Source organism: Hippopotamus amphibius, unplaced genomic scaffold (assembly GCF_030028045.1).
Source record: "Hippopotamus amphibius kiboko isolate mHipAmp2 unplaced genomic scaffold, mHipAmp2.hap2 H_1, whole genome shotgun sequence".
Classification (NCBI taxonomy): domain Eukaryota; kingdom Metazoa; phylum Chordata; class Mammalia; order Artiodactyla; family Hippopotamidae; genus Hippopotamus; species Hippopotamus amphibius.
Genome location: NW_026648280.1, coordinates 1801230 through 1873318, shown reverse-complemented (window position 1 = coordinate 1873318; position 72089 = coordinate 1801230). Strand labels below are relative to the sequence as shown.

Below are 72089 nucleotides of genomic sequence, written 5' to 3'. Positions count from 1 at the left end.
CAGTACACAAACCATTAAAATAATTTTGCCACCATGGAATTTTTATCCTGGTTGAGGGAAACAGACAATAAGGGGTGTAGTAAAACATGAGAGTAGGCATGGGTCATAAAATTAAAGAGGATGTTCATAGTAGGACTGAAACTGATGATGCTATTTTATTCTTTTTTTCTTTTCTGTTTTTTTTTTTTTTACTCATTTTTATTTTTGATGATGCTATTTTAGAAAATGCTTTAATGAGATGAGAAGAGGTTTATTTCTTCCTTTGCAGTTTTATATGTGAGGGTGAGTCAAAAATCAGCCACACCCTGGCTATAGAATTTATTTTAATTAACCTTTAGAAAAGACAAATACATCATTTTTCGACATAATCTCCTTGCTTTTCAATACACTTTGTCCATCTGTCAACAAGCTTTTGTATTCCCTCCCTAAAAAATGTTTTAGGCTGAGCTGTGAGCCACGAATGCACCACTGTCTTCACTTCATCTGAAGTGAACCTTTGTCCTCATAGGGGTGCTTTCAGGGGACCAAACAGGTGAAAGTCCAGTGGAGCAAGATCAGTACTCTAGGGAGGATGCTTTAACACCTCAAAATGAAGTAATTCACGACAGACTTAGGTTTCAAAAATTTGTGCGAGATGGGTACTGAAACAACTCACAGAAGAGCATAAACAGAAGCATTTAGATATCTGCAAACAAAATTTGGACCAATACACTAAGGAAGGTGAAAGTTTCTTAAAGAGAATCACTGGTGACAAGACATGGATTCATCACTACGAGCCTAAGAGTAAACAGCAGAGTATGGAATGGAAACATCCTCAATTGCCAACCAAGAAAAAGTTCAAAAGTCAACCATCAACTCCAACAAAGAGCTTTGAAAAACGTCAACCATCAGCTGGAAAATTGATGCTTACAGTTTTGAGGGATTCTCAAGGGCCAGTATTGGAACATTATCAGGTCCAACAATCAATAGTGCTCATTACAGTGAGATGCTTATTGAAGAGCTGAAGCCTACATTTTGGATTAATGCAGAAAACTGCTATCCAAGTGTGTTGTGATCTTGAATGACAATGCACGTCTGCACACTTCAGCCCACCCTGTTGACACTCTGCAACAACTCCGTTTTGAGGTGTTAAAGCATCCTCCCTAGGGTCCTGGCCTTTCTCCACTGGACTTTCACCTGTTTGGTCCCCTGAAAGCACCCCATGAGGACAAAGATTCACTTCTGATGAATAAGTGAAGACAGCAGTGCACTTGTGGCTCGCAGCTCAGCCTAAAATGGTTTTTAATGAGGAAATACAAAAGCTTGTTGACAGATGGATAAAGTGTATTGAAAAGCAAGGAGATTATGTCAAAAACTGATGTATTTGTCTTTTCTAAAGGTTAATTAAAATAAATTCTATAGCCAGAGTGCGGATGATTTTTGACTCACCCTCATATATGTATATTTTTTCTTATTTTTTTGTGTTATGTAAAAATAGTCCTTATGGCCTAATGTTAAACGACAAGAGATACAGTGATAGTTCTTTCATCCGTCAATTCAGGTGAAATGTGTTAATAATAGATCTTATTTTTGATGTTTTTGGTAGGGTTTTGTTGCCAATACTTAGAAGTTTAAGGAATATCCCATCTATTTCTAGTTTGTTTTAAAAATGTCAAGAAAGGGTGAGATTGCATCAAATTATTTGAGTCATTTAGGTTGATTATATAATATCTCATTTCCTACTAAGCAGTGAAACACATGAAATAATTTTTGCATTTTAAAAATTTTGATATAATTTCCAACTTACAGAAAAGCCCCAAGAATTTCAAAAAGATATGCTTATAAACAATTTTTCCAAATTTAATAACTGTTTCCAAATATATTTTGCTCCTTTTACTTTCTTCTTTTTTTTCCTCCTTTCTTTCACCACACAAACACATTACATGCATGTACATGTATATTTATACATGCACACACACTCACAGGTAATATCTTTCTGAAAAATTGGTGTATAATTTGGAAACTTTCCTATCTACCAGTGAATACTTCCATGCATAATTCCTGAAAGCATAGAAATTTTCTTATATACAATCAGAGTACTATAGGACTTCCCTGGTGGTGCAGTGGTTAAGAATTGACCTGTCAATGCAGGGGACACGGGTTTGAGCCCTGGCCCAGGAAGATCCCACATGCCACAGAGCAACTAAGCCTGTGCACCACAGCTACTAAACCTGTGCTCTAGCGCCCACAAGCCACAACTACTGAGCCTGTGTGCTGCAACTACTGAAGCCCCATGCCTATAGCTGGTGCTCCACAACAAGAGAATCCACTGCATTAAGAAGCCTGCACACCGCAAGGAAGAGCAGCCCCCACTCACCACAACTAGAGAAAAATGCACATGCAGCAATGAAGACCCAATGTAGCCTAAATAAATAAATAAACAAATAAAATAAAAGAGTCACAAATAAGGATAGTGATTGTTTTTTCTTTTTTTTAAAGAATCAGAGTACCATAATAAAATCAGGAATTTCAATATTGGCACAATACTATTATTTAAACAACAACACATATTACATTACTATCATTTGTTCTAATATGGCCCTTCTTAAGTATTTTTCCTTGTCCAGGACTAAATCCAAATTCATGGGTTGCATTTAGTTTTCATGTCTCTTTATTGTCCTTTGACAAAACGGTTCCATAGTCTTCAATTGAGTTCTTTGGACTTGTCATTTTTTTAGGATGACAAACCCACTAGTTTGAAATTTTCCCCTCTATTTCTCTGTTTTCAAATTATTTGAATAAATTTTTAGATATTTTACAGGAAAAATGTCTTTCTCACAGTATTGTATAGGAGACATGATGTTCATGTTTTTCAGTACTAATTATGTCATTTTTTTGTCACTTAAATTTTGTCAGGCTTCTAGACTTTAAACATACTACTTTTCCCAATATATTTAGCAAATAATTAATAGAAGATATTTTGAAACTGTATAAATATCTTGGTTCATAACAATCTTTGACTGCTAGTTTTCAAAACCACTGATGATTTTCTAATTCTCTCAGTCTATACATATTAGTTGGTAATCTACTGTGGGGTGGACCTTCCATTTCCTCTATTATTCATTCATTCATTCATTCATTCTTTCACTCATTTATTCATATCCACATGGATTTGTGTATTCTTAACTATTTCATCTTTTTCTCATTGCTCCATTAGGACAATTTCTTATTGTCCTTTATTTTCAGTGACAATATTTTCCCAAAGTGTCTTTTGGCCATTTCACATTCCCACAATCAATGTCTCTAAGATGTAGTTATATTCTTGCCAATGTTTGTTATAAAAAACAATGTTTTTCACAAAAAATCGATGTTTATTATTTTATGCTTTCTACTACATTTGTAATGGTCTGTCATTGAGGTTTTAATTTGCATTTCCCATATGACTGATAAAGTGAAAACACCTGAATATATCAATAGTTTGTGAATTATGTAATATTTTTGCTTCAACATTAAATTTCATAATTTTCTTCATTGTACTCAGCATATGTGAGATAATGTTCATTTGTTTAGGAACTGTAACCAAAGTATTCATTGGTCAAAGGGTTTAATGTTCCCAACTTACTCTCAAAATGTTAAAAAGAAAATGTTTACACATGGAGAGAGAAAACACTTATAAAACCAAGACAGAGGAACCTTCATTAATCTTACAAAGAATATGAAGTAATTCTGTAGCAAATACTATATCTCACAGTTGATTGTTAAAATATTCCTTTGAGATCAGGAATCAAAAGAAGATGGCCCCTCTCTGCACTGATACCATATGGTACTGGAGGTCTTGCAATAAGGCAAGACAATGAATATGTAACAATTGGAAAGAAAGAGAGATTGTTGTTCCTCAAAACTTCAATTATTTCCTCAAATGTCATCTTCACTATAAGTCATACCAGGGATACCCTATTTACTGTTTCAATCCATCATAATCCCCCATGCCCTGCTCCTGTTTTGTTTTCTATGGGTTCCACTGCCTTCTGAAATACTGTGTAACCTAGTAACTGAAGTGCTTTGTTTATTGTGTGTTTCCAGCAACTATAGTTTAAGTTCCACGAGGGAAATTTTCTTTTAAGTTTTGGGCACTGATATATCTCATATACCAAATAAATAAATAAATAAATAAATAAATAAATAAATAAATATTAAACTCCTTAATCCACAGAAAGTTTACAATAAATATTTGTTGAAACACAGAATTTTCATTCACTTGTATCATTCTGGAAACCCTCTTTGATCTACTAATTCACTGTCTCTACTTTCAACTTCAGAAACCTTACTGCACTCTTGAATGGAAAAAAACAAACGATATTTTTATGTCAAAACCTGCAAGATGGTTCAGCATCCATTGGAGACATGTGTTTACCTCCATTCTCTTACTTGTTAAATCTCAATGTCTTCTGCTTACCTGCCCTTGAGATTGATTTTTATGTTTTCATATCTCCTAGGTAAGGTGTTCCCCAGGTACTTCTGTAACCCCTGTTGGAAATTTTTAGTTGGAAATTAATAGTTTCCAGTAATACAAGTCAAAAATGTTTTTCACAAACAATCTTCACTCCCCTTGCACATACTGTCATTGAAATTACAGAGGAAATGACAATCACTCCCCAGCAGAGGGATGAGATCATAAAATCAAAATCCTTTATCTCAGGTTCAGATGTCCACCTCCCACTTCTGCACAGAGGCCACCCCTGCAACTCAGAGACCTGACAGCAAATACCAGTTGAGTGTTGAGTAAGTGAAGTGTTGAGTAAGTAACTCTTTGGATAACTTTCACATTCTTAGAAGGGAAATATCTCAGGAAATCTAGTAATGCCTGTTCTTGCTAAAATAGGCATGTTTTCCAAGTTTGAAACACAAAAGTATTTCTATATTTGTGTATGTAGGAAATTTGTTTGCTGAGGAAACAATTACCTATTACCTCCCTTATGCACTTACACAAGGATTCCCTCTCCCCTCCCAGTTACAGCCCTCTCTGAAGCCATCTCTCCCTCAGCCCTCAGTGAACACACTGAACCTCGTGAGCACTCACTCTAAAGGCTTCACATCACAGGCATGTGACAAACAGTCAGATGAAGACGGTGAGGTCTTAGCTGCTGAGAATATTCCTGATACCAACGTGACAGGTGCTGTTTTATGCTCTCCTTCTCTGGAGGAACAGTGTGGGCCAAATGGGGTCTATATTAATATGTCTCTACATTTTTAATTAGTAGAAGGTTTGTAGCATTTTTCTGCCATTTAGATAAATAAAAGTCTCATTTTCTCTCCCTTTTTTTGAAATGCCAACCATACATACAGATAAATATGGAGGGAAAAAGATTGTCCATTATTAGACATAAGACTAATAATGAAGTTACTGGACTTTAAAAATCTTGAGATATAAGTATCACTTTGCCAGCAGGTAATCAAAAACTGCCTTGATGTCATTCTTGTGCAATCATGATACTCTATCCACAAGTTCATGGTTGCTCTTCTAGTCTCCTCTCTACTCTCCTCCAACTTTCTCCCCTTCCCTTGCCTTCTTTCCACCTCTATTTTAATGAGATTATTTTTGTTGTTGGTTGTGTTGGGTTTTCATTGCTGCATTTGAACTTTCTCTAGTTGTGGTGCATGGGGGCTACTCTTCAGTTACAGTGTGTGGGCTTCTCAGTGTGGTGGCTTCTTTTGTTGCCAAGCACAGGCTCTAAGTGTGTGGGCATCAGTAGTTGTACTACATGGGCTCAGTAGTTGTGCCTTGCAGGCTCTAGAGCACAGTCTTGGTAATTGTGGTGCACAGGCTTAGTTGCTCTGAGGCATGTGGGATCTTCTTGAACTAGGGATTGAACCGGTGTCCCCTGCATTGGCAGGCAGATTCTTAACCACTGCACCACCAGGGAAGTCCCTGAATAAGAGATTTTTTTATTCCAAAAAGAAAAAACTCTCATGGACTTCCCTGGTGGTCCAGTGGTTGTGACTCCAGGCTCCCACTCCGTGGGGCACAGGTTCAACCCCTGGTCAGGGAACTAGGATTCTGTATGCCGTGCAGCATGGCCATAAAAACAAATAAAAAGAAAAAAGAAGAAAGAAAAAAAAATCACCAGAGACCCTGAATGAAGGATATTTTCCACTCCCTCTTCTGAAGAAAAGGCACTTAATTCCAGCCCTCCCTGTGGCCCCACAGTATTACTACGATCAATATGAAAGAACAAGCTTTATATCCTGTGAGTTACTGCAATTCAAGTGCTGCAGTGACCAATAATCACAGCCGTGTTGTCTTTATTTTAAAGAAACTTTATTAATTCCCACAGTCTACCCATTGACCCACTTTTTACTAAATTCAATTATGATTTATCTTCCAAAAAATTCCCAGTTATTCTTATTTGCTTCATTCTTTTAGTTCTATGATATATTTTTACTATACTACTCATTTTATTAATTTTTTAAATCTGATGTAGCATTATTACAATTACATTCCTATGAGTATTTTGAATGAATTCCTGCATGTATGAAGTTAAAGTGAATATTCACTCTAACACACTACCTGCCTCCTCCCTACACAAGCTCCCAGGGAAGGAACACTATATATAATTGGTGAGGATCCTTCCAGACATATTTTCATTCATTTACAAATATTCTGCAAGATCTCTCATAACTCACTTCTGCTTGACTTACCACTGAGTGAATTCTTCCTCCATAGTCCCTTCAGGGAACATGCAAATCAGTATCCATGGATCAACCATGATCTCTGCCAGTGGGACCAGCATGTTTGTCTCCACAGCTTGAAAGGTATACTTACCATGAGCCAATTTTCTTCTCCCAAATGTTACTTCTAGCTGCCCTCTTTACTTCAATTATGTAATTGAGTTACTGTATTGATAACTGAAATATAAGTGCAGAAAAAGTATACTGTAAAGTCTTATTTCTATAGATCTTATGTGAAATACCCACCATGTTGGAGGGTTTTTCTAAATGCTTTTGATGTAAAAGTGGGTGATGAGACCATACATATATAAATATTTAAATCTCTGTGTATTCAGGTCTTCAACATCTTTCAATGTTCAGGCCAGTTTAAAGAATTGCCAGTTGTAAAGTTAATAAATCTTGGGGAGATAATATACAGCATAGTGACTACAGTTAATAATGTTATATTTGAAAGTTGCTAAGGGAGTAGGTCTTAACAGTTCTTATCACAAGAAAATTATGATTATGTGTGGTGATGGATGTTCACTAGACTTATTGTGGTGATCATTTCACAATATACACACATATTGAATCATGTTGTACACCTGAAACTAATATATGTCAATTATATCTCAATAAAAAAAGAATTACTAGCTGTAAATCATGCTTGATTAATTATGGTTTGTGATAGCAAATAAAAGAGGTAAAACTTTTCAGAGGAATCTCACCCAAAATAAAATTTGGGGAAATCAATGTATGTTAGTGTTAAAAATAATAGAATGTTGGCCTTCCCTGGTGGCTCAGTGGTTAAGAATCCACCTGCCAGTGCAGAGGACACGGGTTCGATCCCTGCTCCAGGAAGATCCCACATGCCATGGAGCAACTAAGCCGTGGGCCACAATTATTGAGCCTGTGCTTTAGAGCCTGTGAGCCACAACTGTTGAGCCTGTGTGCTGCAACTACTGAAGCCTGAGCACCTAGAGCCCGTGCTCCGCAAAAAGAGAAGCCACAGCAATGAGCCCACACACCACAACGAAGAGTAGCCCCTACTCGCCACAACTAGAGAAAGACCCTGTGCAGCAACGAAGACCCAACACAGCCAATAAATAAACAAATAAATAAATAAATAAATTTTAAAATAAAATAAATCTTTAAAAAATAATAGAATGTCATCTCAAATTCATTAGTATTTTTCTGGTGATTTGTGAGACCTATGTTGCAAGTTTTTGTTTTTTCTAAGAACTGCCTCTTCATGCATATTAGCATTTTTTTGGTCTTTTGTTTAACTGTATAGTATCAATACTGAGGCGATTATTGATACTTTTGTATATCCTACTATATTTTATTCCATATTAAATATTTTAATAGTTAAATATTTTAGTTAATTTTAATGTGTGATCTATTATTTATGCCTTCATTATTTCACTTTTATGAAATAATTTTTTTGTCTGTAGCATACACAGTATTGATGTACTCTACCAAAAATTATAAAAATACAAGTAGGGCTTCCCTAGTGGCGCAATGGTTAAGAATCCTCCTGTCAATGCAGGGGACATGGGTTTGATCCTTGGTCCACGAAGATCCCACATATCATGGAGCAACTAAGCCCATGAGCCACAACTATTGAGCCTGCATGCCACAACTACTGAAGCCTGAGTGCCTAGAGCCTGTGCTTCGCAATAAGAGAAGCCACAGCAATGAGAAGTCCATGTACCACAATGAAGAGTAGGCCCCACTCGCCACAGCTAGAGAAAACCCGAGCACAGCAATGAAGACCCAACATGGCCAATAAATAAATAATTAAATACAAAATACAGCCAATATTTTATCTATGAGATTTGTTATTCATCATGTTAGGTCTTGTACATTATTTAAGGCTAAGATATGAGGTAAAAATTTACCTCTTTTTCAACCACTGTTCCTGTAATACTGTGTAAAAAAGTGAAATAATTATTTCCCCAACTAATTTTAACTTTTATTGAAGGATAATGTGTGTGTGTGTGTGTGTGTGTATTAATTACAGACTTCCTGTTTTATGCCCTACCTAATTCTAAATGTATATGTGTATCAAGAAAAGGTAGTTGCTAGTAGACTTTGCCTTTGTTAGGGAAAAATTCTTTTCATTACAAGTTTCAAATCATTAATTTTAAGAGATTTTTAAATTGTAGAGAAAATTTAGAAAGATTTCCACTTGAATGAATTAAATCAATATACTTATGTAAATTGATTTGCGATGTTGGAATTCCTCTTTTAGTCTACAATATACACTCTACTGATATGCATTTTGTCCTGAAGTTAATATTATAAAACTAGGTTTTACTCTTGTTTCCATATCCCTTTATCAGTTTCTAGAATACATACTCTATTCCTTAACTTCCTGAAAACTTAAGCACCATGAGATCCTAAAGTAATCCCAGATGCCTGGAAAATTTCATTGCTTGATGGTCTGAGAAAACGTTCCAGAGTCATCTTTTACTTTTTTTAAAAGATACACATTTTCTTCTAGTGAGAAACTGTATTGTGTGAACACAGAGTAATGGGAGTGGGAGTTGGTCAAAGTATATAGATCTGTTCAATGGAAAGGTATACAATATATATTTATGCTTCAGATAAAATACAGTTCAAGTTAACGATAGTTCTTTCAAACAAATGTAAAAGTATAGAATTTTCCCTTAAACTCTTTACATTTTTAGTTCTATTTTTTCTTATTTTAGTGAAAGCCCCATTTCCCAAATACATTAAAATACTCACTAATTTTAAAATATTTACATCACTGTTTTTATCAACAATGTGGTCATAGGAAATTTTAACATCTTTGTAGGTATTTTGCTTTGATATAGTTCAGTTGAAATACACAGTCCAAACTTTTTTTTTTTTTTTTTTTTGGCCTCACAGAGCAGCATGTGGGACCTTAGGTCCTCAACCAGGGATGGAACCCAGGCCGGGCAGTGAAAGTGCTGAGTTCTGACCACTGGACTATCAAGGAATTCCCCAAACATTTTTTAAAGTGACTTAAAGTCTTATTACCCTGTGTGGTTAGGCCACATACCTACTACACAGTGAGCCTTATATGTTTTATCATAAATTTGCCTTTGAATTTTATGGATTGTTTTAATCACATTTTAAGTGAATGTTGTTAATTATGTAAAATTATATTTGTCTAAAAGTAAAAAGTATAATACAAGATCAACTCTTATACATCGAGTTTTCATTTCTGCCCCTCCAGCTTGTATTGTCTATGCATCTCTATGTCATACATCTTATGGGTCTGGGGTTCATTCTTATATAGATTTTTAAAGTAATTTAATATATATGCATGTGTGTATTCGTATTCATTCAGAATCCTAAGAAAACTATCATACTATGCATTCCCTTCCCCATCTCCTCTTCTCTTTTACTTAAAAATACATTCTGGAAATAATTTCATACACATGTATAGAGAAGTTCTTCATTCAGTTTTACAGATGTTGATATTCTATTGTGTGAATGGTGCATTATTTATTTAAACATTCTCTTTTAGATGGATATTTGTTTCCAACAGGGGACTCTAATTACTAGGCTTTGAATCCATAAATACATATTAATGCCCATTTAAAATGACAAAATGTATTGCTTAAAGAAGAGAAGAATGTGTTAGACTTAACATTACGAACTGCTGGGCAGATGAAGGTAACACCTTTTTGTTTATGTTTCTACCATGTTTGGACTCAAACTCAGTATTTCCTAGATACTGATGTGATGGGTTATGCCAACTTGAAAATGGGGATGATCTTCCTCACTCAGACTGGAGCTGGGATCCTAGGAAACTCCTCCCTCTTTTGTCTTTATAGTTTCACTTTACTCTGTGGAAACAAGTTGACACCCACAGACCTGATTCTCCACCAGCTGGTCACAGCCAACACCATTGTCCTTTTCTCCCATGGGACCCCAAAGACCATGGCAGATTTTGGTTAAAATATTTCTTGGATGAGGATGTATGTAACTTGTCATCTATTTACAGAGTGGCCAGAGGGATGTCACTTAGCACTACCTGCCTCCTCAGTGGTTTCCAGGCCATTAAGCTTTGTTCCAGGACCTCTAGGTGGATGGTGCATAAAATGAGATCCTTAAAGTGCACAGGCTTCCGCTGTGCCCTCTGGACACACGCTGGATCCTGCATCTCTTGGTATATTCCGATGAGAGTCACTGGACAAAGAAATAGCAAAAACATAAGTCTAAAAACAAAGCTATGGATATTGTTTTTCATTCAGATCAGACAGATTTATAGTCACACTGCATGCTGTCCTATTCTTTTCCTTTGATGTTATATGTTTGGGCCTCATTATATGGACTACTGTCTCCCTGGTCATTTTCCTGATCAGGCACAAGCAATGAGTTCCACACGTTCACAGCAGCAGACTTTCCCCCAGACCTTCCCACAAGGCCAGAGCCATGCACGCCATCCTGGTCCTGGTGAGCCTCTTTGTCTTCTTTTATTCTCTCTCTTGCATTTCAGCTCTTTATATTACTCTTACTGTGTCACCAAGCCAGTGGCTGCTGGACATTTCTGTGTTCCTGGCTTCATGCTTTCCAACATTCAGCCCCTTTTTCCTTATGACCAGTGACATCCATATCTCTCAACTCTTTGATTTCCAGGCCAAAATTTCAGTTATTGCCAACCTGGTTAAACAGTTATAACTCTTATTTTTATAGTTGGATAAATAATAAATTTAGTTTTAAAAAAATTAATGAGAACTTCCCTGGTGGTGCAGTGTTTAAGTATCACCTGTCAATGCAGGGAACTCGGGTTCCATCCCTGGTCCGGGAAGATCCCACGTGCCGCAGAGCAACTAAGCCCGTGTGCCACAACTACTGAGACTGTGCTCTAGAGCCTGCAAGCCACAACTACTGAGCCACATGCCACAACTACCAAAGCCCGCTCACCTAGAGCCAGTGCTCCACAACAAGAGAAGCCACCACAATGAGAAGCCTGTGCACTGCAACGAAGAGTAGTCTCCGCTCACCACAGCTAGAGAAAGCCAGAGCCCAGCAACAAAGACCCAACACAGCCAAAAAATAAAAGAAATTAATTAAATTTTAAAACTCTCATATTCCTATAGATCCCAAATAGCTGTTTTAACTGACAAAGTTAATGGTTTCCTCAAGCAACACCTTTGAAAATTCTGTTCTGGTGAACAAACCTCTGTGAGTCTCACCTTGCTCCAGGCCCTTTGTCTGGCTCACACCAACTTTCACAATTTTCCCATTGTCTTTTCATATATTTAAAGGGAAATGTGTCTCACCTCCATGTTCATGAGGCCTTTTAATTATGTCTCTTCCTATCTTCATAAATTTTTGATCTTACCCCCATCCCACAAGGGCTGGGGGCAAGATGGAGGGCACATACTCTCCTGAGACTCTTTATCCATAGATTATCACGTGGACTCATCAGCTACTCAATTGACGTGGGACCTATTTCAGTCTAAACATCCACCACAAAAACAAAATCCTGATCCATGAATTCCACTTCTGGGTATTTATATGAAGGAAACAAAAACATTAACTCAAAAAGCTATGCACCTCCTTGTTCACTGCAGCATTATTTACAAGAGCCAAGACATGGCAGGAAGCTAGGGATCCTTCTAGATGAATAGATGAAGAAAATGTGGTGAATACATACACATACAATGGAGTATTCTTCAGCTGTAAGAAGATGGAAATATTGCCATTTTCAACAACGTGGATGGACCTTGAGGGCATTATGCTAAGTGAAATAAGTCAGAAAGAGAGATACTAGATGATCTCACTTATATATGGAATCTAACCCCCCCCCAAAAAAAAAAACAAACTTGTAGATAAAGAAAAGAGACTTGTGGTTGCCTGAGTTGAGGGCTAAAGAATGAGTGAAATGGATGAAGGTGGTCAAAAGGTACAAACTTCCAGTTATTAAAAAAGTCAATAATGGTGATGTAATCTGCAGCATGGTGAACATAATTAATAATACTGTATTGTATATATGAAAGTTGCTAAAAGAGTAAATCAAAATTTTCATCACAAGAAAAAAATTGTAACTATGTACAGTGATGGATGTTAACTAGACATACTGTGATCATTGTGCATTATATACAGATATAGAATCATTATATTGTACATCTGAAATGAATATAATATTATATACTAATATCTCAATTTAAAAAACTCACAGACTTCCCTGGTGGTGCAGTGGTTAAGAATCCACCCATCAATGCAGGGGACACTGGTTCGGTCCTTGGGCCAGGAAGATCCCACATGCCACAGAGTAAATAAGCCCGTGCACCACAACTACTGAGCCTGCACTCTACAGCCCAAGAGACACAACTGTTGAGCCCATGCTCCACAATTATTGAAGCCCACGCACCTAGAGCCCATACTCTGCACAGAGAGAAGCCACTGCAATGAGAAGCCCACGCACCACAACAAAGAGTATCCCCCGCTCCCCACAACTAGAGAAAGCCCACACACAGCAACAGAAATCCAACACAGCCAGTAAATAAATAAATAAATAAATAAATAAATAAATAAAAATAAATAAATACATATCTTTAAACTTTTATATGTTGAATAGGATTGGTGACTGAAATCCACAAAATGAAATTTTTGGGGGACTTCCCTGGTGGCCCAGTGGTTAAGAGTCTGCTTGCCAATGCAGGGGACACTGGTTTGAGCCAGGAAGATCCCAGATGCCACAGAGCAACTAAACCCATGTGCCACAACTACTGAGCCTGTGTGCTGCAACTACTGAAGCCTGTGTGTCTAGAGCCCATGCTTCACAACAAGAGAAGCCACCACAGTGAGAAATCTGTGCACCACAACAAACAGTAGCCCCCGCTCACCACAACTACAGAAAGCCCACACATAGCAATGAAGACCCAACATAGCCAAAAAGAAAAGAAAAAAGAAAAAAATTTTGTTGGCAAATAGATAACAGAAAAGCCAATTGCATTTCATTAATTTTATCCAAAGAAGGTTGGGGGTGAGGTGATTACCTCCAGAACTGGTTTGAAAGGGCAGTGTGGGGAAAAAGAAGTGCTGTGCAGAGCTGAGGCAAAAGCCAGCATGTTGGTAAATTACCTGGGATGCATTAGTGAGCTGATTTCCACCTGGAAAATTGGTGCTCAATCACACTGATAACATACAGCTTGCTGTGTAGACTATGCCCAAATCTTGGAAAGGGGGAATTCTGCAGCATAAATTGTGATGCTTCTCTGTTTCCCTCACTGAATCCATAGAAGGGAGAACTATTGGGCTGAGGATAATGTCCGGTGTGTGGAGAAGCCCAATTATCTATCCTCTTTCCTGGACTGTGTAGAACCAAAACTACAACGGAGTCACTTATGTCAGGAATAAAGTGCAATTGGCCAGCACAGGTGCATTAAAGAAGATGAAAGCTAACCTTACCTGACACAAGTTGAAGAAATTTACAGTTCTCAGAAATCAGCAGAGGATGCCAGCCAATCCTCAAACTCCAAGACTTTTCATCCCATCTCCGGATTTCCTGCTGTCCTCACTCAACTACTGTGGTCCAAATATGGAAGAAGATGACTAAGCAACCAATCAGCTGAAAAAATCAAATAACTCCTGCATTTATCCCATAAGAATCCCTTAGTCTACAAGCAACTCAGAACTCATTACTCCAATATCCGTGAGTTTCCTGGCTTGCAGGCTGAAACTTTGAAATAGACTTATCTTTCTGCTTTGTTTTACTTACTGTGCAGTCTGGATTTTCCACAACTGTATCCATTGTTGTACATGTCACGTGTACACGAGGCAGAGCTTCTCTTTAGAAAAATCTCTCTGAGGTGGAACAAATGTTTTCAAAGTGGTTTTACTAATTATTACACCATCAGTCAGGAAGACCCCAAATATCCACGTCTTCTGCAACACTTGGCATGGCAACCGGTTGGACTTTAATACCCAATACTTGACACGGTTCGTTGGAGTCAGCAAATAAGACAGTGTTTAATAAAACTCCTTCCCTTCCAACCTTTGCATTACCAATGTGCTCGGAGTTTGCAGGTGAAATAGATGCTTGACAGTTTTCCCAGACACATCAAATACCTGTCAGATCCTACTGGCCATCATACACTATAAAAATCCTAAATGTGCCAAAGGAGAGTCTAGCCTATACCCACCTCCAGATATCAGTGATTACATCCAGAGTTCACGGATACAAAGGCTTTCTGGTGAACTTTCTTGTGCAAAAGTCCTTACACACGTGCTTACAACGCACTTAGCGTTAAAATCCCAGGAGTGTGAGAAAGTTAAAGATAAGAATTCCTGTGAGGACCGCCAGCAACTGCACAGTGCTCTCTGGGAGTTGTAGGTGAAGGCATGCTCTGAGCAGGCGCAGTGTGACAGCTGGTCTCGCGAGATGAGAAGGTAACCGGGGAAGAAGTGAGCACACCTACCCTGGAAGGTAGAGAATCCCGGCTTGAGAGGGTGGAAGCTGTGGGTCTCAGAAACCTGGCTGTGTGGTTGCCTGGAAACTACAAATTTTCCACCTGAGTGGATTCTCCTGCGTTTCGTGGACCTGTAACAGGGAAGAGCTAAATTGGACTTCCTGTTAGATCAGTTTCTTTGAATGTAACCTCTGCTTTTCACTGCTTTTGTTATTATAATCATACATGATGGCCTGTCTCAGGGAACCCTCCCCCTCTGCCTGAATGTTAAACTGAAGTGCCTCTGTTCAGCTCACAGGCAGACAATCTGCTCTGCTCACCTGTGTGAATGGCTGCAGAAAAGAAGAAATGAACATATCTCTTCACTGAGGCTGGTCCTTCTCAGAGATGTTTTGCAAGACTGATGACCCTTTCCCTTTACTTCCTCACAGCCTCTTCCTCTCTGATTCTGTAAAACAAACTGGCATCAGATAAGATGGTTTTTCAGAGACATTAGTCTACCATCTTCTCCATCTGCCAGCTTTCCAACTAAAATCATATTGCTTGCCTCAACACCTTGTCTCCAACTCATTTGCCTGTCATGCGGTCAGCAGAGCAAGCTTGGACTCAGTAACAGACGCATGTCTGCCTTACATGAACTACATTCCCATATGCCCTTGTAAGATTATATTATGTACAGAATGAAATCACACGTGACATCTATCAATGCCTGTCCTTGAGTCTTAAGGCTTAGACTTGCCTCCTTGGAATGCTCAGTGGGAGAACGGAGACAATATGAAGATTTGAAACCTGCTGCTGAACATACATAAACCTTTTTATGGAGGTGCTCCCACAATTTGCTAATTTACCAGAGTAAACGGCATCATGCAAAAGACAGGATGTAAACATGAACATTTCAACAGGGGTCAGTTGTGTTTGGTGGGGAAAGGAGAGCTCCAGTTACACTATTCACTTGTATTTAAGTTTCTTCATGCGGTAGTACTGGTCTATGTTTGAAATGAAATTAACTATGATCACCTCTGAGTGGACAGAGCAGAGGAATGTCTCACATTATTCACTGGATGTGAGCGTTGGAAGACAAGGATCTCACCTCGGTCACTCCGTGCTCTTTCCTCTGCAGGGCTGATAAGTGTAGAGACCTCAGGAATGGGAGATATCTCTTCAGTCTCATGCAGTTCAGACTCCAGTTTCAAATTGCACACACTTTCCCAATTTTGTCAAAAGAAATTTTTTTTAAAGGTTTAGATCTAAAGGTTAGATCATTTGAATTAGAATCTCAGCATTGTACCTACATGGATGGCATTTACCTGGTTTGTCTTTTAGGCCTCTTTGAATTCCTCTTTCTTACCTTGTTCTTTTTTTTTTTAATTTTTTTAAGAGAATGAGTCATTTGTTTAGGATCATTTCTGTCATGGTCCAAACGCAGGTTGGAAAAGAATTTCCAGACACAAAGTATTTCAGAACAGTGTGAGTTTATTGAGAACAAAGAGCAGAGTTTAGTGAGGGGCCCTGTAAAGACAGCAGGCCGACTTCCTGGCAGCCAGAGAGAGGTGACCCCTTTTGTGGGCTTGCAGCCAATCCCCCAAAACAATGACATTTCCTGCTGGAAGGGTGGCATTACACGATTGATCAGGTTGCTGTATAGTGAATATGTTACCTAATATGGAGCTGGGGGCTATCTGGGCTAAGTCAGGAGAGCCCATAACAACAATCGCTATTGGACTCAGTCCAGGGATTTCTTTTGTTCTATGTCCTTGATATAGGGCTCCACAATTTCCACCTTTATACTAGCTAACTGCAACTTTTTCTTTTTTGGCTGCACAGCCCATCTTGTAGATATTAAGTTTCCCAGCTAGGGATCAACCTGGGCCCATGGCAGTGAAACCCCAAGTCTTAACCACTGGATCATCAGAGAATTCCCCAACTGTGCCCTTTTGTTTGCCTAACACATTCTCTCAAATTGCCAATAAATGCATAACTAGCTGTAGGGGATAATCTAAATCAGGTTCAGCTTTTTCAATGATACTTCAGAGGTGGTTCGGTCTTTCTCATTGCCTACAGCTGGGTGCCATTATGACATGTTGAATATGCAGCTCTCTCTGTGAAGACTGATCAGTCCATGTGTTGGCAGTGCCTCCCAATACCAATTTCCCACCAGCCTGTCACTGCTAGTTTCAGCTGTTAGTGCTGATCATTCTTTAGATCTATTATTGTATTAGAGGAAGCAAAATATTGATATCCTATTACTATTTCTGAATTTTCACTCAGAATTCTATAAAGAAGAACTTTTCCCCATTCTCTATTTGGTTACCCTGAAGTAGTCTGTACTGGAAAAGGAGAAATGATTCATATTTTCCCTTTATTTTTCAGATTCCAGAATAACTAGTGAGTTCCTTAACTTTCTAAAAACTTAACTACTGTGGCTTTCTATCATTAGGAGAATGTGCCTATTAAAATACTTGCTGTGTTTAAATCTTTTTCAGGTGTTTTTCTTTGGGGCTTATTGTGGAGTGGAATTCTTTTCAAGTTGAATCCTGTGGCATCCTCATCCTAAAGGGACCCCAGTCCTCTGATAGTTTCCTTCTGTCCTGGTTTGAATAGATTTTCCATCTTGAACATTTCCTGCTTGAGATCTGGAATTGGCAATTTTTTCAAAGACACTATATTCTTTTAGTGAGAAATTGCATTTGAATAACACAATCTGAGTAATTGAGATAGTAATTACTCCAGAGGGCCATCATATGAAGATGTGTTTAATGAAAAGAGATAAAATAAATATGTGTGGCTTAAGTCAAATACAGATCAACTTAATATTTATTCTTCCAAGCAAATTTAAAGTTATACAGTGTTTACTTAAATTCTTTTCGATTTCTTTTTTCCCTTTTGATCAAAACCTCAGTTTCCACTATGTAATGTATTTACTTATTAATACCAAATGCTAATATCAACATTTTATGAAAAATAAGATTACACATAAAATGTTAAGATCCTTGTAGGCATTTGCAATACATATATTTCTAGTAGAGCTATACAATCAAAATTTATTTTTTTAAATGTACTTGAAGAATCAGAATTTTGTATGGATATATTACAGATTTATTACATGTTCAGTTTTATATGTTTTGCTATAGTTACATCATTGAACTTTATTGTCTTAATTTCATTTTGATAAAATATTGTTTGATAATTATATATAAAATATGTATTTTTGTCCAAAATTCAAAACTATAACTCAGGTAAATTTGTGTATGTCTAACTTCTACTCCTGTTCTTCCATACTGTTTTGTCTCTGCCCTATTATATCATCCTTCTTTTGAGATTCTAGTTAAGGGACTTTATAGGTGGTGAGTGGTTAAGAGTCTGCCTGCCAATGCAAGGGATGCAAGTTTGAGCCCTGGGTTGAGAAGATCCCACATGCCGTGGAGCGGCTAGGCCCTTGGGCCACAACTGTTGAGCCTGTGCTCTGGAGCTCGTGAGCCACAAATATTGGGCCCATGTGCTGCAACTACTGAAGCCCACCCACCTGGAACCCATGCTCCACAACAGGAGAGGCCACCACAATGAGGAGCCCAAGCACTGCAATGAAGAGTGCTCCCCCGCTTGCCGCAGCTAGACAAAGCCTGTGTGCAGCAACAAAGACCCAGTGCAGCCAATAAATAAATAAATAAATAAATTTCTTTTAAAAAAGATTCTAGTTAATTCTTAAGTATTTTAAAATATTAAAATAAAATATGTAAGTAAAAAATGCAGTCGCATATATATGTGTATGTGTTTTTATTTACATTTATTTATATTCTTATTCCTTCACAATCATAAGAATAATTGTACAAGGGTGAGTCAAAAATTTTCTGCACTCTTGCTGTAGAAATTATTTTAATTAACTTTTAGAAAATACAAATATATCATTTTTAGACATAATCTCCTTGCTTTTCTTTTTTTATAAATTTATTTATTTATTTATTTATTTATTGGATTTATTTTTTTATTGGCTGTGTTGGGTCTTCATTGCTGCACATAGGCTTTCTCCAGTTGCTGAGAGCAGGGACTACTCTTCATTGTGGTGTGTGGGCTCCTCATTGTGGTGGCCTCTCTTGTTGTGGAGCATGGGCTCTAGGTGTGTGGGCTTCAGTAGTTGCAACACATGGGCTCAATAGTTGTGGCACATGGGCTTAGTTGCTCCATGGCATGTGGTATCTTCCTGGGGCAGGGCTTGAACCCATGTCCCCTGCATCGGCAGGCAGATTCTTAACCACTGCACCACCTAGAAAGTCCCTCTTCTTGTTTTTCAATACACTTTGTCCATTTGTCAACAAGCTTTCATATTCCCTCATTAAAAAATCTTTAGGCTGAACTGTGAGCCACAAATGCACCACTGTCTTCACCTCTAGAAGTGAATATCAGAATGGCTAAAATAAGAAAAAATAGTGATGACACCAAATGCTGGGGAAGATGAGGAAAACCTGAAAGATTTACACATTTCTGGTGAGAATATAAAATAGTACAGCCACTTTGGAAATAGTTTGGATAACTATTTATACAAAACTAAAAGTGCATGACTCAGCAATTGCACTCCTGAGTATTTATCCCAGGGAAGTGAAAATATATGATTCTGCACACTGTACAAATGGCAGCTTTATTTGTGATAGTCCCAAACTGGAAATAACTCAGCTGCCCTTCAACAGGAGAATAATTAAATGAATAATCATATATCCATAGCATGGAATACTACACAGCAATAATATGGTATGACTATTGATACATGCAATGACTGGGCAAGGATCTTAAGACCATTACACTGAATCTAAAAAGCCAATCTTGAAAGGTTACATACTATAAAATTCCATTTATATAACATGTATAACATAAAATTCTAGAGGTGGAAAATGGGTTAATGATGGCCAGGGACAGGAGACCTGTTGGGGGAAATAGGTAAGGTGAGGCTTTAAGGGTAGCACAAGGGAGCCTTGTGGTGACAGAAAAGTTGAATTTGATGGTACTGCATAGAACTATACACACATACCCACATATACACACAAGTACATATAAAACTGGTGTGATCTGAAAAAACCCTGTGGATGGTTGCAACGTCTATTTCCTTGTCTTGATATTGTATTACTTTTTTACAAACTGTTTCCATTGCAGAAAACTGGGCAAATGTACATGGGATGTCCCTGTACTTTTTTTTTTGCAATTTCATATGAATCTATAATTATTTTATAATTTAAAAATAATCACATACATGTATGTATGTGTGTGTATATATACATATATGTGGGTACACACACACACACAGGATACTGGAGAAGCAAAGGTGATGTATCCTAACAATATATTGTTACTTGGCACTAAAAAGAGTTGGACCCATGATCTGCATCGCTATGGATGGATTTCAAAACTGTGCTGAGAGAAAGAAGCCTTACCTACAACAGTACATACCACATGATTCCATTTATATAGAGTTCTCTAATAAGTAACCTAATCTATGGTGGGGAAAAAAAATTCAAACTGTGGTTTTCTTTAGGACTGGGGATTGGGTACTGACTGGAAAGGAGCATGAGAGGACTCCCTGGGTGGTGGTAATGTTCTGTGTAACTCGGCAAATATCCACTTACAATTTGTGCATTTCACTGTACCTAAATTTTACATCAAAAGGGTAAACTCTTGGGAATTCTGTGGCAGCCCAGTGGTTAAGACTCTGGGCTTCTGCTGCTGGGGGCCTAGGTTCAATCGCTGGTTGGGGAACTAAGATCCTACAAGCTGGACTTCCTAGGTGGTGCAGTGGTAAAGAATCTGCCTGCCAATGCAGGGGACACGGGTTCGAGCCCTGCCCTGGCAAGATTCCACATGCCATTTAGCAACTAAGCCCGTGCGCCACAACTATTGAGCCTGTGCTCAAGAACTCGTGAGCCACAACTACTGAGCCCATGTGGTGCAACTATTGAAGACCATGTACTTAGGGCCCATGCTCCACAACAAGAGAAGCCACTACAATGAGGAGCCTGCACACCACAATGAAGAGTAGCCCCTACTCAAAGCAACTAAAGAAAGCCTGTGTGCAGCAACAAAGACCCAACACAGCCAAAAAATAAATTAAAAAAAAAAAAAATCCTACAAGCTGTGTGTCAAGGCCAAAATAAAGACAGAAACTGTTAAACAAATATTGAACTCTATGATTAGCATGCTGGATTAGTTAGGGGAAGTGTACAGATGTGTGTAATTTATTTTGAATGTATAAAAAATAAGATGGATTTATGGGTGGATAGAGGATCATATCCACGTGGTAAGTTTACAGCTTGTCCCTTGTGCAATTTATTCTATTTTGCTCTTTATTTGAAAACCTTCACAATAAAATAGGAAAAGAAAATCAATTGCAGATGGATTGCATATAGGTTACAGAGGGATTTATCTTTAAATGGAAAAGATTGTCGATGGATATAATTCATATAAACAAAAGCTCTTTGAATTTCTCAATTGCATGTAAGGGTGTAAAACGTCTTCTGAGGGGCTTTCTATATGGCACAGTGGTTAAGAATCCTTCTGCCAGTGCAGGGGACACGGGTTCAATCCCTGCTCTAGGAAGATCCCACCTGCCGTGGAGCAACTAAGCCCGTTTGCCACAACTATTTAGCCTGCTCTTTAGAGCCCATGAGCCACAAGTATTGAGCCCATGTGCCACAACTACTGAAGCCCACGCACCTAGAGCCCATGCTCTACAACAAAAGAAGCCACAGCAACAAGCATTCCTCACACCACAACAAAGAGTAGCCCCCGCTCACCTCAACTAGAGAAAGCCTGTGTGCAGCAACAAAGACCCAACACAGCCAATAAATAAATAAATTTATTTTCAAAAAAGTCTTCTGATGGACTTCCCTGGTGGTTCAGTGGTTAAGACTCCACGCTTCCACTGCAGGGGGTGCAGGTTCGGTCCCTGTTCGGGGAACTAAGATCGCATATGCTATGTGGTGTGGCAAAAAATAAATAAATAAATAAATAAATAAATAAATAAATAAATAAATAAATAAAAGGGTTCTGAGACCAAAAGTTTTGAGAACTTCTCGCCTAGAAAAATATTTGCTTATATGCATTAGAATACATTGACAAAAACTTGTGTAGTATCACTGTTGTACCTGCCCCAAAGAACATGCAAAAACGTGGATGAATCTTACAAAGATTTACTGTGCAAAAGAAGTTAGACCAGATTCCATAAGATATGATTGCATTTATAGAAAGATATAAAACAGGAAATTTTCAGCTAGATGTTGGAGAATTATTCACTACAGGGAACACTATCAGAAAAAGCCAGTAAATGATGTCCTAAAAAATAGAGAATTGGGGCCTCTGGAAGCCGCTAAAGAGGCAGATAGTGCTGAGGGACATCCCCTCCAGCCACTCTGATGAAATAGAAGAGTTTATGGGAAGTATTTCAATCCAAAAGCTGCCATTGTGTGAACGGTCCTTTTTGAGAAAATAACTAAAGAGCTGGCTGAAGCAACTTGATGAAGAATGAAGTTTGTTGGTCTCCCTTTGTGTCCCATGAAAAGCGTGATGTATGTCATGGACAAATGTGCAAAATCTGAATCTTTCTTTAATGCAGGGGAGAAAGAGAGTTCACGCATTTTACTTTGTCCATTCCGTAGGTAACTAAACTTAAATTTAAGGTAATTCATTTTAAATATTATTTTCCAGGCTTCATCAAATGTCCACTTTTCTTCATAGTTTATGAACTCCCAGGGTCATTGTAGTGTGTGTAATAACAGTGTCTCCTGCAGGGTCTTAGCTTACTGAGGGTTCTCAAAAAAGTGATTCTGAGAGTTGTGACCTCTATACCATGAGGAAGAGCTTTGATTACACCCTGAAAACCTGGTACTGTGTCTTGGACTTCAACAGGAAGAAAAAGAGCAAACTATAGGGCAGCTCACTAATCTCCAAATATCAGGTAAGTTTTGTGTGATTTTCCAGAGTGACACACACTACATCTGAGAGTTGTTTGTTTTTGTTTTATTTGTGTGTGTGTGTGTGTGTGTGTTTAATATTTTTTGATGTGGACCATTTTTAAAGTCTCTATTGAATTTGTTACAATATTGCTTCTGTTTTGGGTTTTTGGCCCCAAGGCATGTGGGATCCTAGCTCCCTGACCAGGGATCGAACCCACACCCCCTGCATTGGAAGGCAAAGTCTCAACCATTGGACCACCAAGGAAGTCCCCATCTGAGAGTGTTTTAGATCTCTTCTGAGCAGATCTTGTTGCAGCTGGTTAATCTAAAATGAACACAGAAAGGATACACAGAAGCAAGGATTAGCAAGGATTGAGTAAGAAGAGGTCTGAGCAAATTCAACATTTACTGTTATTTCGAGGTGATTCTGCCCGGGAGGGGCTCCCATCAAGGTAGGGTAGGAAGTGTTTCCTCTATGGTTGCATCATGTTCACATGTAAACTGAGATTAATCAGATCAGGATCAAGTCCTAGATCACAATTTTCATTTTACAGTTATGAATTGGAATAGAGAGTGACTCAGTGTTTGCAGTCTGAAAATGTCAGCTGGTGACATTGCTATACTAATTGGAAAGTAGTTGGATTGGTTTGACATGAAAAGTACTCTCACCCCTTTCCCAAACGTAAGTTGTGTGAGAATTGAAGTAATGGGAGAAATAAGGATTCTTCTTTGTGTACTGTGTATTCAAAGGCAAAAAGAATATTAGGCATAAACAGCTAGGACCTACTGTATAGCACAGGAAACTATACTCAATATTTTGTTATAACCTATAAGGGAAAAGAATCTGAAAAAAATATATATATGTATGTATAACAGAACCACTTTGCTGTACTCCTGAAACTAACACAACACTACTATAAATCAACTATACTTCAATTGAAAAAAAAAAAGATTAGGGAATCTGTGAATTTCTATTTTAAAAAATGGAAAAGGTAAACCCAGAATAGTGTGAGAAGCTTTAAGAGAATAAATATGAGTAAAGAAAAGTAAAAAAGAAGAGGAAGAAGAAAGAAGGAGGAGGAGGAGGAGGAGGAGGAGAAGGAGAGGAAGAGGAAGAGGAAGAAGAAGAAGAAATGAAATATTACTCCAGTGATAATATAGACAAGCCAAGAAACAAAAAATAGTGCCATAAAATCTCTGAGCCTCTTAGGTAAAATAAAAGCTTAAATTGAAATTCTTTTCCTTTCTTGTTTGGGGGTGGAGGTGGGGTGAGGAGCACACTGCAGGGGCATGCAGGATCTTAATTCCCTGACCAGGGATCAGACCCGTGCCGCCTGCAGTGGAAGCACAGGGTCTTAACCCCTGGATTGCCAGGGAAATCCCAAAATTGAAATTTTTTAAAATTAATTAATTAATTTATCAGCTGCATTGGGTCTTCGTTGCTGCACATGGGCTTTCCCTAGTTGTGGTGAGTGGGGGCTACTCTTCATTGTGGTACGGTGGTTTCTCTTGTGGAGCATAGGCTCTAGGCACATGGGTTTCAGTAGTTGTGGCACATGGGCTTAGTTGCTCTGTGGCATGTGGGATCTTCCGGGACAAGGGATTGAACCTGTGTCCCCTGCATTGGCAGGTGGATTCTTAACCACTGCGCCACCAGGGAAGTCCCTGACATTTTTAATGAAAGCATAAATAGCTGGGTATATTGGTGGGTTATAATTAGATTTTTGGCATGAAAATTCAGAAAGTAGAATTTTAATAATTGAATTTAAGCTCTTCTTGTTACTGCTTTGATGTGACATCTGAAAAAAATTAAGAAAATTATTTTTTACAAAAAGCTAGTTAATAAATTGTCTTTTTATAAAAGACTACTTAATCCTGGCTATTAAAAATTGGAAATGAATTTTCTTTCAGGACCATGTAATGTTCTGCTCTTTTAAGGTAAATAAATTAAAAAGTGATAAAAATATAACTTTTAATACAAGTAACTGTGTTTATTTTTATTAAGTATTTACTAAGTAATTTACAGTAGACAGAGATGCTTCCACCGACCACAGTGAACCCTTTGTTTCTTTGTTTTTGGCCACCTCACTCAGCTTGCAGGATCTTAGTTCCCCCACCAGGGATTGAACCCCAGCCACAGGGTCAAAGCGCTGAGTCCTAATCACTGGACATCCAGGGAATTCCCAGAGTGAATGCTTCTTTGCCTGGTATGCCAAGCAGGGCAGTTCAGAACACCTACTTCATTCCAGACTTCCCACCCACCACTCTCAGCCCCCAAACACTGGGATTCTTCAGGTCCTGGGAGCCTACCTGAACATGTACATTTATTGGTAATTTTCTCTTTGTCAGAAGCACCTTTACACAGATACATTTAGAAAAATACAAATATATATGTGCATGTGTGTGTAGAAATATGTTAAATATATGTGTAGGAAAAAAAAGCTGAACACATTGATATTTTACCCATATTTTAAAATATAGGTATTACCAACATTACACTATTTTTTTCTTTTATTATTATTTTTAAATTAAGAAAACATTTTACACTACAATATTTCTAAATATCCTCAGTCATTCTGAAGGACATGGTAAAACTAGTTTCATGGTCTTTGTATAACTATTTACATACAGGTCCCATATTGGCTAAATTTTAAAGTCTACAAGGGCAGGTTCTGGTTTTGCTGTTGTTGTTGTTCATTTTTTTTATACATCACCTTAATCAAAAAGCCTCAGAGATAGGACTTACTTGGCGGTCCAGCGGTTAGGACTCCGAGCCTCCACTCCTGGGGAGATGGGTTCCATGTCTGGTCGGGGAATTAAGATTCCCACAAGCTGCACAGTGCTAGAGAGCTGGCACTTGGTAGACATTTGCATGTGAATAAAGAAGGAAATGGATAATTTAGTGCCCTGTAGAGGACAGGAGATTTATTACACCCCAAGAAGAAAAAAGCAGTCTTTCCCTGCAGGCAAAGTGTAACTTAGAGACACGCGTGTCATGAGTGATAAGCACGAAGGGGCTGAGAGTCAGGAAACACAAAGCCACAAACACAGATGTGTTCACCAGCCACTGGGCTGGATTCACACTTAGGGCTACACAGAAAGTCAAAATGGAGGAAAGAGAATAAAATAAAACAAAGGAGCTCACCAAGATCAGGATGATGTGTGTGGCTCTGGCCCAGTGGGAAGGTCTTGGGGAGAGGCTGTTGCTGTGAATGTGTTGGACTCGCTGCTTGTGTCTGTGTAGGACAACGACAATGGAGCCACTAGCCCAGACCATGAGACAAAAAAATACACAGTCAATGAAAAATATTACGCTTGCCAGCAGTGAGCATGTGAGTCTCTCTGGGATAGACTCCGAACAGTATTTATGTACTTTTTCTAAACTTATAATTTTGGCATTGCTTGGGCCGTGCACTTTCATGGCAACATGTATATTTACAATGAGATTCAGGATCCAGCAGGAGGAACAGCAGACACCAATGTACTTCTGGATTCTCATTTCGAGCTCCATCCACGTAGAGCCACTGGGACAGAGCTTTAAGGCTTGGAAGACACCAAGGAGGCAGGTAATGCTGAGGGAAACCCCCCTGGCTACTCTGTGAAAATAGAAGACAAGTTTACAGCCAGCAACATCCAGGAAATACTTCAGTCCAAACGCTGCCACTTCCTGAGGGATCCCTTTGGAGAAAAGAACTAAGCAGTTGGTGAGGACAAGTTGGTTGAGGATTTGGTCTGTGGGTCTGAGAATTTGTCCCGTGATCAAAGTGAAAGTATAAAAACAAAGAAGTGAGCAATTTCCCAGAATCCCAACTTTCATCTGAGTAAGGAAGATAATCACCCAGTCCAGATTAGTAGAAACCATCACATCAATACCTGAGGGATAATGTTTAATTGTAGCCAGAAGAATCTGAAGAAGAAAAGAAAGACTGTATTAAATTTTATTCCCAGAAGTGCCCAATGCTTAACCTGACATTAAAAACAAACTGAGATTGGGAATTCCCTGGTGGTCCAGTGGTTAAGACTCTGCGCTTCCAACGCAGGGGGCAGTGGTTCAGTTTGTGGTTGGGGAACTAAGATCCTAGAGGCTGTGTGGTAAGGCCAAAAAGAAAAAAGCAAAGATAGAGAAAAACAAACTGAGACCATGAGATCACCTCACCCTCATTAAGATGGCTAATATAGTGTGATATAGCAAGAGTTGGTGAGGATGTGGAGAAAATGGAATATTTGTGCACTGTGGTGGGAATGTAAAATGGTGCCACTTCTGTGGAATATAGTTTGGTGGTTCCTCCAAAAACTAAAAATAGAATTACCATATAATCTAGCAATTCCACTTTTTAGCATACCCCAAAGAATGGAAAGCAGGATCTTGAAGAGATATGTGTACAGCCATGTTCATAGCAGCATTATTCACAATGGCCAAAGGTGAAGGCAACCCAAGTGTATATTGACAGATGAATGGATAAACAAAGCATGGTATATACACAGAATGGAATATTGTCTTAGAAATGAAGGAAATTCTGACACATGCTACAGATGGATGAGCCTTGAGGATATATATTTTTTAATATTTATTTATTTGTTTATTTGTTTATTTATTTATTTATTTACTTTTAGCTGTGTTGGGTCTTTGTTGCTGCATGCGGGCTTTCTCTAGTTGTGGCAAGTAGGGGCTACTCTTCATTGTGATGTGTGGGCTTCTCTTTGCAGTGGCTTCTCTTGTGGAGCATGGGTCCTAGAGCACACTGGCTTCAGTAGTTGTGGCACGTAGGCTCAGTAGTTGTGGCTCACAGGCTCTACAGCACAGGCTCAGTAGTTGTGGTGCATGGGCTTAGTTGCTCCGTGACAGGTGGGATCTTCCTGGCCCAGGGATCAAAGCTGTGTCCCCTGCATTGGCAGGCAGATTCTTAACCACCGTGCCACTAGGGAAGTCCCCCTTGAGGATATTATGTTAAGTAAAATAAGCCAGTCACAAGAAGACAAATACTGTAGGACCCCATTTGTATGAAGTACTCAGAGTTGTCAGATTCTTAGAGACAGAAAGCAGAATGCTGGTTGGTGGGAGAAGAGGAAATGGGAGTTGTTTTATGGATACAGTTTCAGTTTTGCAAGATGAAAAGAGCTCTGTGGATGGATGCTGGCAATGGTTGCACAACAATATAAATATATTTAATACCACCAAACTGTACATTTAAAATGGTTAAAATCTACAGTCAATTAACCTATGACAAAGGATGTAAGAATATATTATACAATGGAGAAAAGACAGTCTCTTCAACAAGAGGTGCCGGGAAAGCTGCACAGCTACATGTAAAACAATGAAATTAGAACACACCTTCACACCATATACTGTACAAAAATAAACTCAAAATTGTTTAAAGACCTAAATATAAGACAAGGCACCATAAGACTCCTAGAAAAGAACATAGGTGAAACATTCTTTGACATAAATCATAGCAATATTTTCTTGCATTAGTCTCCCAAGGCAAAAGAAATAAAAACAAAAATAAACAAATTGTTTATTTGACTTAAGCAAACTTGAAACTTTTTGCACAGCAAAGGAAACCATAAACAAAAAAAAAGAAAACCTACAGAATGGGAAAAAATATTTGCAAATGTAGTGACTAACAAGGGGTGAATATCCAAAATATACAAATAGTTCATACAACTCAATACCAAAAAACAAACAACCCAATCAAAAAATGTACAAAAGACCTAAATAGATATTTTCCCAAAGAAGATGTACACATGGCTAACAAGCACATGAAAAAACACTCAAATTGCTAATTATTAGAGAAATGCAAATCAAAATCACAATGAGGTATCACCTCACATCAGTCAGAATGATCATCACCAAAACATCTACAAATAATAAATTCTGGAGAGGATATAGAGAAAAAGGAACCTTCATATGCTGTTGGTGGGAACGTAAATTGGTGCAGCCACTATGAAAAACAGTATGGTGATTCCTTAAAAAACTAAAAATAGAGTTACCATATGATCCAGCAATTCCACTCCTGGTATATACCCAGAAAACAGAAAAACTCTAATTCTAAAAGATACATGCATCCTAACATTCATAGCAGCACTATTTACAATAGTGAAGATGTGGAAGCCCAGGTGCCCATCAACAGACAATTGGCTTTAAAAGATGTGCCATATATGTGTACACACACACACACACACACACACATATACATACAATGGAATATTACTCAGCCACAAAAAAGAATGAAACATTGCCGTTAGCAGCAATGTGGATGGACCTAGAAAATATTATGCTTACTTAAATAAGTCAGACAGATAAAAACAAATACTGTATTATATCACTTATATCTGGAATCTAAAAAATAGTACAAAACAGAAAACAAATTGTGGTTACCAAAGGGGAAAGGGGGATGGGGAGAGGGATAAATTAGGAGGTTAGGATAAATATATATACACTAATGTATAAAATAGATAACCAACAAGGATCTACTATAGAGCACAAGGAATTATACTCAATATTATGTAATAACCTATGAGGGAAAAAGGAACCTAAAAGGAAAGTAAACTACTTGAAAAAGAATATATACATATATCGATATCTATCTATCTATCTATCTATCTATCTATCTATCTATCTATCTGAATCACTGTGCTGTACACCTGAAACTTACATAATATTGTAAATCAACAATTTCAATAAAATAATTTTAAATAAACATAAAAAATAATACAAATTAATCTAGATACAAAACAGAAACAGACTCATAGACATAGAAAACAAACTTATGGTTATAAAAGGGGAGAGGGAGGGAGGGAAAAATGAGGAGTATAGGATTAACAGATACAAACTACTATACGTAAAATAGATAAGCAACCAGGATTTAATGTATAACACAGGTAACAATACATAATATCCTATAATAACTTATAATGGAATATAATCTGTAAAAAAACCTGAATTACTATGCTGTACACATGAAATGAACAAATATTGTAAATTAACTTTACTCCAATAAGAAATAAATAAATAAAATGTTTGAAATCATAAATTTTATGTTATATGTGTTTTACCATGATTGGAAAAAAAACAAAAAACAAAAACCTCTGAGAATATGTCTTTATGAAAGCAAAGGCTGTTTCATTGAAGTGCTTTATGTAAAAGCACAGTTCTGAAAACAATGTAATAACAGCGTACCAGCAGACATACTCTGTTGTATACACAGACTGCAAAACTTCACAGCTGTAACAAAAGAGTGTGGAAATTATCTGTACACTTGTATGGAGTTATCATCAAAATGTATTTTAATTGCAATAAAAACCAGGGTGCATACTCACATGTAGAATATACTATATTTTCTAAAAAAGAGGAAGGGTATATTTTAAAAACAATTGAAGAGCCAAAACCATCTAACAGTTATCATTGGAGGATGAAATTGAACAGAGTGAAGGGAAAGTACATTAAAGGCTTTTTCTGTATCATCTCACATTAAAGTCTTCACTGACTCTGGAACAACTACAACACTATATTAAATAATAATTTAAAGAATCTATAGAACTAAAAAGGAAATGAAACTAACATGAGGTTGATTGTGTAGACAGTTGTTGGTGTAACCATACAGAGAGAAATTGTTTCTAAGTTACTTTAAAACACAAGTTTTAACCAAATCCTGAAAGTGGGATATAGATTAAAGACAACACCTGACCAAAAAAATGCTTAAACTGTTGTCTTTAATCATGTAGTTAGTAAAAATATTGCTATTTTAAACAGATAAAATTAAATCATAATAATAGCATCATTGGGAAATAAAGTTTTCAGCATAAAGAAATAAAATACAAATGTAACACCATAAACTAATGTAAAACCTCAATATCAGTAGATTCGTTTTGAAGAATCAGTATATAGTCAAAATACCATGACTATCTCCCAGATTGTCAACTTGAAATACAATTTCCTCATAAAAGAAACTAGAGATTTTTGAAAAAGAAGTGTGATCACAAATCTGGGACAGAAAATTTACAAGATGAGACTGCAACACTATTTCAAAGAGAACAGCAGGAAAGATAACAAAGATAATGAAATATATGGTTGACCCACGTGCCACAACTAAGACCCAACACAGCCAAATAAATAAATAAATAAATAAATATTTTAAAAATTAAAATAAAAAAATAAAAAGGGTCTGACTGACAAAGATGAGACAAGTATCTTATGAAGACTTCCCTGGTGGCACAGTGGTTAAGAACCCGCCTGCCAATGCAGCAGACACAGGTTCGATCCCTGGTCCAGGAAGATCCTACATGCCAAGGAGCAACTAATCCCCTGTGCCACAACTAGCCTGCACTCTAGAGCCTGTGAGCTACAACAATTGAGCCCTCAAGCTACAACTACTGAAGCCCGAGTACCTAGAGCCAGTGCTCTGCAACAAGAGAAGCCACCACAATGAGAAACCTGCACACCACAACGAAGAGTAGCCCCGGCTCGATGCAACTAGAGAAAAGCCTGTGTGCAGCAACAAAGACCCAATGCAGCCAAAAATAATATATATCTATGTAAATAAAATAAAATAATAAAAAAAGTATCATGAATGAAATGAAACTCAGCAAGATAAAAATCTATATGTCCCTAATGATATGATAAAAAGAATAATCCAATATTGGATAATCTTGGAGTATTTCAAGGAAAAAATTTCCAAAGACTCATAAATAAGGGGAATGGTTTCAGGCATTTAATTTGCCTTTTCTGCACAGATGCGTTTCTGGGCTACTAATGAGTAGATGAGAGAATGTCTTTCTTCCTAGAATTCTATCTGATGGCTTCCAGAGCACAGTTTTCCTGGAAAATTATTTTGACAGATCTGAGCTCATTATACATACATTAAAAAGAAGCATGCCAAAAGAAATATTTTGATGCAACCTAATTAAAATATCTAAATCATATTAACCCAAAAGGCTGTCCTATTTTCAGTACCCATATTAGTTTGATAAAAGACAAAAATTCTAGCAAATCTTATAAGTAAATATTCTATGAAGAAAGAAATCATTAACACATATTAAATGCTCATCTCACATGTGACATGACTGTGAAAATACAAACAATATTAATGAGATATGATTTTTCACCATTAAGGTACATAATTTCTTATATTTTAGAATTTTTATTATGGACTCTGATAAATACTTGTATCATCCTTTTTGTCTATAAAAGATAATAATGAATAAAATACAATTAATATTTTAGAGGGTTTTTTTTTCTTTTGCAACACTCGGCTTGCAGGATCTTAGTTTCCCGATCAGGGATCGTTGAACCTGGCCTTTTGGCAGTGAGAGCACGGAGTCTTAACCACTGGACAGCCAGGGAATTCCCTTTAGAGTTCTTTAAGCAACTTAAGACTTCAACATGTTTCAGAATCTTCTGAGTACAGAGTGTTAGAGATACATCTTATATCCTAATCATTACAGTTTTAAGACCCACTTTTAACTCATTGTGTTGGAAGGATCTAAAGTTTTGGTGTTTTCCAGAGCTTTGAATGTGGAATCTTTTTTTTTTAATTATAATGATTTTTTTGTACATTTTTACATTCTTTTTTTAAAATATGATTTTACATTATGGTGTATCATAAGATACTAAATATAATCCCCTGTGCTATACTGTAGCCCCTTGTTGTTTGGAATCTTTTAAGTGATAACTTTTATTTGCAATCATATTTTAGTGGTATGCATTGCATTGAATAAATGATGTGATTTTTTTTTTAAGTGAAACTAGAATTAAGAATTTGGGAAGGAAATCAACTGACTATTGATAAACATATGATTTTCTAGGTGGGATAAGAATGAATGAGAGAACACATCCTCCAAGCAATAATGACTTACACTCTGAGGACTACAGTGAGTGTATTTTACAGAGGAATTGAACAGAATGACTCACTAAGCCAGAAGGACAGGTAAGAGAGAAGGTACTGTGTATTTCTAAATAAATCAGTGTTTCTGAAAGAATCCACACTGACAATGAGACTGTGCACCCTCTGGATATAGAGGACACCACGGAGGAGCCACAAGCGTTTCAGAGAGGAACTTTGCCTCCCATGTTACCCACACATGGCTTGTTCAGAACACTCATGGCAAGTACTCTAACTTATGTAGCAGCACTTCAAGTGAAAAGAGAAAAATAGGAAATCACATTCAGGATTTTAGAAAAAGAAATAGAATTAGATCAAAGGAGCAAAGTAAGTGAAGGGAGAAGAGCTAGAGTCAACTATACTAAAGATAAGTTGTGAAATAAAAGTAGACATAAATAGGTAGCTGAACCAACTTGGTGTGAAAAATGAACAAAATCTGTATCACCCAGAGTGCAACTGAGCCTGAGAATCCCAAAGTCACTGTGGTTGCTGATCCCATCCGTCCATCAAGGACTGCAGTTATTCACAGAGAATAAAGTCTCAGCTCTTCCCCATGCACAGTTATTCGACGGATAACTTCATTCAGAGCATCCTGCTCTCAGAAAAGGGGAAAGCATACAGCCATTTGGAATTCTGAATGTCAGAATAACAAGCCAATCTTGCTAATAGTGAATGCTCAGGTCGGGGGGACTCGCAGAGTCCCCTTTGATCTGGAGGGGGGGCCAAGGCCCTCTGCACAGATACATCAAAATATTACTTTTTAAATGAATGGGAATATGAAAGCACATTTTAAAACCTCATTTTTAAAGTTGCTTATACTTTAGTAAGAATTATTTCTATATAGGGGAGATGGAAGTATACTATTGTCCATCGAGGGCAGAAATTTTTTTTTATTGGGTTATAGTTGTTTTACAATGTTGTGTTAGTTTCTACTGTACAGCAAAGTGGATTTCCCTGTGCTATAAAGCAGGTTCTTATTAGTTATCTATTTCATATATATTAGTGTATATATGTCAATCTCAATCTCCCAACTCATCCCACCACCACCACCACCACCCCCCCACACACACACACTTTCACCTGTTGGTGTCCATATGTTTGTTCTCTACACCTGTGTCTCTAGAAGGCAGAAATTTTAGACTCTCTATTATGACCAATTAAGCACAACTGGGTCCCGGAGATGAAGAAACCAAATGCCAGCACGGTGAGCTGCTGGTGGACATCAGGTGTCCACTTATGAGTGAGAGCTGACAAATATCTCTCATTGTCCCCTTCATGAGTCTATAGAGAAGAGCTTCAGAGGAAATGTTTTTAGGGTCAGTGGGTTTGTCAGCGACAAGGTGGAGGAGACTTCAGACCACAGAGAAGAGGGATGGGTGATGCCAGGCTGCCCAGAGATGCTGGAACAGGGTAATAGTGTTTCCCTAAATCCCTCAGAACACCTCCCTCCTGCCTCTGTTTGTTTCCATGTTCCAACCTCAGCAGGCAGAACTGCTTCATCCACTCACTGTTCCCTGCTGGAAATACAAGATAGATTCTATTCCTTGTAACAGTTATTTGAAAAGAAGAGCTATTTACCAAATTGATGTTTGATGCCAGGACAGTGATGCAGGGGCAGCATACACCCAGGTGTGGAAAGGGGTCACCTGGACACCAAGATAAAGGTTTGAGACTCGGTGAGATCATCTCCTTGCTGGGGAGTGATTATCTTTTCACCTGTAATTGCACTGACAGCACCTGCCCAGGGATGTCAAATTAGCTCTGAAAAACATTTGTGATTTGTGCATAAAGCTGTAATGTTTATTAGTAAAGTTATTCAAGAGGGAGAGGTGAACAGAAATAACTGGAGGACAGTTTACTCTGAATGTCTAAGTGATGAAAAGTGTAATGGGAACGTCAGCAGAAGACACGGAGATCTACAAAACAAGAGAATGAAGCAGAGTACACTCTATGCTTGATTCCTGCCCATACTGAGTGTCTTTATTCCATTCCCCCAAATTATTCTTTTTTTAAATATATTTATTTATTAATTTATTTATTTATTGGCTGCATTGGGTCTTCGTTGCTGTGGGTGGGCTTTTCTCTAGTTAAAACAAGTGGGGGCTACTCTTCATTGTGGTGCACAGGTTTCTCATTGCGGTGGCTTCTCTTGTTGCAGAGCACAGGCTCTAGGCATTTTGACTTCAGTAGCCGCAGCACATGGGCTCAGTAGTTGTGGCGCACAGGCTTAGTTGCTCTGTGGCATGTGGGATCTTCCCAGGCCAGGGATCAAACTTGTGTCCCCTGCATTAGCAGGTGGATTCTTAACCACTGCACCACCAGGGAATTCCCCCCAAATTATTCTTTTTCACTCCCAAGAAACCTACACAGCAGCAGCCTTGCAGTGAGCAAGAGAGATAAATCAGCAGGACAGGTCCCAGAGGGTAAACCCCTCTCATGTTTTGCTTTAACACACCATGGCAACTGCTCTGAGTCAGGAACTTTTCTAAGTGATAGAGATATATGAGGAAACCGATTAGGCAAAGAATCTTGCCCTCATAGAGCTTATGTTCCAGTTGACGGTGACAAACAGAAACACAGATAATTTTATTTCTGTGCTAAAAGGTGATGGTACTCTGGACATGGGTATAGAGTGTGAGTGGTGTGTGCTGTAGGTGGTGGGGATGTGTGACAGTGGTAACTAGAATAGTAAGGGGGAGGGTCTCACAAATTAGAGGATATGTGAGTAAAGACCTGAAGACAGTGAGGGACTGAGCCACTTGTATATCTTGTTTTCAGGCAGAAGAAACAGCTGGTACAAAGCCTTAGAGGCCAAGAGCCTGCCTGGTGTGTCCAGGGAAGAACAAGCAGGGTGATGCTTCCAAAACCATGCCACTTAGAAGGAGAGGAGTGAGGGACAACATTAGAGGGGCAGCAACTGCTAAACTGTACAGGCACCATGGGCCCCTCTCAGGGTTAGGGCTTAACTCTATGGGAAAACAGAGCCTAGCTACCAGAAGTGGTACACAGCTGCTCAGTCAAGAATATACTGTGGGGACTTCCCTGGTGGTGCAGCGCAGTGGTTAAGAATCTGCCTGCCAATGGAGGGGACACGGGTTCGATCCCTTGTCCAGGAAGATCCCACAAACTGCAGAACAACTACTGAGTGTGTGCTCTAGAGCTTGCAAGACACAAGTACTGAGCCCCTGTGCCACAACTATTGAGCCTGTGGTCTAGAGCCCATGTGCCACAACTACTGAAGCCTGTGCACCTAGAGTCCATGCTCCACAACAAGAGAAGTCACTGAGATGAGAAGCCAGCGCACCACAACAAAGAGTAGCCCCCACTCTCCACAACTAGAGAAAGCCCGAGAGCAGCAATGAAGACCCAATGCAGCCAATAAAAAAATAAATAAAATTAAAAAAAATAGTATATTGTGGAAGGGTCTAGGTAGAAGCACAGAAACCATGTAGAAGATTCTGAGTGTGATATGACGCTGATTCTGACATGGAGAGAACAGGGTGGATAACGAAAGTGGTGAAACCCCAGTAAATTTTGAAGGTGAAGCCAAGAGGACTCCTATGTGACAGATGTGAGGAGAGAAACAGAGGCTTCAAGGAGAAATCTGAGAATTTTTGCCTGGGCAACTGGTATATGAGTTGCTCTCAAAAGAAATAGGGGGGAAAAAAAAGAAATAGGGGAGGTTGAAGTTGGAGTAGGTTTTTATTTTTTTAAATTATTATTATTATTTCTTTTTGGCCACAACATGCAGTTTGCAGGGACAGGGATAGAACCCGTGAGCTCAGCAGTAAAATTGCAGAGTCTTAACCACTGGACCACCAGGGAATTCCCAGTACTTTATATATTTTTAAGAGATAAAACATTATGTTAGGGGGAAAGGTAGGGTTGTCTTCCAAAAATGCGTATTTTGCATTAAAAAACAAAGTCAGGATTTGGAAACATTAAAAAATGGATTTTGATTATGAACTTATTCAGTCTCAGGTACCTACTAGACATTTAAGGATAATGTCCAGTAGGGAATTAGGTACAAGTCTAAAATTTGGGAGAAGAAACTTGGCTGAATCCATCCATTTGAGAACTGTTAGCTCATAGATGGTATATCAGTCATAAGACAGGGTGAGAGCCCACAGAAACAAATAAGAGTTCAGGATAGGAAAATAGGGAGTACAGAAAAGTCTTTTGAGAAACTGTCATGCAAAATTAAGAGACATGAGAGGACCAAGGAGTATATTTGGCCAAGGAATGAGTGGGCAAGCTATTGTTTTACGGATAAGACAGTATTTACAATCAGTTTGTAAGAGAAAAAAATAGAGCATCAGTGGTTCAAATCAAATGAGATCTGATAAACCACAGGGTCAGATCCAGATAGGTCATTTTATCCAAGAAGTTTTATCCCTTGTGCTTTTTCCTATGTGAAGCTGTTTTGGTACATGCAGGTATTGTGGTACCATGTTTTTACAGCAAATTGAATCTTTAGTCACTTGAAAGTGATCATCCCTATCCCAAATTATGACAGGGTTTTGAATTTCCTAAAATTTTTTAAAGGATGTTTTGCATCTGTATTCATGTAGGTGTTGGTCTGCAGTTTTTTCCAGATGATGTTCTTCCATGTATTCTAGTTTAATTCCCCTGTGCTCAGAGTATATACTTTCAGGATTTTAATTATCCTATATTTAGCGACATTTATTTTATGGACTAGAATATTGTCCATTTTCGTTAACATTCTTTGTGGACCTTGAATATTCAGCTGTTGTTAGAGAGAGATTTTCTAAATGTCAATAAGACAAACTTGGTTGATGTATTAGTTTCCTGTGGCTGATGTAACAAATTATCACAAATGGAGTGGCTTAAAACAAGAGCATTTTATCCTCTCACAGTTCTGGAAGCTAGAGGTCTCAAATCAAGATGTCAGCAAGGCCATGTTTCTTTTCAAGGCTCTAGAGAAGATTCCTTGACTCTTCCTAGCTTCTGATAGTTGCCGTCTGTTTTTTAGTTTTAAACAAATAGGGAAATGTCTCAGCTTCCTTCTTTTTTTCTTTCTTGGTATGCTCTTGCTTCTGACATTCCAAATACATGTATATTAGACCACTTGATACCTTTCTACAAGTCAGTATTGCTGTTATTTATTTTTTCCCTATGTGGTTTATTTTTTGTAATTTCTGTATCTTTAAGTTCACTGATTTTTCCTTCTGCATTGTTTAATCTGCTTTTCATACCACACAGCATTTTTTTTTTTTTAGCCTAGCCATGCAGCTTGCAGGATCTTAGTTCCCTGACCAGGGATCAAACCCAGGCCCATGGCAGTGAAAGCACCGAGCCGTAGCCACTGGACTATCACGGAATTCCCCACACAGCATATTTTTTGTGTTAAATTATATTCCACATAAGTTCCATGTAGGTCTATCTTCTTATCTGTTTTTACATCTATTGTCTTAACCAGGTTCTCATTTTCCCTATACTTCCAAGAACAAATGTAGGATATTTATAAAAGTTACTTAACATACTCTGCTAACTTTACCATTATTGTCATTTTTGTTTGCTTCAATTGTTTTTTTTAATAAATTTATTTATTTATTGGCTGTTGTGTCTTTGTTGCTGCACACAGGCTTTGTCTAGTTGCAGTGAGCGAGGGCTACTTTTTGTTGTGGTGCACGGGCTCCTCATTGCCGTGGCTTTTCTTGTTGCAAAGCATAGGCTCTAAGCGCATGGGCTTCAGTAGTTGTGGCACACAGGCTCAATAGTTGTGGCTCATGGGCTCTAAAGCACAGTCTCAATTGTTGTGGTGCACAGGCTTAATTGCTCCACAGTATGTGGAATCTTCCTGGAACAGGGATCAAACCTGTGTTCCCTGCATTGGCAGGCGGAATCAATCACTGCACCACCTAGGACATCCTCAACTGGTTTTTTATTATGCTAATACTCTATATGTTTAACATCCCAGCTCCTTTGTGTGCCCGGTAATTATTTATTGGGTACCAGAAAAGATTAACTATACACTGAGTGTGGCATTTGCTTCTATCCCTTTAAATAGCATCAGATTTTGACGTGGCTTTCAGGAAAGGTACTTGGCAACAGTTTTTCCCTTGGACACTTGCTTTTAATTCTTTTCAGGGTGGATCCAGAGCAGATTTTAGTCATATTGAAGCCCAGCTACCTAGTTGATATGTTTCTGAGGATTCTACCTGTTGTTCTACAGATATTAACACATACATTTAAAACATAAACCATTCCCAGTCCCATGTGAGCTCCAGGAATTTTTTGGTATAGTGCCTTCTAGCGGTACTTTTCTAAACCTTACATAGTTTACTCTCACAGGATCAGGACACAGTCAGCAATTTCAGTGGATTTTCCTCAAATTTTTTTTTCTGCTGTGCCACATGGCTTGCAGGATTTCAGTTCCCCTACCAAGGATAGAACCTGGGCCACCGCAGTGAAACCCCAAAATCCTAACCACAAGACCACGAGGGAACTCCCAAGATCCTTTCTCAATTCACTTCCCCTCCCCTCTCTCCATACCCGTTATCTCTATCTCTCTACCCTCCCATCCTGTGCCACCTCAATTCAGGCCACATTGGCTGGAAGTACCCTGATGTGTCTCCAGGCTCTAAACGGGTGAAGTCGGAGAGCTTCACTCCTTTGTTTCCCTTCTGGGAAGCAAAGTGGCCCAGGGGCTACTTCTGATTTTCTTAAGACTCATTGAACAGCTGGAAACAAAGACCAAAAATCTGACCAGAAAACAGGAAGCAAAATAAACAAGTGTCTTAGAAAGGCAGAGAATGAAACTGTCACAATCTGAGAGCATTCTTTCTGATGGAAAGACTTAAGCATTTGCTCAAGGCTGGGTCTCTTGTTCCTAAGGAATCATTCAAAATGTCCACAAAAAATACCTTCCCTAGAACTCACCCTGAATTATGTACACCTGGGATGGAAAAAGCCCCTACTATCCTTGAGTAATAAGTAATCTTGATGTGAAGAAGTATATACCATGGAATATTACTCAGCCATAAAAAAGAAGCAAATAATGCTACTTGTAGCAACATGGATGCAACTAGTGAAGTCAGAAAAAGAAAGACAAATATCATATGATATCATTTATATACAGAATCTAAAATATGACACAAATGAACCCACCTATGAAAAAGAAAAAGAATCATGCACGTGGAGAACAGATTGGTGGTTGCCAAGGGGGAGGGTGCTGGGGGGAGAGGTGGAGTGGGGTTAGCAGATGTAAGCTTTTATATGCAGAATGGATAAACAAGGTCCCACTGTATAGCACAAAGAATGATATTCAATATCCTATGATAAATCATAATGGAAAATAATATTTTGAAATGAATGTATATATATTTATAACTGAATCACTTTGCTGTATAACAGAAATTAACACATTGTAAATCAACTATACTTCAATTAAGAAAATAGTGATACAAAATAAACATAAAAACTTAGGGGAAAAAAGAAAGAAGTAGCCTTCTTGTTCACACTGGTACTCCCAGGGTCTCCTGCAAACAGCCAGTATGATATCACCACCAAGAGGATGTCCAAAATTTCTTGGTCTGTTTGGACCACCTTCTCTCACTCCAGACCTAATATAGTTACATCTTTTCTTCTTCCAGTGTTTCCTCTGTGGTGTAGGGTGACAGAGTGATTTTGCAGCAGGGCTGGAGGCAATGAGAAGTTGAAACCTTGAGGTGTCTGGGACTTGGGCATAGGGGCCTGCAGAACCAAGTAGAATGCAAGGTAGGTCACTGAGGCCCGAGGCAGAGTAGTGGATGCAAGAAGTAGCCTTGGCCACCAGGGGTGGGGTGGGGGTGTCAGATTGCTTGATTCTGCAGGAGGGGTGGGTCTAGGCAGGTGTGGAGGAGTCATTAGGCAAGGTCAGAATTCCCAGACCAGGCCAATGGGACACATGGCGATGCCAAAAACTAGGCTGCTGTGGACTGCAGAGGTCGGAGGCAGCAGAAACCAGCACCTGGAGGCCAGAAAGCCCAGGAAGTACAGCCAGTTAGACCAGAGCTCTCTCTGTATTCCCTGCCTGAGGACCCACCTACTTGACACCCCAAGCCCTAAAGCCAGAAGTTTGAGATTTCAAGTCTCTGGTTTCTTTCCTGTCAAAATCAAAGTGAGCCCTGGCAAGGCCCCCAGCTCCTTCACACCTTCAATGCAGCACCCTCAGAGGCAGAGCTCTCCCCCATTCCCTGGGGCTCCAGCTGTTGCTGCATGCTGGCAGGTCGTTTTCCTTTCTGGAGGCTCTAGGGAACCAAATTCCTTTTTGTTTGGGTTGTTGGCAGACTTCAGTTCCATGTGGTTTTAGTGAGACAGGCTGGGGACCTGGAACGCTTTACTGCAGGGCTGCAATGCTTGCACATGGACACACCTCTCCTGGAGCAACAAAATACAAAGAAACTGTATGGAACTAAAAATAACTGCCTGCATGTGCAGTTGGGGCAAATTTTGGACCCAAAGGATACAAAAAGATGAAAAAAAGCAATTGTCACTTTTTAAAAGCCTGGAGCAAAAGCAGGGTACTGTGCATGTCCCCTGCACATACCACCACCAGAGGGGTGGGCAAAACACCTAAGCCACCCCTCTAGCCCAACACCTGGACACACCCCTACCCTCACCCCATATAAGGAAAAAGCTTTCTCCCCCTCAGGGAGGGGCAAGCAAGGGAACCTGTTTGTTCTTATTCCCCCTGCTGCAGCAGGTGCCCCAATAAAGCCTTGCCTAAATTTCTTGTCTGGCCTCTAGTCAATTTCTATTGATTGGGGAAGGCCAAGAACCCTTGTCAGTAGCAGTAGGACTGAGGACTCTGCTCCCTAGATGTCCTCTGGTTGTACTGAGGGGATCTGTGAAGTTCCAATTTCTTCGAAGAGGTTTTTGTTTGTTTGTTTGTGTTTAATTGGCTGCGTTGGGTCCTTGTTGCTGCGCGCGGGCTTTCTCTAGTTGTGGCAAGTGGGGACTACTCTTTGTTGAGGTGCACGGGCTTCTCATTGTGGTGCCTTCTCATGTTGCAGAGCACAGGTTCTAGGCACATGGGCTTCAGTAGTTGTGGAGTATGGGCTCAGCAGTTGTGGCTCACAGGCTTTAGAGTGCAGGCTCATTAGTTGTGGTGCAGGGGCTTAGTTGCTCCATGGCATGTGGGATCTTCCCTGACCAGGGATGGAACCCATGACACCTGCATTGGCAGGTGGATTCTTAACCACTGCACCACCAGGGAAGTCCCCAAGGAGGTTTTTTGGGGTTTTTTTGTTTGTTTTCTTTTTTGCAGCACCACTTGGCTTGCAGGATCTTAGTTTCCTCACCAGGGATCAAACAGGTTCCCTTTGCAGTGAAAGGGCAGAGTCCTAACCATTGGACCATCAGGGAACTCCTATCTGATCTTTTTTTTTTTTTTTTTTTGCTCTAAAGAGGAAGAGGCTAGGAGCTGTAATCCACAGGGAAATGAAGGAGGCGGGAGTGAAGGGGAGAAAATTCAGCCAGACATACCCTTTAGTCCAGAGCCATAAGAGCACAGGAAGATGATACTGGGGCTGATGGCAGAGGTGGGAGCCTCAAACCATTGCCTCAGCATCTGCCCCTGTGACAGCTCCTGTTCTGAGGAGGGCATGGTCCTGTCCCCACTCTGCTCCTGGGACTGAGAGGTCACTCAGCAAGGTGGGCTCTGGAGAGGGGCCTCGTCTCTGGCTCCACGCCACCTGACTCAGCAGTCCCAGCTGTTGTGGGGCTGGCTCTGGGACAGCCTCAGCCCACGCCACCTGACTCAGAGGTCCCGGCTGTTGTGGGGCTGGCTCTGGGACAGCCTCAGCCCGCAGTGATGCTGAAGCCACAGTGGGATCTGCTGCGCCAGTGATGAAGGAAGACGCCAAGGGTGAGGGTGACAGGCAGGGGGAGCATCTTCTTCTCCAGCACAGCACCCACACACTAATTACTATCCACCAAGCCTCTAAATACCAAGTTGGCCTGGGGCAGAGTTAGGTGGTAACCAAAGGAGAGGTTGTGTCCTGTAGCCTTGTGTTTGCCTCAAACTGCACTCCAACATGAACCTGTTCATTTGCCTTGTGGTAATAACTTGCATGGACCCCACCTGATCCCACATTCAATGTAGCTACCCAGTGTACAGCCAAGTACTTCCCAGCCAGTGTCAAGATGGCCCCCTCTTCTCCTGGCCTCTGGTGATAAACCAGCTCTCTTCCCAGTACCAGCCGAGGAGTGAGGCTCTGCAGGAAGTGAGTGACCTTGATCACAGACTCCCCACTCAGGTCAATATTTCCTAGGGTCAGAGTGGCTGTGTATTCATCTCTCCGACACTCACCATCAAACTGCCATGTTAGGAACTTGACCTGCTGCCTCTGGAAGACAGCCTTGGCTCAGAGCCCTTCTGCAAAAGGAGTAGGACCTGGGCATTGAGGCTGCCACTGCTGACCATATCCCCTACCACAGTGGGTAACACCTCCGTGGAGCTAACTTGCCAGTCCCCTGCATAGGCCACATGGAGGTGATAGCCCAGCAAGCCCCAAGCGCTCATGTGCACAGTGTGAGCCACCTGGAAATGGCTGCTCAGACCCTTGTTGACAAGCTTCACTCCCTCCACCTGTGCTGGGAATACATCTTTGCATAGCCGGTGCAGCTAATCAAAGCTCCCAGTGTTGGGGAGAGGTTCCTCTCGATGGGGACTCTGGCGGGGCAAAGCCCCCATCGGTGCCAGGCCAAACATGTTCCCCATCTCAGTCCAGAGGTCGGGGAGGGGCCGTGGTTCACCTGGAAAAGGATGCAATTGCTCCCTCTACCCCTCACAGGCCCCACCCCCCATTATCCCACTCCCCAGTCCCAGAAACTTCCACGTAGTCCCACACTAGATCGTCTCATACCATCATGCTGCCCCTTTCCCCCAGCACATCCTGGTCATCTTGATGGGGCAGCCATCCTGAGTGATCCCATCTGATCTTTTGATCTTACTTTATGATCACAAAAGGTTGTACAGGCACACCCTGTTATTTTTCTAGAACATGCTTTCCTGACCACTAATCTCATAATTTCAATGGCTTTTGCAATTAAAATGTGCTGAGACAAAGAAAGGAATGAAATTGGGTCCTTTCTAGAGACATGGATGAACCTAGACTGTCATACAGAGTGAAATAAGTCAGAAAAACAAATATCACATATTAATGCATATACATGGAATTTAGAGAATGAGCTATTCATACACACAACACAGGTTTTTTTAAAAATAAATTCATTTATTTATTGGCTGCGTTGGGTCATTGCTGCACACAGGCTTTCTCTAGTTGCAGAGAGCGAGGGTTGCTCTTCATTGTGGTGTGCAGACTCCTCATTGCCGTGGCTTCTCTTGTTGTGGAGCATGGGCTCTAGGAGCGTGGGCTTCAGTAGTTGTGGCACACAGGCCCAACAGTTGTGACTCACCAGCTCTGAAGTGCAGGCTCAATAGTTGTGGCACAGGGGCTTAGTTGCTCCTCGGCCTGTGGAATCTTCCTGGAGCAGGGATCAAACCCATGTCCCCTGCATTGGCAGGCAGATTCTTAACCACTGTGCCACCTAGGAAGCCCCAGATGATTCTTAAAATAATCATGTTGGAAGACAGCAGAGAAAAATAAACTTTTAAGGTCCCACTTAAAGAAAATTCTAGAAAAGGCAAATTTACCTATACTGAAAGTGAATCAATAGTTGCCTAGGGATGGTAGGGAAAGTATGAAGGAGGGCATTGAGAAAGGGTGACGGATGTATCCAATGTCATGACTAGATGATTTCAAATGCATATACATATATTAAGGCTTACCAAACTGTACAGTGTGCACAGTATACTGCATGTTGACTACACTTCTATTCTCAGTCCTGGGGTTCCTGCCCACACAGCGAAGACATCAGGTGAAGAGCCCAGGGAGGCACAGAAATTGAGGAAAACTACATTCTTTGCTCTGCCACTGAGCCTCGTCATAAGAATGACACAGCCCTGGAGAGCAGGAGAATTTCCATATACCCTAATCTCATTCAGCCATAGTGACTTGAATGCTTGTGGATGTGTTTTTACAATGAGCACACCCATTCTCATTTGCAGCAGTCTCTCCAATCTCAATTATTCATATCCAGTGCTTCTGTATCAATTTTGTTTCCTTTCTGAACACAGTAAGTCTTACAGCCAGTGACTCCTGTACCAGATTGTGGCCTTCAAGGCATATGGCACTTGGCAGGACCCGAGGAACAGCTGCCCCACGACAATGCTGGGGAATGTGGGACCTATGGTGGAAACAAGACACTCAAGCCATGCTGCTCCCAAACATGTTGTAGGTTGTTACAACAGCACCATACTCAAGGATGTCTGGATCCTCTAAAAACTCTGAAATCCAGACAAAATCAGGCACACAAAGCCCTGAGTTCTCACCTAAGCTTTTGTCAGCAATAGAAATTAACACCAAAATTGGACTGAGAACTGTTCTCTGCCAACCTGTGTTCCATTTGAGGCATACAATGTTGAAATCTCCCACAAAGACTTTATCTCTTCAGTTTGGCAGAGCCTGTTTTCAAACCAAAGAGTAAAAAGAACCCCCAAGATCAAAGGTGGCTTAAATAGTAAGGTATTTATTATCAAATAAACCAGGGCAACATGAGGCAAGTAGTTATCCAGCCTGGGTGACTTGGAAAAATTCGTCACAAGTATCACGAGACTAACAACATCCATGAATAAAGTAGACCTTTTCTGCTACCAGAACACAGCTCAGGTCCTCTTGGCCAAAGACAGATCATGTCCACATCTTTTCCAGTCAGAGGGGAACAAACAAGGACCCCCCCTTTTAACTCAGGTCCCCACCCCCCTTTTTTTCCAGCCAAGCTGCATGGCTTGTGGGATTTTAGTTCCCAGACGAGGGATCAAACCTGGGCCCTCCACAGTGAGAGCACAGAGTCCTAACCACTGGACTACCAGGGAATTCCCAAATTCAGGTTTCTTACAATTCCTTCCAGGGATTTAAGAGAGTCCAAAGTTCTCCTCCCCTAAGGATATTAGGGTAATTAAACTGTTAGAGTTGAGATAGTTTCAGCCACAGGCACTGACACTAACAAATTTGGCAACAAACCCAAGTAGGTCTGAAAGTACAGCATAGCCCCTGAAAGCTTCCTGTGTACCTGGCAATCATAAAATTATCTCCCCAGTGTTAATGTCCACATATATGTAGTTCAACACATGATTGATGTCTCCCTCTCTAAAGGCAGTCACAGAGCTCCTCGCCATGACTTCTGTTGCGTTGAAAGTATTCCTAAAGCCTTCCTGCACTGTGAACTTTCTGGTGCCTAATAAGGTGGGAGCTTAAGCTGTATGATTTCCCACATTCATTGCATTCATATGGCCTTTCTCCAGTGTGAACTTTTTGGTGCCGAACAAGGTGGGAGGTTCTGATGAAATCTTTCCCACATTTGCTGCACACAAAAGGCCTTTCACCAGTGTGAACTCTCTGATGTGCAATAAAGTCAGAACTTCGACTAAAGAATTTCCCACATTCAATGCACTCAAAAGGCCTTGCCTCAGTATGAATTCTCTGGTGTTTAATGAGGGTGTATTTGTGGCCAAAGGATTTCCCACAATCACTGCAAACATAAGGATTTTCCCCAGTATGGATACTCTCATGCTGAACGAGTGTGGATTTGTGTCTGAAAACCTTCCCACAATCATTGCACTTATAAGGCCTTGCTCCATTGTGAACTCTCTGGTGTACAATTAGGTTGGAGTGATGGCTGAAGTACTTGCCACACTCGCCACACTTATAAGGCATTTCGCCAGTGTGAATCCTTTTGTGCTGAGTAAGGTTGTCTTTGCGGCTAAAGGCTTTTCCACACTCACTGCATTCATAAGGCCTTTCTCCTGTGTGGATTCTCTGGTGCTGCACAAGTGTGGCTTTGCGGCTGAAGGCTTTCCCACATTCGCTACACTCATAAGGCTTTTCTCCTGTGTGGATTCTCTGGTGCTGGACAAGTGTGTCTTTGCGGCTGAAAGCTTTCCCACATTCGCTGCACTTGTAATGCATTTGTCCAATGTGAAAGGCCTCCCCACTCTCAGTGCTTCTTGTCTTCCTCTTGCTGTGGGTGGCCTTTTGCTGGTGACTGCCCAAACTGGTCTGGAAGTTCTTCTGCTCCTCCTCACAGGCAAAGAGATTCTCTGACAGGTGAGGTTCTTCATAAACTCTACAGTTCTTCACAAATGAGGTCTTGCCTTTGTTTCCTCTTAAGAGTTTCTCTACATTGTACAGCTTCTGGTGCTGGTCAAAGTTTGCATTGAACCAGAACTGTCTCCCACATGCCCCACACGTGTAAGGTTTCAGTCCATGGCATGTTTCTTGGTGTTCATCCAGGTGCAAAACATCTTTCAAGACTGGGCCACATAAGTCACAAGGGTGAGCCATCTGGGTCGATGAATCTGCCTTAGAAGTATGAGCATGTGACACTTCTATGGAAACACTCTGCTCAGAAGGTGCCTCTTCTTTCTCCACTCCACGCCAACAACCTGAAAGCAGAAAAATGCTGCTGAACAGCATGTTGACTTCAGTGGGAGCAAGCAATTCCATCACAAATGTGTGTCTAGCATACCCAGGATTGAGTCCACAGAGTTGCTGGCAGGACAACAGATTTGAGATCAGGTTAACAAAAGACCTGCTGTGCAGTACTGGACTCTACGGGTCACATAATGGGGAAGGCCTTACAACAGACAAAGACACAAGGATGAGGTGTAGCTCAGGGAGAACAGGCAGGCAAGATCTCCAACTCACACCTTGCAAATGACATTTAGAAGAGCCTTGGCTATTGGTGACAGATGAGCACTATCCAGAAATGTATGTCCAGGCCCAGAAAATCTGATTTAAAATAAATAACTGGTAATCAAAAACTATTTAAGGACATGTTCATGTCTCATGACACATTAGCGCTGTCCAACAGAGGAGAGCACTACAGAGGGACCAGTACAGAGTGCTGGTGAATGGGGTGGTCAGCCCTGGGTCACAGATCAGAATAGAAATGACAAGTATGTAAAGAGTCCAGAATGGGGATGAAAAGAAAAATAAGGTATGGCCTATAGCCTGGGCACCAAACAGTAGTGGGCACAGGACAGGTTTCTGGTGCTATTTGAACCCATCCTTGAAGTTACATCCTCCCCAGGCTCCCACTCACCAGGGCCTGTCCACGCCCCTTCTGCTGTGGCTAGAGTCATGACCTCTCAATCAGGTACTCAGAGTTCTTTCCCCTGATACAGTTCAGAAACCACAAAGGATCTAGAAGATACAAGTCACAGAGGAAAGACAGGGCAAGTGAGTAGGAAAGCACTGGCCCAGGGTAGCCCAGCCATGAGAGATTAAAAGAGAACTAAATGTTACAAAACAAACATCTTGAATGAACAACCCAGTGGGCCCCACAAGCAGTGACCATAACTGTAATTCATGACAGAGAATGACTTTCAAATCCTTCCTGGCAATTCTGGGGCAACAGAAGTTGGGAGGCACAGGGAATGGAGGAGGCAGTACACACAGCTGAGCCTGGCACCCAGAGGATCTATGTGAGCAAGTGCTTGAGGTCCAGCTACAGGAAGGAAATCACAACTTCTAGGGGAGAAAAGGGAAGAGCTGAACATAGCCCAGAAAACTGGGATACATAGGGCCTTACCCAGGAAAATCATAAGAGCAAAGCATAGAAGGCACTGCATTGTGATATGAGCGTTTCTGAGCCTTATCAAGGAGCCCCCACTGCTCCCAGGAAAAATACACAAACACATCCTCAAAAGTCACATGATCCTGCATGAAGTGAACAACAGCACAAGGGCAGCCTCTCTCCCCAGGATTCCTGGTCTGTCCACCACACATTCACTTTCCTCCCCAACTCCCCAACTCAAAACAAGACAGCAGGGCCCGGTGTGACTGATGTCTCCCCTTTCCTCATTTCCCATTAATCATTTTGCCCAGCATAGAACAACAAGCAAGTGGACAGATAGACACTGTATAGTCTGGGCCTGGCAGATAGGGACCAACCCTTCTCCTACCAGCTAGTTCCCATGGGATCTAGAGATTATGCCTCTCGTACACAAATTTTAGCTCCACATTTCCCTTGAAGCCCTCAGTACTAGAGCCCCCAAGCCATGAATTCAGATTGCATCTCAATGGACACACCACTCTTTACACCACACCTCCCTCGTTACCTAAGGAGGCTCACAACATAGGTACCTCCCAGATGTAAACCTGCACATGGCATCCAGTATTACATCTAGCCCTAGTCAATGGCCTCCACTGCCATAGGTACTTCCAAACTCAGCTTTTAATTTCTTCCTTCCTTGATTCAACTTCAGCAATTCAGAACCACGTGCATATTATCAGATAAAGCCAGATAAAGCTTTTCCACCTTGCTACTGGACACTGGAGATATTACACCCTCATCAGTCACAGGCTTAACACTAAATTCTCATTCAAAGCCCACACCCACTGGCCTTTTACCCTAAGCATAGTGACTCTGCTAGCTGACCCAATTTAGTCCTGAACTAATCTACCAGCTCAACTAAAACCCCCAGTCACCACCAAAGGTCAACACAAAAACCTGAGAAGCACACAGAGAGGGGAATAAGCACCAACTCTGGGCTCACTTTCATCTCATCTCTATTATTGCTTTACCTCAGCATTTGTCTCATGTCCACTTTCTCTCTGTCATCAACTGCCCAACCCTATTTTCCCTGCTCACCATGGACACTAACCTCCCTTTTTTCTCATCTCTTAGGTAACTCCTACTTCCACTCCACTGTGCCCGCCTCCTTTCCAGACCCCCAATGGCACTGCCACCATGACATAAAAGTTCTCTCTCTAAATCTGATACACTGCTCTACCTTAATCACACACTGGCTTCACCCTGTGGATGTCTCCAACTTGAATCCCTCCTCTGAACTCCATACCCATGTGTCCAGCTGTCTACTTGATACCTCAACTCAGATGTCTTTGGAACATCGCAGAGTCAACATGATCAAAACCTATCTCTGAATATTACCTCTGAAAGTTACTCTCACCACCAACTTCACTATTTCAATTGAGGATTTCTTCTTCCGTATGTCTTCTTAGGCAAAAAACTGTGGGATCATCTCTGACTCTTCCCCTTCTTTCTCTCACCCTCCACATCAGAAAATCTGTTTGGTCCTGCTCTAAAAATAAAAACAAACAAACAAAAAACCCCACCATAATCCAAGCACTTGTCTCTCACCTCCATAGCCACCACTCTGGCCCATTCATCATCAACAGTTCTCTTTCCTATACCCCCATAGTCTTTTCTTCACTGTGCAGCCAGATAAACCCTATTAAGGACAGAATCAGATCGCTCCCTTCTCTGCTCCAAACTTTCCACAGCTCCCACCACTTTCAAAACAGAAACCCACCTCCACAGGCTGCCATTCCAAAGCTGAACCCTGTTCCCTGCTCTCTGATCACCAGACATAAAAGAGACCTAAACAGGACCTAAGCCCCCAAACAGGACCAGTTCCATCTCAAGTGATGCATTTGCATATGCTGGTTCACATGCCTGGGGCACTGTTCCAATTTCATCCCATTGCTTGCTGGACATGGAAACCCTTCTGTATAATTCCAGAATAGTTTTCATGGCATGAGACCTTTGGTGACACCAGGATCCCCAAACCCAATGGCAGGCAGAAAGGTAGATTAAGATTCCCAAGACACCACTATGTGCGATGATGGGTTGCCAAGATCATGGAGGGGTGGGTTAGGCTGACTGAGGACTTGCACACTTTGCACTCCCCTATGCAGGGATCATAATCGCTTCTGCCACCACAGCAACCTGACAGGAAGAGGGAGCTGGGAGTGGCAGGTTACCACAATGGGGTCTCATAGACTGAACTGTTCCCCTCACCCCTGCCCTGCCCTGCCCTTTGGTGAGGATGATTTCAGGTTGTCTAACTTAAGATACTCAGACCTCAGTGCTGCCTCCTACCAGCTGTGTGACCATGACCCAAGATCTCAGTGTTCTCATGTATAAAGCAGCGATAATGGTGGTATCCACCTAATAGGGTTGTTTGTATCAGACACGTCAGTACACGTCAGATACCTCTGAATTAACTTTTACCGTTCACATGCTTAACAATTTTGCAAATGTTTTTGGTGCAAATGAAGTACATAACAAGTTCTTTAAAGTCTGGGTTTGTTTTTTAAGTCTTTAAAGGAAACTTGATATTTAAGACTTTTCATTGTAATCAAATACTTAGAGGAAAGTATTTCAACCAATTATTAAACATTGGTATAAATTTATCATGTGTAAATATTAATTTTTAACTGCCTGCTTATGTATACTTGTCAGGTATATACTAGGTCCTTTCACCAAACCAGCCTACCTGGTACATATTCCTCTGAAGGTGAGTATGCTGGTGACCCTTCATTAGAGGTGTTCATCATCTCTCCTCACCTGAGGAGTTGGGAAACTAGTGCCCTTGATTGGGGTGAGGCTGCTTCACTAGCCTGGCTGACTTTTCTTTGTCTGGCTTTTCAGAGGGGCATGCTGAGTCCACAGAGTGGCAAATTTATAGCACCTTACACCTTGCTCACCATCTCAGGTCAGGCTCCTAATATCCTATAGCCTTCTCCTCCTGATGATAGCAGCCAAAAACCTTTCATGTTCCAGGACATCTCCTTTCTGGAGGAACTCTCAGGGATGTCCAATCCTTCTTCCCTGTACTCTAATCTTTCACCTCAGGAACCACATAAAACAACATCCTTAATATTCTCCCCCTAAATATTATCTCCAGGCTCTGATCTGAAACCTCATTCCTCAGAGGTCTCCAGCCCAGCTTGCTCTGCAGAACTGCACACCAGCATATCCAGATGCCCATGTGATGCCTCTACTGTGAAACAGTGGATTTACTATGTCCTAACTTCAACTTCCGACCCTCCTGAAAGGTGCTCCCTGCTTCAACTTATGCATTTCCATTCTTTCAGATGTTCAGGGGAAAAACAAAACAAAACGTGGGTGGTCATTCACATCACTTTTTCACTCACGGCCATATCTGACGCAGCAAAGTCTGTTGGTTCTATCTTTTAAAATCTCTCCAGAATTTAATGACTTATCCACTCCCAACTCCTGCTGCACTGTTCTGGTATAGCCACCACCACAGCTCTCCTGGAGTTTGTGGCCTCCTCACTGGTCTCCCTGCCTCCATCCTCATCATCTCCACCCCGCCTTAGTTTGTTTTTCCCTGAGCATTGGGATACTTTAAAAAATCCTTAATCACATCATGTCCCTCCATGGCTCCCAAAGTCCTCCTAATGAAAGTACTCGCCTCACCCTGCCATTCTAGGTATGACCACTACTCACACTCTCTGCACCCTGAAGATGTGAGCACCCCAGTCTCTCGAAAGCTCCCGACTCAGTCGCAGTCCCAAGACTTTGCTCCTGCTAGTCGCTCGACCGGTAAACTCTTCACCCCTCATCACACTGGCTGTTAGAAATAGTAGCTCCATCCACAAACGCCCTGGAGCCTGGGCCACAATAGCCTCAACAGGCACCACTCATTCGGGGACCTACAATTCAGAAGTGGGTGCTCGGGCGCGTCAAGATGCGGGGAACGCAGCACCCACCTAAGCGGGTCCATCCCCATGGCCGCCGCCATCACAGTCTGGACCACACCGAGTCCGGAAGGGTCCCAGGTCGGAAATCAGGCACTGCCCTGGCCCCGCCCAGCGGCGGAATTCTCGCGAGCGTTGCCACCGCGGAGCCACTTTGCAGCGAGGGCAGGGTCTCCTCCCGCGCCTTCTCGCTTTCCGTCACCTCTGAACCGAACCACAGAGCCCTAGGTTCTGCTCGGATGGGTCGACCGTGGGCCAACAAAATGTCTGCCGCGAGGAAGATACCGGAAGTCCCTCCCAGACGACTTCTGCACGTACGGAAACGTCCCTTACAGTGCCGCCCGCCGCGTGGCACACGGGCTTCTGGGTACTGTAGTTTCCGCTGAACCACCAGCGGCAGCGAGTCCCTGATGCCCTGAGCAGTTCCGAGGTCAGGGCGGAGCTTTTTCACTCCTCTTAAGAAGCCATGTCCTTCCCTGGTGGCAGTGGATAAGAATCTGCCTGCCAACACAGGGGACAGGGGTTTGAGTCCTGGGAAGATCCCACATGCTGCAAAGCAACTAAGCCTGTGTGCCACAACTACTGAGGCTGCGCTCCAGAGCCTGTAAGCCACAACTAATGAGCCCACGCTCTGAAACTACTGAAGCCCATGCACCAACAGCCCGTGCTCTGCAACAAGAGAAACCACTGCAATAAGAAGCTAGTATACTGCAATGAAGAGTAGCCCCCCTCCCCCCAACTACAGAAAGCGCGTGTGCAGCGAGGAAGACCCAATGCAACCAATAAAAATAAATAAATGAATATTTTTTAAAAAAAGAAACGTTTATCTGAAAAAAAAAGAAAAACAAAGGAAGATTCCACCCAGATTCCAAATAGTGTACTCTGCAGGGATAGAAGAAATGTTTAGAAGTGTTTTCTCAGATATTCCCCAAAGCTACAAAACCTAATGGATACACTGTATCAGATGCCACTTTGAGTCCACTCATATTTCCTTGTTTTTTTTAATACTTACAGATGGAAGCGAGAAACAAAGATATATAAAACAATAATGAAAAAATATGTAAATTATATGATATGCTATTTGATGATAGGTGCCTTGGGGGGAAAAACCGGGATTTCAGGGAAGAGTAGGGAATGAGAGGGTGTAATATTAGAGTAGTAATGAGAAACCTCATGAACAAGTGGATACTTGAGGCAAGATTCGAAAAATGAGGAAGAATTAAGTCATGTGGTATTATCGTGCATATCCAAGCACAGGTATCAGGCAATGTCATGTCCTAAGCAAAGCCAGGTGTTGATGCCCACGGAGCTAGGTGAGTGAGGAAGAGAGTTTAAAAAAGGAGGTCAGAGGGGAACATGAGTAAAGGGACCTGTGAAGCGCCTCAGGGTCTTGTAAAAATTTTGAATTTTCTTTAAGTAAAATGAGGAGTCTTTCCAGGATTTTGGTCAAAAATGGACATTACCTGATTCATAGTTTTAAAAGGTGGTGTTGGCTAGAGAGTTGACAATGGACTGCAAAAAAGGAGGCATAGGATAAAGAAAATCAGTTAGGTGACCATTGCAGAAATCCAGGTATAGGACGGTGCTAATCCAGCTAGGGGCAGGCATGGTGATAGAAAGTGGTGAGATTCATGATATATTTTGAAAGCGGTCCCAATCAGATTTCCTTATGGGGCTGGTTCTGTGGTATGAGAAAAATGATGAGTCAAGGATGATCCTTAGATTTTTAGTCTCAGCAACTGGAAGGACAGGGTTGGTATCAACTGAAAATGGGAAAGCTGTGGCCAGAGCAGAATTAAAAGAAAGATCACACTGACAACATCAAATGTTGGTGAGGATGTACAGCAACAGCAACTCTCATTCATTGTTGGTGGGAATGCAAAATGGCACAGCAGCATTGTAACAGTCTGGCAGCTTCTTAAAAAACTAAACATAGGCTTACCATAAAATCCAGAAATTCTGTTCCTTGGTACTTACCCAAAGGAATTGAAAACATTTGTCCATACAAAAATCTGCACATGGATGTTTATAGCAACTTACTTCATAACTGCCAATCCTCCATCTTGGAAGAAAGCAAGATGTCCAGTAGGTGAATTGATAAATTCTGGTACATACAAACAGGGAAATACTATCCAACACTAAAAAGAAATGAGCTATCAAGCCATGACAAGACACAGAGGAAACTTAAAAGCATATTGCTAAGTCAAAGAAGCCAATCTGAAATGGCTACAGGACTTCCTAGGTGGTGCAGTGGGTAAGAATCTGCCTGCCAATGCAGGGGACATGGGTTTGATCCCTGCTCCAGGAAGATACCACATGCCACGAAGCAACTAAGCCCGTGTGCCAAAAAAGAAAAAAAATTAAAATGAAATGACTGTATACTGTATGATTCCAACTCTGACATTCTGGACAAGGCAAACCTATGGAGACAGTAAAAGTATCATTAGTTGTCAGAGGTTAAGAAGGAGGGAAGGATAAAAAGGTGGAGAATTTTTAGGGCAATGAAACATCTGAATGGAACTCTAATGGTGGATCGCAATGTAAACCCTGACAGTTGTTTTCTTTTTTGTAATGCGAGTGCCTCACAAAATTTGATTGCCAAGGCATCCATTTCCGAGAGGCATCCACTTCAAAGATGGCTATCAGGAATAAACAATATCGCCAGCTAGGTGACTAGTTAAAGAACCAGGCTGTCTCCCTCAACAGGGGCTCCTTTGCCTTAGGAGCTCTTGGTTGATTTCAGTAACTGACCATTTGCACCACTTGTTTTTTTTTTTTCTCTTCCTGTGCTTTAAACTCCCACTCTTATGTTTTAAATTCCCCAATGAAAAGTGAGCCCATGAAACCCTATGCCCCTTCCTCTCAACCACAATAAAAGCAGAATTCCAGGCATGCCCTCATGCTCTCTCTCTCTCTCTCACCTCGACTTTGCTATGTGGCTCCAGATGTGTTATGTAATTTCCAGGTTTTGTAACTAAATCTATATGGACTTCCCTGGTGTTCCAGTGTTTAAGACTTCACGCTTCCAATGCAGGGAGTGTGAGTTTGATCCCCGGTCAGGGAACTAAGATCCTACATGCTGCTCGGCCAAGTAATAAAAATAAATAAATAAATAAATAAATAAATAAATATCGTAAAAAACTATTTAAAAATAATAATAATAAACCTATATTTTTTTGTTTCCTGGTTTTTGCTGAAGGGCACCTTGTAATCACAATAAAAACCGCAAGAGCCTGTCCAACCACAGCATTGCTCATTGACAGACTGAGTCCAGCTCAGAACAATGGATGCATGCCACTATACATTTATCCAAACCCATAAAATGTACACCAAGGGTGAACCCTAATGTAAACCATGGTCTTTGGGTGATAATGTGTCATTTTAGGTTCATCAATTGTAACAAATACACCACTCTAGTGAGGGATGTTGATAATGGGGAGGTTATGATGCATATATGGGGGGGCATTGTGTGTACGGGAAATCGCTGTACCTTCCTGTCAGTTTTGCTATGAACCTAAAACTGCTCTAAATAAAGTTTTTTTTCTAATTTTTTTAATGAAAGCTGAGGAGAAGTTTGAAGGTGTTGAGTCTGTGATGTCTACCAGATGTCCAGGAATAGGTTGCAAGCAGATCATTAGATAATCACTGGATTTTTGAATGGAGATATACATTTGGAAGTTTTGAGCTTCAAATATTTGCAACCATGTCATTGCATAAGATTACCAACAGAATGTGTATAGATTGTGAAGAGAGAAATAACTGTTGATTAAGCCTGTTTATTACAATATTAAGGGAATGTATTTTAAAAAAACAAAGCCAGGGAATTCCCTGGTGGCCCAGTGGTTAGGATTCTAGGCTTTCACTGCCGTGGCCAAAAAATATAAATAAAATTTTTAAAAATAAAATTAAAAAAACAAACCCAAAGCCAATATACTAAAACAAAAACAAAAACAAAACCACACACACACACACACACACACACACACACACACACAAACAATGGTCTCAAGAGCTCCTGAAATGAACTTCAAGGAAAATCTTAAATTCATTAATGATGGGGTTGTGAAGATAAAAACTCCCACTTGCATGAGTAGAGAACTACATAGGAGTTGAAGTAATAGAAACAAAAAGAGAAAATGCTCATAAAAGCTTAGCCATAAAGGGTGAGGGAGAGAAATGGTAGAACAGAAACTACACTAGATCACAGAGTAAAGGGTAGCTATTTTATGAAATACACAAATTTTATTGATGCTATTTGTAAGGCAGATTAAAAGACTGAAGATTAATGATGGGTGGCTTATCAGTCAAGAGATTTGATAAAACAAGAATAAAACCTTTCAGAAGCTAAGATGTGGGAAATTCATCCTTAGATGGCATTAATGGAAGGATTCACCCTAAGTTGAAGGGAGGCATCACTTCCTTTTCAACATAAGGGAGCCCGTAAGATATTTGATTTAGATTTAGGAGGCAGAGGATATTGTCAAATAAAATCAAATAATGATTTTCTTTTCTCTGCATAAATGCAGCAAAATATTAATATAGATAGAAGTAATCCTGGAGGAACTTTATAAAGTAACAAATAGTTTAGCGATTCTTGAGGTTTTCGTTGGATATATTAAGCTAGGAACACCAAGCTGGACAGGCAAGTAGCAGAAGAGGGGAAGGCACTGCTGGAATAGAAGAGGACAACTGGAGGATCAGGTAGTCCTTGACCAGGAATGGAGTCTTTTTAAGTGATAGATCTGTAATGACAGCTCTTTGAGTAGATGGACTGAACATTTATAATTAGGACTAATTAGTAGGACAGTTCAGGCTAGAAGAGGTCCTAGGTTATCTGGACATCACCCAACTAAGTGATGTGAGGTTTGCAGGTGGTGGCAGTAAAAAGACTACGTAATCAAAATTTGGAGTTTTTTTAGCCAACAGAAACAATCGAATGTTGGAGCAGAGACTGTTGAGCTCGGGAATTATGTAGCTTTAAAGAGTAGAGAACACATTTGTGAACCTGATGATGCATCTGGCTTTCCCCTGTATCTGCATTGTATGCCCCCTGCTGTAAGTGGCTGGCACGTGAAACTGGACCAAGGGTTATTGGGGTAGACTGTAAGTACACCTCCATAACTGTTGGGATATAGTGGTTGTGTTGTAAGGACAATTCCCATTAGAACCATAAATAGGAATTATGCATTCCACCACAAATGTCTTATGAAATACCATAAAGATGCTACCGACTCCACAATAAGAATTGAAGTGGAGTGCATGTACAAAGCAAAAATAAGATTTTAAGATGCTCTTAGCATTCTGGATGTCAGATCAAAGAGTGCATATTTAGGGTAAAAAACAAAACAAAACCAAAAAATTAACATTAAAAAAAAAAAAACTTAGACCTACAGCTCAGCTTTGCAATATGTGCTCCCTTAAAAAAAAGGGGGGAATTTATAGGCATACCTCATCCTCATTTTATTGTGCTTCGCAGATACTGCGTTTTTTTTTTACAAATTGAAGGTTTGTGGCAACCCTGCATCAAGCAAGTCTATCGGTGCTATTTTTTTCCAAAAGAACTTGCTCACTTTAAGTCTGTGTCACATTTTGGTAATTCTTGCAAGAATTAAAACATTTTCATTATTCTATTTCTTATTATCTTGATCAGTGGCCCCTGATCTTACTATTGCAAAAAATTATGATTCATTGAAGGCTCAGATGATGGTTAGCCTTCTTTTTAGGAATAGATTTCTTTTTAAAAAAGTATGTCCATTGTTTTTTCAGACAATGCTATTTCACTTAATAGACTACAGTACAAACATAAATTTTATATGTACTGGGAGACCAAAAAAATCCATGTGATTGCAAATATTGCAATATTTGCTTTATTGCAGTGGTGTGGAACGAAACCCACAATATCTGAGGTTTGCCTGTAGTGAGGTTATTTGTTTAAGAGAAGGTGGCTGAGCAAATGGATCATGGAGACTGCAGCAACGGTTCTCTGGGCTGATAAAAGTGTAGGTGGACATTGTGCAATGAGGAAGTCACCATCGTCTTAATAAAATTTCCATGCAGAGATGATCCTAAAATTTAACCTCAAGTTTAACGGTAAATATTGATATGAAGAATTTTAAAACTGGTTTTAATATTTAAGAACCTCACAATAATTTCAAAGCCAGAGAAAGATTAAGCAGTTTGTATTTTCCTAATTCATTTTAGATAATCAGGCTTCAATAATGTCACATCGCATAATTTAAGTGCTACTGATTTCTCCCACTATACCTGGAAATTACCTTGTCCTACATACTGCACTTCCAAAATTATTGTAGTTTGCCACAGCTGTACCCACTTGAGGGTGGTCTTCAGGTCTGCAAAAAAAAAAAAACTTGGCAGCCAAGGTACTTTATTAGGACCACAGATGTCAACTTCTTTTCCCAGAAGGGTTTGTGCATTGTATAGCTTTTTCTGACACCAAATAAGTCATTCCAACACCAATTCCCTGATTTTCCAACACCAACTGGGTGTCCTACAATTCAATTCAGTTCTGACACTAACTACTTGGGAGTTAGTGCAGACCACAGTGGTTAAGGACTCAGTCCCATGAGACTGCCAACGACAAAATGGGTCCCAAGGCTACCCCCACTTCTGCTAGCTCAACTACAAACCTGATTTGATAATTTGCTAGAATGACTCACAGAACTCAGGAAGATGCTATATTCCTATACTAACAATTACAGTTTATTGTAAAGGACACAAGTCAACAGAAAGATAAAGAGGTGAGGTCCAGAAGAACCCCAAGCACAGGAGCCTCTAACCCAATGGAATCAAGGTATACCCCGCTTCTTGGTTGGATGTGTTTACCAACATGGAAACTCCCCAAACCCTAACGTTTAGGGATTTTTTTTACTAAGGTGTCATCACATAGGCACAGTTGACTAAATTATTGGCCACTGGTGATTGAACTCAATCTCCAGCTCCTTCCCCTCCCCAGATGTCAGGAGTGGGGCTTAAAAGTTCAAACCCTCTAATATATGGTGACCAGCTCCCATCCTGAAGATCTTTACAGGCCTCCACCTTGAGTCATTTCATTATCATACAAAAAAACAATCTTATCACTCAGGAAATTCCAAGGGTTTAAGAAGATCTCTGCCAAGAACTGGGGACAAACACCAAATATTTATTTCACCACAGACAGGAATACAGCTTAGACAAGAAATGCAGTAAGAGAGACTTTCTGACATCATACTGTCTCCTGAGGCCCTCATGAAAGCTGCCCACCCATACAAACTAGCAGAGCCAAATTGTTTTCTTTTTTTTCAAATTCTGTTTTCAACCACCCTACACAGTGAATAAAACTCTTAAGATTAAAGATGATGGGACTTCTCCGATGATCCAGTGGATAAGACTCTGAGCTTCCAAGGCAGGGGGCACAGGTTCAATCCCTAGATGGGGAACTAGGACATGCCATGTGGTGTGGCTAAAAAAGAAAAAAAAGATTAAAGGTGCCAATAAGGTTTTTATTACTGTACTAACTAGAGCAATGTGTGGTAGAGTGTTCCCAGGTTGGTGACTTGCAGGATAGAAAATGCTTCAAAATAGACCAGCAATACCATGAAGAAGGTAAAACTTTACAAGCCACCAGCAGTTCTTCAGACTTGGTCCTTTGGGCCAAAAGTGGGTCAGGTCCATGCCATAAGTAGTCAGAGGAGAAGGGAATGAGAATGCCCCAGGGGCTCACACTATGACTTGCTCTACAGAATGGGAGAGAGAGCACAAAGGTCTGTCTTCTCTGAGCATGTGGTGACTGTTGCACAATATGAGGACCTGCCAGGTGGTAGAGGCGAGTTGACTTCTGCCACTGAGCCTGGCAGTGACTTAATTATGGCATGGGTCCTGAGCAGGTAAGATATGAAATGCAGCTCCTGAAAATTTCTCACATACCTGGAACTCATGGCAGATAGCTCTTCACAGAGACTCTCTAGTGCTATCACATTGAGCAAAGACCTGAAGGTCTAAGGCCATTATCTTATGCAGATTTCCTCACACAGAAGGCTTTTTTCCACAGTAGCTTAATTCCTAAAACTTAGACCTGAGTTGTGAGATTTTGGTGTTGAATTAAAGCAGATTGTTAACTGAAGGGTTCCTCATATTGGCTGTACTCTTGAGGCCTTTATCTAGTGTGAAGTTTATGGTGCTGAATGAGGCTGTAGTTTTGGCTAAATGATTTTCCACATTTATTGCATTCATAAGGTCTTTCTCCAGTGTGAATTCTTTGATGTAGAATTAGGCTGTAGTTTTGGCTAAAGGATTTCCCACATTCCCTGCACGCATAAGGCCTTGCTCCTGTGTGCACTCTTCGATGCTGAATGAGGCTGGAACTTTGGCAAAAGGATTTCCCACATTCACTGCATTCATATGGCCTTTCTCCAGTGTGAATTCTGCGGTGCTGAATGAGGCTGGAGCTTTGGCTAAAAGATTTCTCACATTCGCCACATTCATAAGGCCTTGCTCCTGTGTGAGTTCTCCGGTGCTGAGCAAGGATCGAGCTTTGTCTAAAGAATCTGCCACATTCAGTACACTTATAAGGCTTTGCTCCAGTGTGAATTCTCTGGTGCTGAACAAGTTTGGATTTGCACCCAAAAGCTTTCCCACATTCAGCACACTCATAAGGCCTTTCTCCAGTGTGAATACGCTGGTGCTGAACAACTTTATATTTGAACCTGAAGGCCTTCCCACATTCACTGCACTCAAAAGGCCTTTCTCCAGTATGAACTGTTTTGTGCCGAAGAAATGTGTGCTTGTAAGTGAAGGTTTTCCTACACTCGCTGCACTCAAACAGTCCTCCAGAGTGAATTCTTTGGTGCTGAACAAGTGTACATTTGTGGCAGAAGGCTTTCCCACATTCACCACACTTGTAAGGACTTTTCCCACTGTGAAAGGCCTCCTCACACCCAGTACTGCTGTGTATACTCAGTACTGCTTTAGGAGTGGCCTGGTGCTGGAAAAGGTCGATAGTGTCCTTTCCACCCTCCCCACAGGTGAAAGGCTTCTCTGACGAATAGATCCTGTAGCTCTTCCCAAAGGAGGTCCCATCCATATCCTTGCTGCAAGGTTTTTCCCCAATGTGCTCCTTCTGGTGTTGGTGAAGATTCGCCCTGAAACAGAATTGTTTCCCACATGCCACACATGTACACAATTTCTGCCCAGTATATGCTCTTTGATGCTCAGCCAGGTACACAACATCCTTCATGACAGGAACACACATCTCACAGAGATGAGCTTTCTGGGTTGATGGATCTGGCTTTAGAGTCCTGATTTGTGGCATTCTTTCCTGAGAAACACTCTCTCCTGAAGGAGCCTCATCATTCTCTATGCCACACAAACAACCTGAAAACAGAGAAATGCTAGTTAGGGACATGTTGTCTTTGGGGACTGGTGGCAGCCACATCACAAATATGTGACTGACATACTAACGAATACATGAGGAGGTTTTCAGGATGATGGAATTGGAGTCAGGATGAGGAAGAGGCTGTCTTGCAGTATTGGAACTCTAAAAGGTCACAGAAGTAGGGAAGCCTCACAAGATGAAAAAACATAAGAATGGGATGTAGCACAATGAGGAGAGGCAGGCAGTTTTCAACTCAGTCCTCACACCTTCAGCAGTGCCTTAGCTGCTGCTAAATGTGAGTGTTGTGCAGAAGTTTTTGTTCAGGGATAGGAAAATCTAATTCAAATGAATACGTGGTGTTCAAGGACTATTAAGCATATGTGCACACCACCTGTTACACGTGAGCCAACAGTGGACAACACTGCAAAGGCAGCAGTAGAGAGGAATGGGTAACAAGTGGAGGCAGGAAAGTTGGGTATAGCCAGGGGCTAGATGTTAGAGTTAAAATGACAAGCTAGCCAAGTATAAAGAATGGGGAAAGAAAGACAGAAATGAGGTGTGGCACCCAGCAATGGCACCAAAACAAGAGTTTGAATTTTAGTTCCTGGTATGATGTGAACACGGCCCTGATGTCATGTCCTTGCCCAGCAGGGCCAGGCTCCCTCTAGCCCATCTTGCCATGGTGGGCCATTCTGTGAAGTACCCAGGACACCCCCCTGCAACCCCTGTTGAGCAACTACAGGGGACTTAGAAAATTCAAGTCCTAAGGGAAAGACAGGACAGCTCAACGGCCAGTAAGCCCAGAGAAACTCATCACATGACAGATCACAGAAAAGAAAACTAAGTGTTACCTAAGTAAAAATTCTTGACAGCAATTTTTGGTACAGACAGGCATGAAAGAATTATTAGAAGAAGAGAGCAAAACCTAGGAACCATGGATCTGGAAAGTCACCCAACCAGGGAGAGTGCAAGCAAGATGGCATCCATTTGGCTTCCTACTACGCAGCAGGTATCGGGGCTCCAAGGAGAGAAAAGGGCAGTGCAAACAACCCAGCCCTAGCAACAACAGCACCTACCTAAGCAAGTAGGAAAGGAAGTATGGTTTGGATGCAGGAAGGACACAGCAGCCCCTAAGGAAAAGCAGAAAGGCAAAGTCTAGCCCAGGTCACAGGGGTGGGTGTGCAGGCCTTACCCAGTGAGGATATAAGTGCAAAGATCTCCAGCATCACATCATGGTACAGGTGTCTCTGAGTCTCATCAAGGAGACTCCATTCCTCCCAGGAGAAGTATACAGCCACGTCCTCCAAAGTCACATTGCCCTGTCATGATATGGACAGATGAAACCTCTCTCCAGAGGACCCACAACCCATGCTGCACACATCTACCCCATGTCCAAGTTTCTCCCAGGCTCTCTACCTCAGATGAGATACCAGAAACTCATGCCATTGGTACTGCTCTCTCCTCATGGTTCCACTAATCACTGTGCCCAGCCCTCAACAACTACAGGCAGGTAGGCAGACAGATGCTATCAAAAAGATGCTCAGGGACAGAACTGCAGGGCTCCATCTCTTCTGCCAGGCAATTTTCAGGGGGCCTTCCGTATCACGCCTCACAATAAAATGTGGAGTCACCTATCACCTTTAAGTTCCCTATACCAGGGACCAGGGGCCATCAGTTCATGCTCCCTCTCTCCACATGTACCTCTCTCACATCTCCAGACCTCACAGTTGTAATCCTGCAGCTACTGCCAATTCCCTGTCCCACACCATAGTCATCTTCCTGGACTCACCCCAGAGAACCTGGCAAACTCAAACAGAATCCAGTTCTACCCAAGACCTCTGATGGATCCCAACAGCATCTGAAGGACTTTGTCTCTAATACTTGCTTCAACGTTTGCCATACAGAACTACATGTGAATTTCAGATACCCATAACCCTCTCCCACCTCTAGGTGTACTTGTTTCCTCAGCAGCCATAATCCTCCTCTCTCCACCTAACCCTCATTAAAATCCCAGCCACAATGGTACCCACACTAGGTCACAATGACTACACATTTGCCCATGATGTTATCTATGTTATGTACTAAAACATCACACCAAAGCTCACCACAAAATCCTAGCACACATCTCAATTAGTTCTCTACCCCTGCATCTGTCTCATGTGTACTCTTCCTCTTGAAGCCTTGGCCACCTGCCAACACCACCCACCCCACACAAACTCCATGGCTATTTCTCTCCCACATTTGTGTTAATAATGCCCATAACCCCCAACCAGGTGCCCAAGCAATAGATCCAATTCTCAGAACTCATACACTTCTTTCTGACCTGCTAATAACATTATTGCCATGACCTGAATTCCACCTTCTAAATACAATCTAAATACAATTTCTTATTGTGTCAGGATTTCAGCTAAAGCTTGAACATAAGGACAATAGGTAGCAGCCCACATTATGTAAAGAAACCAACGAACCATTAGAAATGACCTTCAGGAGTGCTCTAAGGAGTGGCCAAATGGATCCTCCAGCTATCACCCCCACTGGCAAGTGACAAGAGCCCAGGGCTCTTTTCTTGTTGTTGGCAGACAAAGAAAGAAGCCTCCCAGGGGACACACCCAGAGGAGAGTGCTGCTGTAGGAGGCGGGGCTAGCATCTAAGTCTCTGGCTAGAGGCTTAGTGAACAGCCCATCTCAGTGGCTCCTGAGAGAACCTGAGCCATGGCCCCAGGAGGTGGGAAATTCTGTAGCCAGAGGCTGAGTAAAGTAATCAGTGCTTAGAGGGCTGGAAGGGGGCCATGTGAGGTAGGGCCTATGGGGATATATGTATAAATACAGCTGATTCACTTTGATGTACAGAAAAAACTGGCACAACAGTGTAAAGCAATTATATTCCAATAAAGAGCTAAATAAATAAATAAATAAATACAACCCACAGCTCCACACTTGTGCAGACACTAGCCACCACTTTTAGATGTCTCCATCCTGAATCGCACCCCAGATTTCCAGACCTCTGAGTCCAGCAGCTCACCTAATGCCACCACTCATTTGTTCTCTGGAGAAGCTCAGAATTTTAACACAGCCAAAAACAAAATTTCTGATATCCCCAGTGAAAATCACTCTTAACTCATCTAATGAAGCTTCCAGTCTTTCAGCTCCAAGCCCAATAATTTAGTGTCATCCCTGACTCCTACCTTTCTCTCACCCTCAAAATCAGAAAATCTGAGCAGCCCTTCTTAAACAATGCATCCAGAATCCAACCACTTCTTCCATCTCCACAGCCACTGCTTTGGGCTGTGAACACACACCAGGACTTCTACAGTAGTGTGCTCTCCGGTCATCTTTCCTCCTCCCAACGACTGTTTTCCACTCTGTAACCAGAGGGATCCTGTTTAGGCCTAAGTAAGGTCATCTTCTTGGGTTCCAAACCTCCCATTACCTGCACAATAGATCCCCAACTTCCTCAGGCAGCCACATTACTAGACTGACTCCTGTGCCCCTGCTCTCTGTTCCTAAAAGAAAGGAGACCTGCTGTGCCCTGTTCTCAGCTTGTGGCCACACTACCAAACATTTGAACATGCTGGTACCTGTTCTTGGGATAACCTTCTACACCTTTTTCCACCGGTGGCCAGAAAGAAATTCCTGCATAATAATCTTTGGCCTGGACTAAAATGAGTCTACAGGATTTCTCCCAGGTCCCCAAACCCAAGGGCTGGGAGAATGGCAGGTGAAGAGCCCTGGGACACCACAATTCCAAATGCATATGAGTGGGATCCAAACCACCGAGGTCCTGGGACACCCTCCACTTCCCTGTGTAGGTTCCATAAGTGCTTCCTCAGCCATGGGGGCCTGTGGGCAGAAGCAAGCTGTATTCCAAGGGGCTCAAACCTTCCCTGAACCCCTACCCAGCCCTAAAGGCCACAAGACCTTGGGCTAAAAGACTAAACTCTGCTTCAGTCCTCAAGTGCTGCCTACCCAGCCCTGGAGGCCAAATGACCTTGGGCTAAAAGATTAAACTCTGCTTCAGTCCTCAAGTGCTGCCAACCCAGCCCTGGAGGCCAGATGACCTTGGGCTAAAAGACTAAACTCTGCTTCAGTCCTCAGTGCTGCCTACCCAGCCCTGAAGGCCATAAGACCTTGGGCTAAAAGACTAAACTCTGCTTCAGTCCTCAGTGCTGCCTACCCAGCCCTGGAGGCCAGATGACCTTGGGCTAAAAGACTAAACTCTGCTTCAGTCCTCAGTGCGGCCTCTTCCCAGTTCCACGTTGGATAAGGACTCAGCCTCCCTGTGCCCCACTACCCTCATCACCCTCCTTCCAATTTGTTCTCCCTCTGAGTAGCTCTTGGAAAACTTTTAAAACCCTAAATCAGACCATGTCCCTTTTACCTTCACAACCCACCACGGCTGCCAGGGTCCTCAGAATGAAAGTACAAAACCCTTAGCTTGACAATGTAGGTGTGATTCCAGTTCACACTCTCTGCCCCATGCGGACACAAAACAGACTCCAGGTTTCCCGAATCCTCCCGCCTCAGTCCCACCTCCAAGTCCCTCCGCCCGTCACCCTCTCCCACGCGCCCTCACACCGTCGGTCAGAAACACGGCCCCACCCACGACCGCCTCACCCTCCGGGACACCGCGGCCGGGGCTGCCGGCACTTGAGCAGGCGCCCCGCACTCGGGGCTTCAGTGTCTGGTGGGGTGAGGGCGGTGCGGGCCTGGAGGACGGGCGTCTACCTGAGGCGGGTCCCTCAGCGCCGCCGCCGCCATCGGAGTCTGTGGGCGGAACGGGGCCGGGAGAGGCGGTGGTACGCGGGCGCGGCGGTCCCTGTCCCGGGCCTGGCGCGGGGCACCCCGGGAGGCGGAGCCGAGCCTCAGACCCGTCTCTGTGCCACGGGGACAGCAACTCCACTCCGACCAGTCCAGTCACTTCAACCCTGACAGAACTTTCCGGAACTGGAACAGACCCAGAGCAATTAAAATGGCCGCCACAAGGAGGAGGCCGGAAGTCCCGCCCCAGATGCGAAGCGCACGCACGGAAATGCCTTTACCCTGGGCTTTCATTGGCTGAGGTTCGCTTCCTCTCGGCGCACAGTCCTCTGGGAAATGTAGTTCCAAGAGTTCTAGCTGGGGCTCCAGATGGGGGTCCCACCCCCACAAATCCAAAGGCCCAGAGGAACTGAGAGGGGTCTAAGGTTGGAGGAAAAGTCTTCGTTACTTCTTAGAGGGGCAGTAGGGAGACTTATGGGGACTGTTGTCTGCAAGTAATCACTAAAAGTTTTCAGAAATATTATTTCAGGGACTTCCCTGGTGGTGCGGAAGTTACGAATCCGCCTGCCAATCCAGAGGACGCAGGTTTGAGCCCTGGTCCGGGAAGATCCCACATGCTGCGGAGCAACTAAGCCCGTGTGCCACAACTACTGAGCCCACACACTGTAACTACTGAAGCCCAAGCACCTAGAGCCTGTGTTCTGCACCAAAGAGTAGCCCCTGCTCTCCACAACTAGAGAAAGCTAGAGGAAGCCCTTGCACAGCAACAAAGACCCAACACAGCCAATAAATAAAAATAAATAAATTTATATATTAAAAAAAAAGAAATATTGTTTCAGATCCCATGAAGCATGTTCCTAGAGACTAAAAATATTTTAGGTGCTCCCAAAGCCTACAGATACAAATGGACAAACAATTCCATGAAGTCATTTGGACATAAAATATGTACATTCTTAGTGCCAACTAAAGAACATTGCTAGCCATTGGCTCTATAAAGATGAGTCATTTGCTACTGCAGTCAATGATCTTCAGCACATCCTGAAAAAAGTTCAGGGCAGAGATCAGGAATGAGGCATTCTGTGCTCTCAGGAAACTGGCAGAACAGGCCTCCAGATAGATTTTTTGAGGCAGAAAAAATTTTAAGAATTTTTTTTTTAAATATTCTCTATCTTTATTGTGGTAGCGGTTTTGCAGGTGTGTACAACTGTCACTCATTGGATTGCACACTTATTTATTTACCTAGGCTGTGCTGGATCTTAGTTGTAACATGTGGGCTTTTAGTTGTGGCATGCGGGATCTAGTTTCCTGACCAGGGATAGGACCTGGGCCCCCTGCATTGGGAGCATGGAGTCTTACCCATGGGACCACCAGGGAAGTCCCTGAGGAGAATTTTTTTTTTTTATGAACCTGGATTCTTACATCTTCCCATACTTAGAAAAGTACAAAAAACTAAGTTTCCTCATGACTGGCAGCAGTCTTCTACACCTTCACCAAAGTTATGTACAAGGGTGAGTCAAACATTATCCGCATGCTGGCTGTAGAATTTATAGAAGTTTTAATGTAACTGGAATGCAGATAATTTTTGACTCATCCTCATATATACTGACATCCCTTCTTTTCTCTTTAGAACAGTTTCTCAGAGCTATCTGAGAAGTTCTTTCCTGGGCTATAGTCCTCAGTAAGATACTGAATAAACTTGACTCACAGCTTTTACTTATTGTTCTTCACATGCATGTAACCTGAAGTGTTAGACTCAGTTTTGTGAGTTTCAGTAAGTTTGGTCAGGAACAAAGGGAAAAGACTCTAGATAGGGCCATGATGAAGATAGAAAAGAGATGTTGGGCTGCCCTGAAGCAGGTGGACAAGGGTGAAGCTCTGCCTCTAGTTTCCACAGAAACTGTGTCCTACCAACTGAAGAACACTGTTTTATCCATATATTTCTTTCTCCTATTGTAAGATATATTAAATTCCTTTGAAGAATCTGACATACATTGCAAATGAACAGCAACTAAATAAATGTTGTTTTGGCATGAGACAGTGGCTGTAGTTTTCACACTCATAGCATATGTGCAAAGGGGGCATGTGAACCCCAATATTAAGGAACATTGCTTTTTTTAGGTATTTCCCTGTTTGTCCAGTGGTTAGGACTCCATGCTCCCACTTCATGGGGCACGAGTTCAATTCCTGGTGGGAGAACTAAGATCCCACAAGCCTGGAGGCATGCCCCCCCCCAATTTTTTTTATAATCAACTCCCAAATTTTATGCTTATTTTTTCTATTTTCATCAATTTCCCAACATAATTAACATAAGCAGGAAAATCTTTTCAGTAAATTGAGCAATTGAAGATGCAAGTGAAGTCTCAAAGATTTTAAAGAACTCTGGCAAGTCACATATACCCAATGTTAGAAGCTTTTGGTTTCCCACCTCTTCTTTGCTTCAAACCCCCAGGCAAGTTTCTTCTTTTTTCAAGCAAACTGTGAATTTTCAGCATTCTTTTTGGCTTTTACAAAGTTGTGGCAAGCAATCGCTTTGGCAATTTTTACACCAAGCTCTCGAGTAGCTAGCTAAGTTCCTCAGCCTTCTCAGTGTTCCACTCCTCCACAGCCTGGTCTATGCTCTTCTCAAAGCCCGACTTTTCAATTTTTTTTGCTTTTAACAGTGTGCTCAAACCTATCATTGACTCCAAAATACTGAGTGAGCTTCTTTAACTGGGTTTCACTTGAAAGCTGTTCACTATGAGATTCTTCTTCATTCCTCAATTTACCTTTTCTGGGGCGTTTTCTTTTTTTCTTTCTGGATTTCGAAGTTGCGGTTTTCTGTTCAGAATATTTTTATGCAGTTCTTGAAATTTGTTCAACGTATTTAAGGGAATTCCAGAGGGACACTCTTCATATGCACTTACATTTGCCTCTGCTTCATTTTTTGGTCTATCTGTAAGGATATTTGAGATCTCCATTTTTTTAATGGTCCCATCTTCTTTACCTTCCTGTAAGTTAAGTTCAGAGCTCTCTACCTGTGGCTTCATCATCAGAATTACTCAACATCACTTTCATTTAGACTAGAAGGTAGCAGCCCACTCCACATCTTTCTGGTCTGGAGCCGGCCGCCTGGCAGCCATCTTAAGACCAAAAAAAATTTTTTTTTCTAAAGAGCAGAAAAGAACTCATCCTGTGGACTGTGGTCGGGGACTTCTGATGGAGAGACTACTTCTTAGAAATATCAGGACACCTCCTCCTCCCCCTTTTCTGCTTATCAACCTGAGACAGAAGCTAACAACCATGGCTTCAGGAGGCTAAAAGTCTTAAAAAGAAAAGAACAAAAGTAAAAAAGACTGCCAACTTAGGCAGCTATGAGCCCAAGACTGAGGAATGGGGGAAGAGAAATTTAGTCCTAACCTACTAAGCGAATGCCAGGTCTAGCAAAGACAAAGCTAGCTCTAGAATAATTATTGATTTAAAAACAAAATCCTAAGGACTTCCCTGGTAGCACAGTGGTTAAGAATCCACCTGCCAATTCAGGGAACATGTTTTCAATTCCTGGTCTGAGAAGATCCCACATGCTTTGGAGCAACTAAGCCCATGTGCCATAACTACTGAGCCTGTGCTCTAGAGCCCAGGAGCCACAACTACTGAGCCTGTGTGCCACAACTACTGAAGCCCATGCGCCTAGAGCCTGTGCTCCACAACAGAGAGAAGCCACAGCAATGAGAAGCCAGCACACCCACAATGAAGAGTAGCCCCCGCTTGATGCAAGTACAGAAAGCCCTCGGGCAGCAACAAAGACCCAACGAAGCCAATAAATTAATTAATTAATTAATTAATTAAAAAAACACAAAAAATCCCTAGATAGTGGGCAGAAAAAATAAAAGGTAATTAAATAAATTGTGTTTGTATATGTATGCATATGAATATATAACTAAGTTAAAACAAGCTTCCATAGCTGGATACAATTAGAAATCCAAAATATACACACTAAAGAATTTCTATAACAACAACAACAAAACTGGCAACAAACCAGTTGGGGAAAGAGTAGTGCAGGGGTTGGGGCAGGATGGGATATTAAATAGGGTAATAAGGGGAGGGCTTATTAATAAGATATGTGAGGGAAGACTTGAAAACAGGTAAGGGAGAGAGTCATGTGAGGAGCTGGGGAGATGTGGTCCAAGCAGGGCCAGGTTCCAGCAAAGAGGGGCATGTGGAAGAAGGGGCGTGAGAAGGAGCTTGTCGGAGAAGAGGTTAGAGGGGCAATGCGGGGCCAAGTCCTGAGAGGCACCACTGGACTCTGCGAAGATTTTGCCTTTTCTCAGAAAAACTGAGAAACATTGCAGGGTTTTAACCAAAAGATTGTCATTTTCTGCCTCATACACACATCAAAAGAATCATGTTGGCTGGTGAGCTGAGAATCAGCCATTTTTTCTCTCTTCACTCGTGCACTTCAACTAGTTGTATAGTAGGACTGGAGGGAGAAAAGAGATCTGCATGCCTTTTCCTGGTACAGCTAAAGCAGTTCTCTGCACTCTGCCTCTCCATCCCCCCTCACTGCAGGCTGCCACCCACTGCCAATGGGGCTTCCACCTAGTGTTCCTTTGGGAATACTATTAGCATGGTCACTGAAGTAATGGACAGGTCCAAGCCTTTTATTTATTTTTATTTATTCGTTTTGGCCACTCCAACTTGTGGGATCTTAGTTCCCTGACTAGGGATGAAACCTGGCCCTCAGCAGTGAAAGCAGAGTCCTAACCACTGGACTATCAGGGAATTCCCCCCACCCCCACCCCCTTTTTTTAAATTTTCTTTTTCTTTTTTTCCCCTCCAAGCCTTTTAAAAATAGCCATCCTAACATAGTATCTTTTGATGCTTTTAGGCTCATTCTTTTCTCGAAATTAATTCTGTAGTCTCTCATTACCTATAGGAAATTACCTATCTGTTTTGCCAAAAGCCTTACTTTTGGTTTCAAGGTTCATAGGATTTGCTGGCAAAATAACCACCCTACACTCAGTGAAACAAGAATTTAGAGAAAATTTATTAAATTAACAAAGATCACAGTATACTAATTAAGAGAATAATTAGCTAAGAAAGAATAGATCACCGAATTGGGGAAGCACCTACATCCAGATGCAATCAGCTCTGGGAAGTCCCTGGAACAGCTATCTGAAGCCCCAGTTGGGAAGGGTCCCCAGGCAGTGCATCCATTTCACAGGTGAGACTTCACATTGGGGTTCTGGGGGCTCCTGCTTATAATTCCAGGCCACAAACTAATATCATCAGCTTGCATGTAAAACATGCTGCTCTGGATTTACTTTCACAATGTTGTTGGTTTTGTCAGGTGAGTCACAAGATTCTCCAGACCCCAGGGGACTGGCCAGGTCTCCAGGGCTCAAGAAATTCCAAGACCCAATCCCTTTCTTATCCTAAGCACCATTTCACTTGCTAGTAGCAACTGTT

At 41.3% G+C, this 72089-nt stretch overlaps 2 protein-coding genes and 2 pseudogenes across 6 annotated transcripts; all 4 read right to left on the bottom strand.

Annotated features, from left to right (window-relative positions):
• Positions 1 to 42711: 42711 nt before the first annotated feature.
• LOC130842952 (mitochondrial import receptor subunit TOM40B-like) lies at positions 42712 to 43645 on the bottom strand (annotated as a pseudogene).
• Positions 43646 to 44173: 528 nt separating this feature from the next.
• Positions 44174 to 63191, bottom strand: ZNF134 (zinc finger protein 134). Of its 5 annotated transcripts, none has more exons than XM_057719533.1 (3): positions 63080 to 63191; positions 48091 to 48191; positions 44174 to 47431 (listed from the first exon to the last, which is right to left on the bottom strand). In XM_057719533.1, exons 2-3 carry the CDS (start codon positions 48128 to 48130, stop codon positions 46191 to 46193), a joined length of 1281 nt encoding a protein of 426 aa, XP_057575516.1. In that variant the 5' UTR covers positions 48131 to 48191; positions 63080 to 63191; the 3' UTR covers positions 44174 to 46190. The 5 variants fall into 5 exon arrangements, with proteins under 5 accessions (XP_057575516.1, XP_057575515.1, XP_057575518.1 ...); XM_057719532.1 differs by lacking the exon at positions 63080 to 63191 and adding an exon at positions 52477 to 52960; XM_057719535.1 differs by lacking the exons at positions 48091 to 48191; positions 63080 to 63191 and adding exons at positions 49942 to 50092; positions 52530 to 52960.
• On the bottom strand, positions 59657 to 66849 carry LOC130842948 (zinc finger protein 211-like). Its single transcript, XM_057719530.1, has 3 exons — positions 66612 to 66849; positions 63080 to 63206; positions 59657 to 61886 (listed from the first exon to the last, which is right to left on the bottom strand). The coding sequence occupies exons 1-3, from the start codon at positions 66642 to 66644 to the stop codon at positions 60670 to 60672; spliced, it is 1377 nt and encodes a 458-aa protein (XP_057575513.1). The 5' UTR covers positions 66645 to 66849; the 3' UTR covers positions 59657 to 60669.
• Positions 66850 to 69047: 2198 nt separating this feature from the next.
• On the bottom strand, positions 69048 to 69729 carry LOC130843048 (protein FAM204A-like; annotated as a pseudogene).
• Between the last annotated feature and the right edge of the window lie 2360 nt (positions 69730 to 72089).

Excerpts from the sequence above, each read along its gene's own strand:
- ZNF134 (XM_057719533.1), bottom strand. The coding sequence starts at position 48,130 with ATGACTCTAGCCACAGCAGAAGGGGCGTGGACAGGCCCTG. Across the intron at positions 47,432-48,090 it reads AGGGGCGTGGACAGGCCCTG|GTTGTTGGCGTGGAGTGGAG; the intron begins GTGAGTGGGAGC and ends TTCTGCTTTCAG.
- LOC130842948 (XM_057719530.1), bottom strand. The coding sequence starts at position 66,644 with ATGGCGGCGGCGGCGCTGAGGGACCCGCCTCAG. Across the intron at positions 63,207-66,611 it reads CGCTGAGGGACCCGCCTCAG|GGCAATGTGACTTTGGAGGA; the intron begins GTAGACGCCCGT and ends ATATCATGACAG. Across the intron at positions 61,887-63,079 it reads TGCACTTATATCCTCACTGG|GTTGTTTGTGTGGCATAGAG; the intron begins GTAAGGCCTGCA and ends CTCTGTTTTCAG.